The sequence below is a fragment of the Nicotiana sylvestris genome, chromosome 9 (assembly GCF_000393655.2).
Source record: "Nicotiana sylvestris chromosome 9, ASM39365v2, whole genome shotgun sequence".
NCBI classification, from domain to species: domain Eukaryota; kingdom Viridiplantae; phylum Streptophyta; class Magnoliopsida; order Solanales; family Solanaceae; genus Nicotiana; species Nicotiana sylvestris.
Genome location: NC_091065.1, coordinates 1737817 through 1809905, shown reverse-complemented (window position 1 = coordinate 1809905; position 72089 = coordinate 1737817). Strand labels below are relative to the sequence as shown.

The 72089-nt window shown below is 33.4% G+C and overlaps 4 protein-coding genes and 1 non-coding gene across 5 annotated transcripts in view; 2 read left to right on the top strand and 3 right to left on the bottom strand.

The window, feature by feature from the left end:
• The window catches only part of LOC104226696 (mitochondrial inner membrane protease ATP23), a 9386-nt gene extending 1 nt beyond the window's left edge, over nucleotides 1–9385 (top strand). The window contains exons 1-6 of the mRNA XM_009778726.2: nucleotides 1–117; nucleotides 1153–1318; nucleotides 1653–1774; nucleotides 2463–2600; nucleotides 2695–2778; nucleotides 8857–9385. The exon at nucleotides 1–117 is cut by the window's left edge and continues 1 nt beyond it. Coding sequence (XP_009777028.1) covers nucleotides 1243–1318; nucleotides 1653–1774; nucleotides 2463–2600; nucleotides 2695–2778; nucleotides 8857–8991 — 555 coding nt within the window. The 5' untranslated portion in view covers nucleotides 1–117; nucleotides 1153–1242 and the 3' untranslated portion in view covers nucleotides 8992–9385. The remainder of the gene's footprint in view (nucleotides 118–1152; nucleotides 1319–1652; nucleotides 1775–2462; nucleotides 2601–2694; nucleotides 2779–8856) is intronic.
• Nucleotides 9386–13543: 4158 nt separating this feature from the next.
• Nucleotides 13544–14251, bottom strand: LOC104226697 (dehydration-responsive element-binding protein 1B-like). Its single transcript, XM_009778727.2, has one exon. The coding sequence runs from the start codon at nucleotides 14249–14251 to the stop codon at nucleotides 13544–13546; it is 708 nt and encodes a 235-aa protein (XP_009777029.1).
• Nucleotides 14252–32864: 18613 nt separating this feature from the next.
• Nucleotides 32865–38708, bottom strand: LOC104234816 (WAT1-related protein At1g09380-like). The gene is made up of 5 exons (XM_070156213.1): nucleotides 38563–38708; nucleotides 37135–37251; nucleotides 35288–35366; nucleotides 33133–33284; nucleotides 32865–32988 (listed from the first exon to the last, which is right to left on the bottom strand). The coding sequence occupies exons 1-5, from the start codon at nucleotides 38706–38708 to the stop codon at nucleotides 32865–32867; spliced, it is 618 nt and encodes a 205-aa protein (XP_070012314.1).
• An 8735-nt stretch (nucleotides 38709–47443) lies between these two features.
• On the bottom strand, nucleotides 47444–47524 carry TRNAL-AAG (transfer RNA leucine (anticodon AAG)). The gene has a single exon. It is a non-coding gene; the product is annotated as a tRNA-Leu (tRNA).
• Nucleotides 47525–66025: 18501 nt separating this feature from the next.
• LOC104234815 (uncharacterized protein At4g22758-like) lies at nucleotides 66026–68120 on the top strand. The gene is made up of 2 exons (XM_009788452.2): nucleotides 66026–66468; nucleotides 67416–68120. The coding sequence occupies exons 1-2, from the start codon at nucleotides 66060–66062 to the stop codon at nucleotides 67577–67579; spliced, it is 573 nt and encodes a 190-aa protein (XP_009786754.1). The 5' UTR covers nucleotides 66026–66059; the 3' UTR covers nucleotides 67580–68120.
• Nucleotides 68121–72089: the final 3969 nt, after the last annotated feature.

Below are 72089 nucleotides of genomic sequence, written 5' to 3'. Positions count from 1 at the left end.
ACCCGTTCCATTTTCGTCGCCCAAATCAGCCCGTTTCCGTCGCAGAACCCATGAAATCAGACCTTCAGTCTTTGCCCGCTGAATCCTCCTAGCTTCGCGCAGTTCTACCGTCCGCAGGTGAGGTCAAATAGGTCTCTGTGTGTGTGTGTGTGTTTGTGTGTGTTCGCGTTCCTTTTCACTGTTTTGTTTAGTAAAGCTTCAAACTTGGTGGGTCTTGCAATTTATTTCGATATTTTCCTTCTCCTTGTTGATTTTTTTTTTTTTTCGATTTAGCATTCTGAAGGTTATGCTGCTAGTTTTTCTGCTAAGTTACATGGTTGTTACATATTACATATACAACAAAAACAACAACAACAACCCAGTATAATCCCACTTAGTGGGTTCTGGGAGGGTAGTGTGTACGCAAACCTTAACTAGTAGGGTAGAGAGACTGTTTCCAAATAGACCCCGGCATCCTTACCTCCAATAACTTCCCACCTTGCTCTTGGGGAGACTCGAACTCACAACCTCTCGGTTGGAAGTGGGGGTTGCTTACATATTACATAGAATCTGAAAATGTTTGACTGAAAGCTGGTGAAATCATTGTGGATTTTGGTTATTCTGTGTGTTTTGTATTGTCGTGCTGTACTGGAAGTATCTTTTGTGTGTTGTGTATTGTCGTGCTGTACTGGAAGTATCTTTTGTGTGTTGTGTATTGTCGTGCTGTACTGGAAGTATCTTTTGTGTGTTGTGTATTGTCGTGCTGTACTGGAAGTATATAAGAACACACATGGTTCTGATTAACTCTGAAAATCTTCTCCTTTTTATCTTTTTTTTGATCTTTTCAAGGGTTCTCTTTAATGGATAAAAAATGATGGGTCACTGTGAGCAGGTTGGACTATGACCATTTTTTAGCCCATCTTGACACACCCATCATAGCCCAAATAAACTTCGGTCGGGTCAATAACCTACCAATTTTTTGATGGAAAGCCTATAAAATGTATAGTTTTTTGTATATTAATGTATAATATACATATATTTTGGCTAGCGGATGTAATTATATTTTGCCGACCAGCCAAATGTGTAACTTGCCCTTTATTGATTCAACTCATTTTAATGGGTTTTTTTCCTGATAAAAAAACTCATTTTAATCCGTCCATTTGCCACCCCTAGGCCCATCTAATAGAGGTCCAAAGAAAGCACGCCCGTCAGGTGGATTACCGTCTCTTTTGCAGTGATTAGCCGGCTAAAACTACCAAACAAATGGCGGAGACATCCTCTGTCAAAGGTGGAAGTACAGTGGAGGAATGCCAAGACATGATCCGAAGAAGTCTTAGAAGTACGTTCTTCATATCTTCACATCTCTTCTTAAATTCTTAACTTTTGTAGTTACATTTATTGTACGTCGCCCTTGGGTGGTTTTGCTATTTGAGAACCTCTAGTTTTAAATTTACCTTAAACAGATAAATTGTGAGAATTGGCAGGAGGATATCAGAAAGCTGACGCGGACATCACCATTATAGACACTGCCGTAAAAAATAAATTTTTTTAGCATTGTAAGAAGTGGACTTGAATATAGCATATTTATTTAGATAATTTATACAGGTGATTCAAACTAGTTTAAGGTTGATGTGTGATTGAATAATGTTGATTGATATGCATTTTTGTTGCAGCTCCAATGGTCAAATTTTTGAAGGAGCATTTGGAGAAATCTGGTTGTCGTATTGGCGATAACTTCATAAAAGCTATCCATTGTGACAAGAAGGTCAGCGGCGGCTATGTTCGCGGACAAGGGGTATTCAACTATAATTCTTTATTGCTTGGTTCATAACCTATTAAAGTTGAGGGTGTCGATTTTTGTTTGTCTTCAATTGTAAATTTGAAGAACATTTCTTTTTGGTGTTACAAACATAGCTTTGCTAAATTTGTGTACTTGGAGTTGGCAAATTCAATTGAAACCCTGTGGGATAGTGGGAGGAACAAACCTTTTTTATTTGAAAATAGATAAAGAGTGAACGACAAATTTGGGATTTTAACTCAGTGGGTGTCGATTACCGCTGCACTATCTACTCCTTGACTATGGGTGCAAAGTTAGTGTAAGTATTTATTAAAGAAATTTTTAACTATGTATATACTTTGGTGCAATGGAAAGGATGCGCCCCCGTGAGTTACATCCATCTATGTATAGTGTGAATGTCATGAATGCCTAGTAATACGCTGCTAGAATTGATGTGCTATATTCTTAAATATTTTCATTTTCCCTATTACTGTTGATATTTGGTAATCGTCCTCCATGTCAAGTCTAATGATCGTAATATTTTTGCGCTATGGATCTTATTAATGTTATTATTAGCACTAACAATTTTTCCTCTTATTTTTATTGTCTTCCTTTATGTGCGTCTGGTTATATTTGTGTTCTTAATTGTTTTGGTTGTCTTACATCCTCGAGCATTTACTGATCTTGTTTCTTTTTGGCTATTAAGATAATTGTGTGCAGTAACTACATGAACATTCAAGATGAGGTGAATCAAGTTGTCATCCATGAGCTAATTCATGCATATGATGACTGCCGTGCTGCAAACTTGGAATGGTCTGATTGTGCTCATCATGCTTGTAGTGAAGTTTGTGCTCTAAAAACCTCTCTTTCATGCTAAATCATCTACTTTTGGGTTTGTTTTTGACTATAGACAATAATTTCTTTGTAACTGATTGCAGATTAGAGCTGGCCATCTTAGTGGTGACTGTCATTACAAACGGGAACTACTAAGAGGTTATCTTAAGATACGGGGCCATGAACAAGTGAGTTTTGTTTATTATTAATGTATGCTTTACAACTATCTGTTTAGGGTTCTATTTTGCTTCACCTTGTTATGGTGTCTTCTTTCCTGTACCTAGCGGTAATTATGTACATCACAAACAACACATTAACTCTCCAGTAGTTAAGAGAAGAAAATAACCTGAAAGACACCATTTCAGATGATCTGTATAGATGTTGGAATCGTTAAATTAGATATTTGTTGTTAAAAAAAACAAGGCGGAAGAAAATCTTAGCATGGGGGAAGAAAACATTTAGACCAGAGAGTTCGAACCCTGAGCTGCATCTGCAAGTCCACTGGAACACCCCGGTCACTGGTTGAATTGTTTGGTGTGTTGAAGCGAAGAATGTAGCAGTTTTGTACTTGTATCTTAACTTGTGGCATAAGCTTGATAAAAAAAGCAGCATCGTCTTTCTTGTTGACACATTGAGTCAAGGACTTATTAGGAATGTGTCTGACGTAAATTGTCCAAATTAAAACTCCGTGTACATGGTAGAATATTTAATTATTTAATCAGAGCTCAATGTACATGACAAGTTAGATAATTATTTAATCAGAGCTCAATCTCTTGTTTAAGACTGGTGAAATGAAGAAATCAAACGAAAAGTTGTTGCTGTGACTCAAAATGGCCTGCTTGTTGGCAGCACAAGTTCCTTCAGTTACCTTTATGTTGTGATAACATGATAAATAAATAATAAGTGGAACATTGACTCACCTAGAACCATAATTTATTTCAAGCTTTTACCGGCTACCTGGTATTTGGACCCTTTCTTTGATCAGGTAAAAAAACTACTTCCTTTAAATCAATCATCCAGTGGATTCAATTGATTACAAAAAATGTGCAAAAAATATAGCATGGCTCCTGTAGAGCAAATCATCTCCTAGTTGCTCAACGAGCAAACAAAGTTCAAAATATCTAAGGAGTTATTTACATAAAAAAAGTTACTTCAAGCAAAAAGATTAAGCAAGCATCTAGATTTTAGTGTGTATGGGAGTTGCAATTCCTTCAAAGCATCTCTAATTTCTTTCCTTCCATATGCTCCAAATAATACATTGGGGTATCATCTTCCAGATGCATCTGATGGATTTCCCAACTCTGAAGCCATTCCAAATGACAAAAACTTCCTTCAGACCCTTATCCAAAAAAAAAAAAAAAAAAATTCAGACTCCTTGGCGTTGCACACACCAAAAATACAACTGAACAGATTCCATATATTCCTGGCTACTGTACAGTGTAAAATAAAATGGTCTATATTCTCACTGTCTTTTTTAGTTTTTACACATGTAGCACCTGCTGCACAAAACTATTCTTCTCTTATTTAAATCTTCTTCTGTTAAGCAGGCTCCTTAAATGGCCAGCCAGCTGAAGCATGCTACTTTGGTTGGTGATTTGGTTCTCCATATCAGCTTCCAAGGCCAATCTTCAATGATATTGCTTCGGCTAGCCGTTTCCTCATAGCACTCTTTGACTGTGAACTTACCTTGGCCTTTAACCCCCCATATCAGTCTGTCTTTTTCTTGCTGTTGCACCTGATTGTCTCGATTTTAGCCATAACCTCCAGCATCTCTTCAATTTCCCAGTCGTGGCGCTCTCTCCTGAAACTAACATTTCAGGAATTAATCTCCCTGAGTTGCTTTACTGTGGCTTTGGGATCATTAACAAAACCAAACAGAGCCTTAAATTCTTCTTTCAAAGCCCTGTTACCGTTCCATCTGTCTAGTCAAAACAAAATATTTTCTCCATCATCTACATGTATTTTCACTTTGCCACTAAACTCATTCCCTAGCTTGCTTATATGTTTCTGAGGACCCACACCATGTGGAGCTGCTGTTATTATAGTGTGCCAATAGCCCTCTGCTCCATGATTTATCTTCACTACTCTCCTCCACAAAACATCCTCCTCATTACTATATCTCCACAGCCACTTCATCAATAAACTTTTATTGTGCAATGTTAAATCCCTGATCCCCATTCCTCCCCTTTCCTTGGGCAAAATAATCAGTTCCTTTTTCACCAAAGATAAGTACTGTGATCACCGAGTTGCCAGTTTCTTCTCAAACTTCTCAACTAATCCCTGCCACACTGATGTGTTTTTGTATCTGGTTCCCAATGGCAGTCCAAGATATGTCGTAGGAAAATTACCAATGTTGCATTCCAATATTTCTGCCAGTTTCTGCACATTTTCCACTGCATTTACTGGATAAAGACTGATTGTTGAAGATTAATATGTAATCGATATTATTTCAAATATAAAGTGGATCAGCGTCAGGTATCTTTTCTGATCTTGTTCAGCACCACAGAATATCAATGTGTCACAGGGTTGTGAAAAGCGGTCAGCTTCCTCGCTTAAAGCGAGAAGCGAAACGAGGCTACCCCATTACCACTTCTGCTATATGAAGCGACTCAAGTAGACAATAGCGTGTGCTTCCCACTAAAAAGCGAGAAGCGACGAAGCGAAGCGAGCGCTTCTCTGTTTTAAACACCTGCCAACCTATTTAATTAAAAAAGAAAGGTGTTCAGTGTTCTAACACGACCAGCAGCAACAGAGATTCTAAAGAGGCGACTAGGGTTCCCTTTTCAACTTCAACATACGACCAGCAACAACAGTTATGTGATGATTTCTTCCTTCTTTTTCTTTCACTGTTTCAGCGTCCAAATAGCAGCGAAATGCTGGCTAATTTTTTTTTCCCTTCGGTTCTTCTTTCTCAGCCTTCTCTTTGTTGAAATGCTGCCCAGGTTCTTCTTTCACTGTTTTTATGCTGGCCAGTTTTTAACAGAATGGTATACGGCCCTTCCTCTTATTTTAGTTTTTTTAAAAATTCCGCTTCACTTCAAAAAAGCGAGCGCGTTGCTTCTCGATTTAAGCGAAATGGGGATTGTCTCTTTTCCTCGCTTCACGCTCTTCACAACACTAGTGTCATCAGCAAAAAAGAGGTGTGAAACAGTGTTTGTCTCCCCTGTTCTGACCCCTACCTTAAAACCCTTAATCCAATGATTTTGGACTGCTTTCTCTATTATTTTACTGATGGGCTTGCATTATGAGGATGAAGAGAAATGGTGATATAGGATCCTTGTCTCAATCCCCTTTATGGAGGAAAAATCTCTGGTTCTTCATTAACTAGAATGGAATATCTGACTGTTGTGACATAGAATTTTATCCAGCTCAGCCAGCTTTGTCCAAACCTCATCTGCTGCAATGTGTTAATAAGAATTGTCAATTGACATGGTCGTATGCCTTCTCCACATCTAATTTACATAGGACACCTGGTTCCCCTTTCTTCATCCTCCAGTTCAGTACCTCATTAGCTACGAGTGATGCATCTATAATTTGCCTCCCTTTTAAAAATGCACTTTGCTGGCCAGAAACCAATTTCCCATCACTTTTTCAACTTTTCAGCTAGCAGTTTGGCCATAGTTTTGTACACACTTCCGCTGAGGCTTATTGATCTAAAGTCTTTTAGTTCTTCAGCACCTTTTTTTTTGGGATTAAGGCTATGAAAGAAGCATTGCAAGCTTTTGCAAACTTGTAAGATTGCTGAAAGTGGTTCATAGCTTTGATTAAATCCTCTCTGATTATGCTCCAGCCTCCAAGCTTTTTGGTAAAATGCCATAGTGAAGCCATCAGTCCTTGAGCTTTTATCTGGGGCACACACACCGGTTTATTGGACCTAATGGCTTTCAATTAGCAAATCGATGATATTGGCTAGTTTGCTAGCCTGTTGCATTACGATACTGACTTTGGCTGCTGTGCAATATATTGTCAAAGTCAAACTGGGACTTCCTCAGTATCCTGGTTTTAACTTGTACATAATTCTTTTCAGAAGGTTATGTGGGATGCAATTTAGCGGGAATTGAGCAGTTCTATTTAGCTGATTGGCATTATTCAGAGTACATATCCTTGTATGGATGGACAGCTATAAAAGAGTTAATTGTCCTAATTGTCACCTAAGTTGCTCGGACACGGGTGCGGATCTAGAGGTCCTTCGAGATGTAAATTCTAAGATTCGGGGATACGGATCCTAGTACGGATATGAGTTCGGGGATCCGGCTAAAAATAATTCAAAAATATAAAAGTATCTCTAAATTGTGAGAAATTTTGTGGAATAATTACGTATAGCTAGTAAAGTGTGGATTTCTTTTTTATTCTCATGTTGTAAATAAGCAAAGGATTGATTTCCTAGATAAGGTATGCTATTTTCTTCAAATTTACCCTAGTTTTAATTCTGATTTAGGGAATCAAATTGTATCTCGTCTTGAATTTTTTCTGTCCGTCGTGGTCAAAGTACCCAAAATTGTTTGACTGGATCCGGTACGGATCCCATACCCACACCCATACTAGTGTCGTGTCGACACGGGTGCGGCACCTAATCTTCCATGTCAGAGCAACCTAGATTGTCACACCATTGATTTCCACCAATAGAAATTAAAGCTATAAGTCTTTGAGTTGTAAATTTGACCAGTGGCATTGATTGATATGTGTTCCTTTTTTGCTTTCTTTTGAATTATTTTATAGTTTATCTTGCTTTTTAAGCTGCCTGTATAGTACCTAGGGCATTGCTCTTTTGAACCTTTATGTCTACATCAGACATGTTAACAATAATCTCTTGTAATTGTTAATGGATCCGGGCTGTTTTTTAACATCATTGTCATGGAACAACTTCTTTTACTGCAAGTCTCAAGTTCTTTTCTTAGTGATCATACTTGTCACTTGTCATTCTTTTCATGCATATGCCTCAAAATTACTGTCTTTAATTGGCTGAAGATATCACATGAGTGAGTGCATTTTTGTTGTGTTCTCCCTCTATCTTGACTGTTTGACCTACATTGCATCTCGGTCCTCAATATCTTAGTTAATTTTTAGGGTCCATAGTTTTGGCTAACAAAAATGCACTGTGGTGTTGATTTTGGAAACCACTCAATAGGATAATTTCTAGCCAAACCAATTCTTTGGAAACCCTGGCCCCCTCTTTTTGCTTTTTCCCAATTGTTAGAGGTACCCCATTGTTTGAAGGTACCCTAATGAGATAGCTTTTAGGATTGAGTTAGGTCTAGTGCCCTTTTCTCTTGGCTTGCTTTCAAGCCAGACCCACCCCTGACGCTTGATTGCTCGATATTGGTACCTATGTTATGTTATTCACGCTCCAGATATCCTACATTGGGCGTGCTGGGAGTCTTAGAGTCCTACATTGGTTTAAGGTATGCGCCGTAGGCTCTTTATATGGTCATGGTCTCGAACAAACCTCACCTATATGAGCTAGTTTTTGAGTTTGAGTTAGGTCCATTGTTTAATTTTTAGATACCAACTTAGGTCCCCAAATATCTAACTGATTTTCTTTTTTTTTTGCTTATGGACGGTTTGTGCTTTACAGTCAGACAGCCCTTCCTCCCTCCCCCTTTTTCTAACCAATTTAGATTTGTTCTATCGGACTAAAATTGGTACTTTTTTTTTCTCAGCTGTTCAGAGATAAATTTAGTAGCAGTAAAAGAATGTAGAGTCGATTTTTCTCTCAAATTTTAACAATATAAAAGCATCTAGACAGTCCTAAGGCTTTAGTGATATTTTGCGAAAGTTGGATTCTATAAACTCCGAATATAAGAACTTTTCTTTTTTTCTAAAACAGATTCTCTTAGAAAGATTAAACACAATAGTTTTCCTAAAACCAAACCTAAAACTGATTTGGCCAAGAACTTTTTAAGAAAGTAATCCGAATACTCGTACTTTGTACTGGATTCACTTTTAACAAAAGATTCATGACATATGAGAAAGTACCTATCTTTCTCAACCTTCGATACCATGTACCATAAGAATACGGTATATGATGAAAAGGGAAAAGAACTTGACAATCTTGTGAAGTCTCAAGCTATTCTTCTGCTTCTTGGAAGATAAAATCGAATTGGAAAGCGGGATTGTTAGGATGGCCTCTATATATCACCTTATGTTGATCTTTCAGTGGATGAATTGTCTCCATATATCACTTTATACTTCTTTGTGTGTGAGAACAAGTTGCTTAATAGTTGATTAGTTTCTAACTTCTCCCTTCTGCACTTGGCCCTATGAAGGAATGTGTGAGGCGAAGAGTGATGAAATCGATGGCAGGTAACCCATATTGTTCGGAGTCAGCCAGTAGGGATGCCATGGAAGCTGTCTGGGATGTTTGTTACAATGACACTAAGCCATTTGACAGAGCCCCTTGAAACACGATGATAACCGGTAGCTTCTCAGAGATAATCTAGTCGGTCTTCTGGCAACATGGATATGGTGATAACGCCATAACTGTGTTATCACCACCTGAAGAAGATCGAAGACATTTTGCCGCGTTCTTTCAATTTTGGTTGATAGTTTACCATAAACAGAAGGTGCATATTTATCAGACATCTTAGCATTTTTGGGGCTTATTGACTGCCCCGTGATGTAACAAGCATAAAAGCACATGGTATAAAGTAAATTATTCTTGTGCTGTATCAGGTTTAGTAAAATTTGTAGGGATTTTCTCCTACTCTGGGAATTTCTCATAATAAGTAGTAATTGTTTCTTCTTATTTTTTAAATATAAATTATTCTTGTGTTAAATATGTATTTTGTTGTCCAATGCTAGGGATCAGTAACCAAATTATATTGCAGAATATGTTGCTTTTCATATTATTCCAGTCCTGGCTCATGGTTCCTATTGTTATGTCTAAATCGACTTTCTTAGAAACTAATTAAGGAGAAGTATTAAGGAAAATGGAGACGTGTTATATGGAGAGTAATTAGGATTTGCAAGTCGCGTTTTCCCTGTAACCCCCCCCCCCCCCCCATAATTATGGTGTATAGGCCAGCTTATGTGTATCTAAAGACTAAACTATTCACTGGATACCTGCTACCTCCACCAGCATAAGCAAATCAAAGCGTAAAGTGCTATCATCCCATTGTTGTTATGCTGGTTAGGAAAAAGATGATATGCCAGTCTACAATTTTTTTTTCCAATCGGGAAATCACCTTGAGACAAGAGGGGTTGTTATGATGGTAAGCAACCTCCACTTCCAACTAAGAGGTTGTGAGTTTGAGTCTCCCCAAGAACAAGGTGGGAAGTTCTTGGAGGGAAGGATGCCGAGGGTCTATTTGGAAACAGCCTCTCTACCCCAGGGTAGGGATAAGATCTGCGTACATACTATACACACTACCCTTCTCAAACCCCGCTAAGTGGGATTATACTGGGTTGTTGTTGTTGAAATCACCTTGAGTTGGTGACGCATAGGTTAAAAGGTGGGAAATTATTGGAGGGAAGGATGCCGAGGGTCTATTTGGAAACAGTATCTCTACCCCAGGATAGGGGTAAAGTCTGCGTACATACTATACACACTACCCTTCTCAAACCCCGCTAAGTGGGATTATACTGGATTATTGTTGTTGTTGAAATCACCTTGAGTTGGTGGCGCATGCGTTAAAACTCTATGGATATTAGGTCCACTCCTCTACCTTCCTTCACTTAAATATCAATTTTTTTTTTTTTTTTTTTGCAGTAAAGTTTGAACCCATAACTTACGCCTAACCCATACATCACGAGATGTGCACCATTCAATATTTTGTAAGTTTCACAATGCCAGGACATAAAAGTAACAAAAAAACTAGCCAAAAAAGCTAGATTAATTTGATACCTAAGATGTGCATCCAATATCATTTCTGAAACGTGAAAGCCACATTTGTTAATAGTAAATGATTAGTGGTTAGATTAGACAGATGATTAATCAAATTTGCGACACAGAATTCGGGATTATTTTATCATGCGTTTGTTGGAATAAACTCTAGGTATTTTTGTCTATGAACACCACATTGTTTTTTTTTTTTTTTTTTTTGGGTACGTGTAATAGCTAATTTTCATGTGTTCCAGTAGGTATATGTGCATATTTTATTTTTCGTACTGAACATATGTCGATTTTTATAAAGATTTTATTTGATCTCATGGCTCATTATATTAATATCCTGGTACAATGCTTCTTAGTTTGCTTCTGCCTTAAATAGGGGTGTACATGGATCGGGTTGGTTCGGTTTTTATAAAAATCAAACCAAACCAACTATATCGGTTTGGATTGGTTCGGTTTTGTCGGGTTTTTCGGGTCTTTTTGTTACATGAATATTATTTCAATCTTACTTTGTTAAAATTATAGATAAAGCTTTGATAAGTGAATATATATTTAGTAGATATGGAAAAAATTGACAAACATATGATCTATTAAAATATTCTAATGAGAGAATTTTTTTAGTAACACATGATAGTTGTTTTTCTAGTCGTCTAACAATAGTTTTTCGTTAATTTATGCTTTCAAGGTTAATACATGAGAGGATCCCAAATATTTCTATATTTTCTAAAGAAAATTCACTATAAAGTCTTAAAAATATAAATAAAATTTATATATTTATATGTCGGTTTGGTTCGGGTTTTTTTACTCAATACCAAACCAAGTCAAACCAAACCTAGTCTCAAGTTACGCATGTTATGACTGAAAAATAAAATATCGACTTGCATGTAGTGATGTAGATGATGATGTGCTACTAATTAAAAAATATATTCTTTTCTCTGTTTTTATTTTTTTAATTACAAAAATCACATGTTTTAGCAAGAACAAAGGAGAAAGCCAAGTTAGAACTAACTTTAGGCTTAATCAAATAATTAAAATTGAAGCCTTGCCTTTGACCTTATATACCGACCAACATTCGTACACCATATAATAATATAAAGTGCTTATTCAAATATAAATAGAGATACCAAGGTGGAGGAAAATAATCTTGGGGGACAATTGTGTTTTGATTAGTTTTGTATAGATTCTTTTGGGAAAAATGTATTTGAATTAGAAATTAAAGGTTTTCAAATGTAGAGATTATAATTGCCTTATTTTGCCTGTTGTTATTGCATGTGTTACTGTTTCCTTTTGCATCTTTCCTTACGTCGAGAGTCTATCGGAAATAGTCTCTTTACCGTCATAAATTAGGGGTAAGGTCTGCGTACACACCATAGGCGAAGCTACATGTTACCCTTCGTCGGAAAATTATACTACATATATAGATAAAATATTAGATTTTAGAGGTATATAACATATATTGAACACTCTTTCTCGGAGAATATTTTTAACTTCTTTCAAGTTTGAACACCCTTGAATAAATTCCTGGCTTCGCCACTGGTACACACTACCCTTCCCCGTTTCCATTTATGGGATTTTACTGGATATATTTGTTATTGTTATTTGTACAACAACATATAATAACTATATATACCTCAATCTTAATAAGTTGGGATTGTTCATATGAATCGTACGTATTCACCTCTAGTATGAAAAAACTCCTAGAAAAAATTGGACCTAAAGTAAAATATACAACAATATGTTTAAAAAACTTAATTCCAACTAGTAATTAGTATCATTTATATCAATTTTTTTTTCTTATATTGTACTACATCGGTTGTTAGGTCTGCTTGAATTCAAAGAGATTGTAGGTTTTCTGAAACAACTTCCGTCTATATGATTTACTAAATTTTCTTTCAAACTGTTAAATATGTAATACATATAGCTACGGTATTATGTAATAATGAGAATTAATGCATGATTCCCAAGAAAGGAGGGAAACAAAAATAGCCAGTTTCATAAGTGGTCATTCAAAAATAGATACAGTTTCAAAAGTAATTGAAATTTAGCCACTTTTCATGTAAAGATAAATTTGAATGAAAATACTATTCAAAATCCGGAAAATACTCTAGTATAATATACTGAAACTCCAGTATAATATACTGGACTTCCAGCATAAGTATACTGGAACTCCAGTATATTACTGGAATTTCAGTATAATATACTGGACTTCCAGCATAATATACTGGAGTTCCAGCATAATATACTGATCCAACATAATATGCTGGAAGTTCATATACATGTGCTCCAATCTCCAGTATATTATAGTGGAACTTTCCGCGTGTTGGAGTTCCAGCATATTATATATGCTAGAAGTTCATACACAGGTGCACCGATCTCCAGTATATTATGCTGGAACTTTCTATGTTGCAGCAAAATAATAGCTACTTTTCAATAACTTTGCAAATGCTGGCTATTTTTGAATGACCTATTAGAAAACTGACTAGCCTGTGCTATTTTTACAAAAAACGAAGAAGGTGGAAACCAACTGCGTGAACCTATTAGAAAACTGACTAGCCTGTGCTATTTTTACAAAAAAAGAAGAAGGTGGAAACCAACCGCTAGCACGCAGAAAAAGGCAACTCCGCGTGCTACCCGTTGGTTTCCATCTTTTTGGACGCCAAGGTTTGGCATGGACTCCTACTTTGTCTATTAAACATGAAAATTTAGTACAACGAGGAGGAGACATAAAATCAAGACCTTCAGATTTGAAAAAAAATCAAAGAAGAAAAATAATTTATACCACAAATGGGGTTTTATTAATGCACAATTTTGGGCATGATCCTTCTATATATGTCTCCTAGAGCCCTATGGTATGATATATCTAAGTCAACCTTAGCTTCCTCCAAAACACTACATATGAAGAAATGCAAGAAAAACTAAATATCCTTTTAGTATTAAGTAAGTTTTACATTACTGCAGATATATGTTAACTTCTTTCAAAATTTGAAGTCCTAAATTAAATACAAATATCCAAGTTGTTGATACATTTGCAATTTTATCAAATTATATCTGTTGAAGTGCGTGACCTTCTCATCTAAAAGCTTAAGCAGATAGAGAGAGTACATTTTAATTATTCGTCCGGTGAATCAATCTTTCCATAAAGTGAACTCGACGTTTTCCTCAACATCACCCCAATTAAAACCTCTTTTCATAGCTGGTGGAGTCATAAGCATTCCTTCTGCCATACTATCAATCAATATTGGCATGTTAAACATAGCCTCCTCATCCACAAACTCCATTAATTCACAAGAATCATTATAACCCTTTAAAGAATTCTCTTGATCATTGTTTGTGCTTTGAAAACAAGAAGATTCTTCTAACTCCAAATATGATGTAGTGTGTTTCAAGGGAGAGGACACAACTTCTTTATTTGAAACTTGAAGAGCCGCGATTTGAATGTCGCGAGGGGAGGAAGATTGGGCTTTAGGGAGAGACCAAGACGATTCGGGGAAGTTAAGGGAAGCTTTTGTCCCCCGGAGAGCTAGGGCAGCAACATCGTGCGCCCTAGCTGCTATTTCAGGAGTGGAGAAGGTACCTAGCCAGATTCTTGACTTTTTATTCGGCTCACGTATTTCACACACCCATTTGTCCCCGTTCCTTCTCCTTACTCCTCTATAAAAGGGGTGTCGCGTTTCCTTGAATTTCTTCCTTCCCGTCCTCCTCTTGTTATGTAACGACGGTTTAATAACATTCATAGAACATGAAGAAAGATTAAAATTCTTTTCTTTATCAAGAATATCATGATCAGAGGAAGAACATGAAGAATGAGAAGTTTGATCATCTTCAAAATCCATTGGAATAGAGAAAAATGTTTCAAGAAATATGAAATGTAGTAGTAGTATGGTACTAAAGTTAATGAAGAGACAAAAGGTGGTGAAGGATGAATATATTATAGGAAGAAAACTGCAAAAAACACGTGGGAAGATAGAGTGAACTTAAACACGTGGGGTGATTTTTATTTTTTATTTTTAATATACAAGTTGGGTATTTATTTTTTAAAATTATTTCCAATAAAAAAGCACGTGGAAAATGTTTTGTGTGTATGGACTATGGACTATATATTCAGACGGTGACTTACGGCTGAGAGTGGGTGTTTGTTCTGCAACAACTTTTCGTGTTTTTGTTCAGCGTTCTTCTTCGCTGAGGAAAATTGAAACGAGGGAGGGGTGACGCGGGGGGGGGGGGGGTAGCAAGAGCTAGTGGATGTGCTTTTAATTTAAGACGATTTCATGCTGAAAGCCTAAATCCAAAATCTTTAATTAAAGATGAAGGAGTATTTACAATTACATCGTCATTTTTATTGGTCGGTCCCTATAGTGTATCATTCGAATGTTTATGAAAATTATTATAAGTATGTTAGTGTTTTTTGGTATAAGGGAATGTTTTTTTAGGAAAATAACTAATTTTTACTTATTCTCTAGTGTTTGGCTCCACTTCCAACCAAGAGGTTGTGAGTTCGAGTCTCCCAAGAGCAAGGTGGGAAGTTCTTGGAGGGAAGGATGCCGGGGTCTATTTGGAAACAGCCTCTCTACCTCAGGGTAGGGGTAAGGTCTGCGTACACACTACCCTCCCCAGACCCCATTAAGTGGGATTATACTGGGTTGTTGTTGTTGTTGTTGTTGTTGTTGTTGTTGTTGTTGTTGTTGTTGTTGTTGTTGTTGTCGTCGTCTCTAGTGTTTGGCTCGGAAGTGAAAAATAATTTTCCTGATTGGTGATAATGTCTGCAAATTATGTAACATTTTAATAATAAACTTTAATAAGATTGATATAATGGCGAAGCATTTGTTTAAAAAATAATATTAATATGTGTTGAAATAATTGTAAAAGAAAACGACTTTCTCTAATAAGTGGCTGAATTTATTACTCCCATTTTGGTGGAAATTAAAGAATGTTATCTTTAAAAAAGATTTTCTCGTAACAAACACTAGATGACTTTACAAAAACATAAAATAAAATTCCGACCATAGCACAGATTTATTGTCTTAAAAAGTAATACATGCAGTGGTAGTCCACATCAATTGACTTGATTTTTTTAATTTTCTTTGGTTTAGTTCACTAAAATTGATTTGATTAACTTTAACTGAAATTGAGAAAAACATATGAAGACGTCGAAACCAAATCAAAAGTAGCATAATATCATACTTTAATTAGTTTAATTACTTAACGATAATGATTATCATTTTTAAGGAGAAAACTATCTGGTTTGGCAACCAAGAGAAAAAACTACCAATATTAACCCATTTATAAAATATTATTAAATTTAGGCCTAAATATTATTTTTATTACAAAGTGTCTAAAGCCCCTTTCTTGTGGTTGATTCTAACTAGGGGTGTCAATGAATATTCGAAAACCGACCGAACCGTACCGTATCGAACCGATTTTTAGGTTTCTTTTAAAAAAATCGTAGGTTTTTATATAAATTTATAACCGCACTGATAATTAAAGTAGGTTTTTTATTTTATAAAAATAAATCGAAAAAATACCGAACTATACCGAATAAATTTTACATATGAAAAATATATTCATATAGTAAGTTTAAAATTAATAATGCATTAAATTTTCGTTGGGCCATGGAATTACGAAAATTGTTACAAGACAACAAATAATTAGACTCAAAATACTAATTCCTAAAACATATTATGCTACTTCTGCTTAAACTAAGTTATATCAATTATCTTAGCAAGACATAAAACATTCTAGCAATTATCAGTAGCAAACTACAATGTATTGAATATGTTTCTATTCATATGATTTAGATTTATCTTTTTGAATATTTAATCTTCTATAGACTTTATTCTTGAGTCTTAGGCCTTAGCTTGGTTAATATCTTTCGACTCGTGTGATTTATATTTTCTTTGCCTTTGCTTGGTTTCTGTTACGTTGTTGTAGAATAGTTGATGGATCTATACTCTAGCCATCTTTCATTTTTTTTAATTCATCATCCTTTAAACAGTTAAAATGTCTAGAGAGCTTTGTTACATCCTATAAAACAACATATGTTATTGAATTCTACTTCTACTGGTGAATTTTACATAATATTTAAAAAATACCGAAAATTAACCGAACTGTACTGATACCGAAGAGAAACCGACATGATTGAGACGATTTCGAAAAGTCTAATTTTGGTTATACATAATAGAATAACCGAAAAATTAGTATGGTACTAATTTTATAAAATAACCGACCGAACCAAACCATCGACACCCCTAATTCTAACGAAGGAAACAAAATGCAAATATGGAATTAACAAAGGAACCTTCTAAGATCGGGCCAAACTAATTTCTAGCAAATATACCCACAGTTTACAATATATTTGAAAATTAGTCAATTTCGCTCAAATTTCAAGACATGATTATATTTTAAATATATTATAAATTGCGGATATATTTTAGATTCAGGATATTTAGTCCTGAAAGTTTGGGTGAATGAGCTAATCTTTAAATACATTATAAATTGTGAATATTTTTTAAATAGCGAGCGTAAAAGTGGCTATTGCTACACTTCGCCCGAAAAAATACACATAGAACCAAATCTACATTTATTAATAAGTACAATTGAAATCCAATCTTTCATATGTTTTACACAGCAATTTATATAACAAAGATCCCAACTGGAGCCTTCACGGCATGTAGAATTGTTTGTTTCCAGCTAATTTTTTTGGAAAGTTTTAGCTGTAATTTGAGCTAAAATGTTGTGGACAACCATTGAAATTTGTTTAAGCTTTGGGTTCAAAAATTTGAATTTTTGAAATTGGAATTTGTTTTGAGTGAGTGTTGGTGGAATAAATTGGATAAATCTCAAGGAGGTTGAATCTCGATTTTGGAACGATTTCGTAGAGATTTTATGTGGTTTGAATTGAAATTTGAGTCAAAGACGAAGTAAAAGATAAACATGGAAGAAAATGAAATGTTTATCCCTGCGTATTATTTGTGTATCTTATATGTATCCATTGCGTATCTTTGTATATCCATGCATACCTGTGTGGCTGTGTGTGAGATATACTTGTATCGCAGAGAATTTTTAATTCGATTTTAACTGCGAATTTTGATTCCAAACTAGTCCAAATCACCTCCAATATATCCGCTTAATGATGATTTTTCACTATTGGTGACGCAAACCGTAGTTGCTATATATCCGTTTCCGCTAAGGAGAAAATCGTAAATCTCCTAAATAGTATTTATTATTAAATACTTCAACTAAAAATTTACATCAGATAAATGAAAATGTAACACTATTAGACAAATACAGACATTTAATTTTCATAAAATTTTGTACTCTAATTTTCTTTATTCTTCAAAACACATTAATTATCTTCGAATTTTCAACTTTGATTTCGTGTCATACCGTGGAATCATTATCAAGATATTTTCCATACGGTTTAACAAACAATACTATGAAACTAATCAGGTCGTGATTAATGCGATAAATGATTTAATTTAAAGTATATAAATCATCTTTCATACTGTTAATTAATACATGTTTTCACATTATGAAAGTTTTAATTGGTCAAAATGGACAAGCTTCAAGTAGTTAATAAGAAGAGCTCTCACCTAAAGCAATTGTCAATGACTTTTCTAAAATATGTTTATGGCAATAATTTATTTCCAATTTCTTTTAGAGTTTGACAACATAATTATGGTTGTTGCATGTTTAGAGAACCAAAAACACCCTTGTTTTAATACTGCAAAAAAAATATTATCAGTCCTAAACCAACCCTAAATATTCAGTCTATTTTATGTGACGCTTTTCCTTTTTAGTCCGTTAAAAAAAACACTTTTTATATTTTAAGAATAATTTATTTTTATATTTTTATTTTAATTTTAATGAGATGATTTATAGTTACATAAATTTTTACGGCTTAATTATTTTAAATTAAAAATTTCAAAATTTTTGTTTCTTTTCGAATTTAGTTCCCGGTCAGATGTCGTCACATAAATTGAGATGGGAGGAGTAAAATAGAATTTTACTGTGTTTTGGTTGTTGATATTTTTTTTCCAATAACGTAACAAACCACATTCGTTAATTAACTCAAATTTTTAGTTCTTACTTTCTATTAAAATTCTTTGTTATCGCAAAGAATGATAAATTCTCTTAATTATGAAATCTTTTCTCTTTTCATAATGAATTAAAAAAAATACTATCTTCTTAATTATTTCTAGAAGGGAATAATTTATTTCTCAAAACTTCTCATGCATAGGGTTTAACATTTTCTTTGATTAGGATAAAGTGTACTTGCTAATAATCCTTAGTTTTCTTTTTCTCTCTCTAATTTGGCCAAGATAAAATGGTTATATATATATATATATATATATATATATATATATATATATATATATATACACACACACATATACTGTTAATCCTATGTACTAACAAAATTTATCTAAAAAGACAAATTTAATTAGCATTTCACACACATTCGAAGCACTTTAAATTTAAATAATGAATTTTTCCATCGTATAATCAGATTATTAGTCTGCGTACACACTACCCTCCCCAGACCCCACAAAGTGGGATTATACTGGGTTGTTGTTGTTGTTGTTGTTGTTGTTGTAATCAGATTATTAGTTAATGCATTAGCTGATTTTGGTCTAACAGGTACCTCGTAGTAGTTGAGGTGCGCGTAAAGTGACTCAGACACCCCTCGTTTTAAAACTAGATATTTTTCTTGGCACGTTGAATTCCATGAAACCCTAAGAAAGGATCAACTACCTCTCGTTTTACTTTACCGGAAAAGTATTTCTTGCTTAATCAAATTAATATAAAAAAATATTAAAAATGTGAAAAAAATTCAAGACTGAGAATATATAGGTGGTCTTAATCTAGTGCACACGTGTTTTTGCCTTTATTAAGCAATATATAGACAAGAGACAACAATATGATTTAGTTTTTATATTACATCAATAAACCTATACATGCCACGATATAACTTCATGCTTGTCGTGTGGTTTCTTTTTTTTTTCTCTTGAAAATGATATATTAAATGAGAACACAAGACTTTAATCCAGGACAATCTTCCAAAAAGGGAAAAAAAGTGTATAGAAGAGAAGAAATAAAAGCACTGTTTGTTACATGTGAAACGATATAAATAGAATATTTAATTTGTCACATGTGAAATGGTATATATGAGCATATCCCTAATATAAATAATATAGTATTAAAACATTTTTTCAGCAGAGGCGGAGCAAGAATTCGAGGTTCAGGTTCTGACTTTGCCATCAAACTCATAGCTCGTTTTAGTAATTGGATTCTCAATTAATTATTTGTAATATTTAATAATTTTTTAATAAAAATACATGCTTTAAAAAAAAAGTTATTGGTTTCGTATAAACCTGTATCTAATGCTCTAGCTTCGCTCGGAATTAAAACATCCTTTCTCTCATATATTAATTTATAATATATACTTAGAAGGACAAAAAGTAAGGATTATTTATTGTTGTCTCAATTTATTCAGCAGGGACTTAAAAGGAAATCTTACATGCAATATCGGTTAGAATAGTACTTATAATATTTTGGCTTGCTTTGGGAACTTATTTCGCTCGTGGTAGCACTATTACTTGTAATGACTTTGTGTAATTTTGTAATATAGTGCTAAGTTAACCCTAAAAAAAACTAAAGATCTCGTCTAAAAATTTAAGTTATTAAAGAGAGCACACTTTAATATACTAAAAAAATATGTATTCAACATGGCCCGTCATGTCCAACATTGTACATATATGAATACATATGTGGAAATTATCTTTGATAACAGATGACGATAAGAATCGAACTCGAGTTATATCTCTACCTTCTATAATACCCTTGTCACACCTCCTTTTTACGCACCCGCGAGGGCGCAAGGGAGTTTTTTCCAATTAAAGGATAATCGAAACGGGATTGGTTTAATTATTTCAGAGTCGCCACTTGGGAGATTTAGGGTGTCCCAAGTCACCACTTTTAATCCCGAATCGAGGAAAAGAATGATTCTATATTACAGTCTGCGTACCAGAAATCCGGATAAGGAATTTTGTTAACCCGGGAGAAGGTGTTAGGCATTCCCGAGTTCCGTGGTTCTAGCACGGTCGCTCAACTGTTATATTTGGTTTGATTATCTGATTTTATACATGTTAAAACCTATGTGCAAGTTTTAAACTCTTGAACGCTTTTATTATTATTTTTACGAGAATTGCAACGTCGTGAAAATATATCTCAAACCACGTTACATCAATGCACCCGTGGTTATTGACATATCTCGACTCGGTTGAGATTTGGATTTGGGTCACATAAACGTGCACCCGAATTAAGAAAAATACATTATTAAGACGCACCTAAAGCAACTAACGTATTGTTATTTTGGAGAAGGCCGCAAAATTTGCTAAACGGCATGTCCCGAATTCTAAGTATTTTTAATATATATACATTTAGAGGGCCCCGCAGCTTCTACATTTTTGTTTGTCGAGGCTCGTCTCATTCATTATTTTTAAAAGAATTTGCAACGTCGTGGACATGCATCTCGAACCACGCTACAATCAATGTACCCGCGATTTAGAGACACATTTCAACTCTGCTGAGATTTGGATTTTGGGTCACATAAATGTGCACCCGAGTTAGGGAGAATAAATTATTAAAGGCGCGCCTAAAGCAGCTAGCGCATTATTATTTTGGGTGGGGCCGTGAAATTTGCTAAACGGCCCGTCCCAGAATCTAAGTATTTAACACATATATTTTGTGAGGGCTCCGCAATCTGTACATTTTTATTTGGCGAAGCTAGTCTCGTTTTTTATTTATTTATTTATTTATTATTATTTTTTTTCATTTTTTAAAAGGATGCCATTTTTACGCCTTTAACAATACTAAACCTTACGACTTCTTTACAACTAAAATCTCATAACTCGTCAAAAAATTAATAAAATGAGTTTAGTGAATGAGTGTTTCGGAAGTAGTAACAACATGCACTAATAATAAATTTTTTTTTCCGAATGAAATAAGCGAAGGAAAGGACGAACAAATTAACGTCAAACTTGTGTCCTAAAACAACTAGTCCAACTTAATTGAATGACATCAAATAAACAAGAATCAAATAACGCAAAATGAGCAAAAATGCATACGATGAAAGCATAAGCAGAAGATTATCATATCAATTTATATATTGCATCTTCGAACATTGAACGTAAAATTTCTTTATCCAATACATCGAGATTTACTAACCTTTGAACCTCGACAACCTCAGAACGACAAACACGACCCCGACGGAACCCAAGCCGGACCTCACTGCACGAGGAACAACGACGAAACCTCGGGACAACCTCGACGTACTGGACCTCGACGAACAACGACGACCTCAATGGAGACGGAAAGCTCGGCAAAAACAGTCAACGCACGAGATGTTGGCTGCTGGATTTTCTCAACGCAGCATGTTGGCTCGAGAGAATGCAACAGAAGGGGTCGTTTGGATGTGAGGGAGGAGGAGGCTATGGAGGGTCGTCCATGGCTGGACGTTGCAGGCGGTCGTTTGGACGTGGGGCTGAGGAGGCGAGATGGTTCAGGCGTTGGGAGGGGGTCACTGGTTGGTTTTGGGTCGTTTATGGTGGTTCCGGCAGCTGGGGCGACGAATGGAGCTGGTGGTTATGGTGGTGAGGCAGACGAGGGTTATGGGGTTGGTCACGGTGGTTGATGAAGAAGAACGTGAAGCTATCGCTGCTGCTCGACGGGGAAGTTTGGTAATGTGGACGTTACGGGTAGTGTCATTTGGGTGGTGACGACGTTGGGGTTGTTGATGGGTTTGGACGTGGGGGAAGTAGGGTTCCGTTTTTTCTTTTAGTAGGATTTTCTTTCTTTCTTCTTTATGAAGAAGAAAGATGAACAGTAGTTCCCCCCAGCAAAATTTTTTTCAAAAACCCCGTCTTTTTTTTTCTTTCAAAAATCCCCCCGTGTATTTAGTATGGTTTTGCCCAGGGAAATGAGCCCCACGCGTGGTGGGGTTCGAGACTTGTGTCCCCCACGCGTGGTGGGGTTCCCCATGTGTCGTGGACTCGGTTTATTATGGGCTAGGTCCAAAAATTAGGCCTAAAATCGGGTAGTTTGAACCCGAATATTATTCTTTTGCCCGGACCCGAGAAATAGGCACACGACGTTGCTCAACTAGCAAAATAACTAACAAAAATAAGACTAATATTTAAACAAAACTATATCTTTTTAAGTATATTTTTCAAGATTTAAAATAGCTACAAAATGTTAATAAAACTATTTTTTTTGTAATTTTCGTTTTTTATATAAAGATAAAATATAAAGTAATATTTTTGCATTTTTTCCAAATTAAAATGACTACAAAACATTAATAGAATTATATTTTTTTGTAATTTTCGAAATTATATAAAGTACAAAAATAAAGTGCAATTTTTGTATTTTTCAAGTTTATAAAAAGACAAAGGAAAAAAAATGACTCTTTAACAAAAGAAACTATAAATAAAAACCTATCAAATGCAGATACCGACTCTAATGGCCATGACATGCGTATGTGGCCTATCCTCTACCGTCAATCATCTTTCAAGATCTTCAATTGGCGATTCCCCATCTGATTCTCAATCTTATTCGACTTGTAGTGCCCGAAGGGTTTTCACTATCAAGTCTCTCTCATTTCTGGTTTTTCTCTCAGCTTTCATCGCCTTATGGTGCCTGTGAAGGTTTTCACCGATAAGACTCTCTCATTTGTATCACTTTCCAGCTGGGGGTTTGGAGTGTCGCCGGTATGACTCTTTCCGCTGGGGATCAGAGTCCTTTCTGCTGTGGAACAGAATGTTATGCTCACCGGTGAGACTCTCATTTGTCTGACTTGGCATCTTTTGAAGACTGATCAGAAGGTCTTTCTTTGGACCGTAATGTGGGTTTTGGATAGGCTAGAAAGAAAAGGTATAAAAGGCTAAAAAATGCATTAATTTTGGGTTATTAGTTACAACCTTCGGAATTAGATTTATTTACAACAAACACAACTTTTGCCCCAGTTTCTTGCTTGGGGATATTTTAATTGATTTTTCTTTTCATTTTTCAAAACTATGACCGAGCCGTGAAGCGCCTACGTATCCTCTTTGAGGAATCAGGTCAAACGTAGTTCCCAATTCCTCTTTTTCATTTGATTTTCTTTTGTTTTCGTTATCATTTTTTTTTCATCTCTCCTTTCTCTTTCGACATTTTTTTTTCTTTTCTTTCTCTCTCTTTTTTCTTTTACTCTTCTTTTTTTCGTTTTGTTGTTTTTTTTTCTTTTTATCTTCCATGTTTTGTGTTTCTAATCTGTTGTTACCGATTCCGAATGAGGGGTATGAAAGGAAAATAAATAAGGCTCAAAAGGGGTTAACGAAGGATAAAGTGTTTAGGTAGCAGAACAAAATGCCTTCGTCATTCCAGTCTTCAAAACATGCCAAGTGCAAACAACACAATTGAAGATTCGTAGCCTCTTCTGATGGTGCTGGACTTGACGATTATATTCATCACATGCTTGTTCATATGTCACTTCTAAAGCACCGTTGGACGACACTCTAACTCTCATTATCATGAAAGGTGAATCTTGGTTTTAACGGTTTTCTTTGTGTTTAACTTGCCCTAGCTCCACATGACTCGAGCTTTGAATAATCTCAAACTGTTCTTATTTTCTTTAAATGTTCTCATCACCTCTCCAGAGTTTTATGATTAACTTTAAAGACTAGGCCCAAACCGTGTGCGCATGTCATGTCACTAGAATCGGCGCTGAACAAAATGATAAAAGGACTAAACAAAAAGATGAATGGAAATAATAAAAGACTGAATTTTTTTGCATTAGACTGAACAAATGGTTTTAAAAACAAAGCAAACCGGAATAAAATCCTAAACAACTTGGACAAAACTTAAACAAACCGCTATGACAAAACGGAAAGATAAGCGGAAAGATATTGACACAAAACAAATCCGAATTACAATCCTAATAATCCGAACAACAGAAATGACAACAGAATAAGCCACCACAAGCTTCTCTCTTGTTAACCAAGGAACAGAGCGTCCTTCCACTTTATCAAGACTGGCATCTTAGCCACTGAGCTTTGCATCGATACTGTCAAGACCATTACCAGCTTCAATATCATCAATCTCCGTCAACAAGTTTCCAACAGGATTCGAATGCTTCTGTCATCAGGCCTGATCCCCGCAGAGTGTGCATCATGAGGTGCAAGTAAAGGATTCTGGGTGTCATTGTCCGGCTTACCACAAACCAACCACCTTAACTTTGTGATTCAAAACGAAACAGGTTAAAATGGACTCAGTCTGTCCCCATTATTAACAACATTTTTTCTTTTCTTTTCTTTTTTCATTTTTCTTTTTTTCGATTTTTTTCAATTTTTTTTTTCTTTCTTTTTTCTTTTTCATTTTTTTCATTTTTTTTCATCATTTTTTTTTCATTCTCTTTTTTCTGTCTTTTTTTCATTTTTTGTTGTTGTGGTCGAATCTTATGGAGATTTCCTACGTATCATGACCCCGCATGAATCAGACCTTGCGTAGTTCGGACCGCTGAAAGATAAACAATACTAAACATTTTTCATATTAGAACAAACTGGGTTTCAAAGGTTTGAATATGACCTACAAACTCAAAAATCAAACAAACCACATATTTTAATCAAAAGCTTTACAAACTCAAAAACAAAAGGCTAGCTCCCTTTCTCTGTTCGACAAATGCAACCAAACGGTTATTTTTGCAAATGTGGCCCCTTCCAAATTTCACATGAATTTTGAGGCCGGGGAGGATTATTTATGACACTTTACAAACTTGTCCGTTCTTTTACGAAAATAGCCTTTCGACAACTGAAAGATACTCTAAGGCTATTTCGGCAAGAACGGTTTAAGACGCGGCCGAAGCTGGCTCGGCTTATTTTATTTTTTCATTTTTTTTACTAAACATCCAAACGGCATTCACCTGACCGTTTACTCTTTGTTTTTTTTTCAAATTACGATAAAAACCTTGTGTTGCAAACACGGCCTTTCGACGTCTCGGGGACGAAGCTTTTTAAGGCTGTGTGGGTCAACTGGACCAAACTCCTAGACATGACCCAAAAGGTGGTTGTTTACACAAATTCAGCCTTCCGGCGTCCCTTTCGGGAACATTCGGCTATTTATGACAAACATCATCTCCTGACTTAGTTATGACTCTTTTATTGTTTTTTTCAAAAATAGGAAACTCAATATTGCAAACACGGCCTGTCAACGTCTCGGGGACGAAGATTTTTAAGGCTGTGTGGGTCAACTGGACCAAATCTTAAAATGACCCAAAGGTGGCTGTTTATGCAAAGTCAGCCTTCCGGCGTCCCTTTCGGGAACATTCGGCTATGTCTTGATAAAACAGCGTCACCCGACTTCTTTATGACAAAAACTAAAATTTGACATGTATTTTTTTTATTATTATTATTTTTTTTTTTTGGCTTTTTTAGCAAAAGGTGGGGTTGGACCCGATGAGGGTTGCCTACGTATCTCACATCCGGTGAGAATCAAACCCGCATAGTTCGGGCAAATAAACTATTTTTGAGAAGACCCTTTTCCATTTTCTATTCTTTTTTTTATATATAACAAACTAACAAACTATTATTTTTCATTCATAACAAACAAACTAACTAACGTAAAACCTAAAACATTCCTTCTTTTTCATTTGTTTTTCTTATTCTAAAGAAAATGTTTTTTTTTTTGGAATTTTTTCCTTTAATAAAAGAAATGCTTGAATTTTTAAAGAAGAATCAAAATATTTTTGATTTTTTTTTTGGATTATATACATATTTATTTTGGAACAAATAATAAAATCACGTTCAACGCCTGACTCTTTTTATTTTATTTTTGGCATTTTCATAGACAAATAAAATAAAATAAAACATTTTAAAAACCAGACTCTTTTTCATTTTCATTTTCATGGCAAAACAAACTATTTTCTTTTCTATATTTTTTGACAGAACAATGATGATTTTTTTTCTATTTTTCCTTTGCTTTTAATATAACAAACTAATAAGACATTTTTTTTTCATTTTCAAAATTTCGGCAGAGTTTCGATACTACTCGGACATTCGTTTTTTTTTTCTTATAAAAATGAGTAGTTATATCTCTACACTGTTATTTTCTCATTTTTTTCACGTTTTTTTAATCCGTGGAAAATGATGGAAACATACAAAATCTTTTGAATTTTCATGCTTTGTTTTTATATGTATTTTTTATTTTTTATATTTATTATTATTTTCAAAAATGTGGCATGGGAAACATAAGGATTTCCAAGGCATCTTGGATTCCGCAAATGCTCCCCATGCGCTTTTCCCAACATATGAAGCGTGGGGGACATATGGGAATTCCAAGACTTCTTGGATTCCACAAATGTTCCCCATGTGCTTTCCCAAAAAGCAAGCGTGGGGGACATAGGGAATTCCAAGGCTTCTTGGATTCCACAAATGTTCCCCATGCTTTGATTAAAATAACATCATGCTGGAAATGACCAAATGACCCATACGCCCTTGACTAAATACAACATGTAGCACATAGGATGCCGAAAGATTGTCTATTATTTTCAGGTTGCTTGTCCTAGACGGACCCAACCCCTATGTTGAGTCCCCTAAGTCAAATGCACATGATGCAAATAAACGTTCCTACTAGGGATCCGGCATGTGGCTTTGTTATACTAGGTTCAAAAACCTGGGTCGGTGTTCTAGACAGTGTACCCGAGCGGACAACTCGAGCTGAGGAAGGAGCTCCTTTCCGGGAACCAAAAGGCCAGCCGGCTTAGAAACTTTCCGAGCCTCTTTTATTTAGGGTATGACACTAACAGAATAGGGAGTCTCAACCAGTAAGCACATCCCCCGAGGTAAGAAGAGAAGGGTTTCGGCACAGTTTATATACAATTCAGATAATATCAAAGCGGTAAAAGACAACATTTAGTATGTTATGTCAAAACATGCAATATATATCGGATAATAAAGCCAAATATAACAATTATTCTAAGCTTGAATCCTTGAGCCCTGAACCAGTGGTTCTGGGTTTAATTTCCAGCAGCGGTTTTGTCATACTGGGTTTATAACCTGGGTATACGTTCTAGACTGTGTACCCGAGCGAACAACTCGAGCCGAGGAGGGGGCTACGTACCGGGGACCCGCAAGATCGTCCGGCTTTGTAACTTGTCCGACCTCTTTCTTATTTCAGGTATTGACACTAACAGAATAGGGAGTCTCGTCCAGCGAGCTTCTCCCCGGAGGTAAGAAGTGAATGGTTTCGGCACAGTTTATATGTACAGTTCAAGTAATATCAAAGCGGTAAAAGCAGTATTTAGCACATTAGACTCAACATGTAAAAATTAGATAAAACCGAATATAACAATTTGTCTAAGCTCGAATTCTTAACCCTGAACCAGTGGTTCTGGGTCGAAATTCCCCAGCGGAGTCGCCAGAGCTGTCACACCTCCTTTTTACGCACCCGCGAGGGCGCAAAGGAGTTTTTTCCAATTAAAGGACAATCGAAACGGGATTGGTTTAATTATTTCAGAGTCGCCACTTGGGAGATTTAGGGTGTCCCAAGTCACCAATTTTAATCCCGAATCGAGGAAAAGAATGACTCTATATTACAGTCTGCGTACCAGAAATCCGGATAAGGAATTCTGTTAACCCGGGAGAAGGTGTTAGGCATTCCCGAGTTCCGTGGTTCTAGCACGGTCGCTCAACTGTTATATTTGGCTTGATTATCTGATTTTATACATGTTAAAACCTATGTGCAAGTTTTAAACTCTTGAACCGCTTTTATTATTATTTTTTACGAGAATTGCAACGTCGTGAAAATATATCTCAAACCACGTTACATCAATGCACCCGTGGTTATTGACATATCTCGACTCGGTTGAGATTTGGATTTGGGTCACATAAACGTGCACCCGAATTAAGAAAAATACGTTATTAAGACGCACCTAAAGCAACTAACGTATTGTTATTTTGGAGAAGGCCGCAAAATTTGCTAAACGGCATGTCCCGAATTCTAAGTATTTTTGATATATATACATTTAGAGGGCCCCGCAGCTTCTACATTTTTGTTTGTCGAGGCTCGTCTCATTCATTATTTTTAAAAGAATTTGCAACGTCGTGGACATGCATCTCGAACCACGCTACAATCAATGTACCCGCGATTTAGAGACACATTTCAACTCTGCTGAGATTTGGATTTTGGGTCACATAAATGTGCACCCGAGTTAGGGAGAATAAATTATTAAAGGCGCGCCTAAAGCAGCTAGCGCATTATTATTTTGGGTGGGGCCGTGAAATTTGCTAAACGGCCCGTCCCGGAATCTAAGTATTTAACACATATATTTTGTGAGGGCTCCGCAATCTGTACATTTTTTATTTGGCGAAGCTAGTCTCGTTTTTTATTTATTTATTTATTTATTATTATTTTTTTTCATTTTTTAAAAGGATGCCATTTTTACGCCTTTAACAATACTAAACCTTACGACTTCTTTACAACTAAAATCTCATAACTCGTCAAAAAATTAATAAAATGAGTTTAGTGAATGAGTGTTTCGGAAGTAGTAACAACATGCACTAATAATAAATTTTTTTTTCCGAATGAAATAAGCGAAGGAAAGGACGAACAAATTAACGTCAAACTTGTGTCCTAAAACAACTAGTCCAACTTAATTGAATGACATCAAATAAACAAGAATCAAATAACGCAAAATGAGCAAAAATGCATACGATGAAAGCATAAGCAGAAGATTATCATATCAATTTATATATTGCATCTTCGAACATTGAACGTAAAATTTCTTTATCCAATACATCGAGATTTACTAACCTTTGAACCTCGACAACCTCAGAACGACAAACACGACCCCGACGGAACCCAAGCCGGACCTCACTGCACGAGGAACAACGACGAAACCTCGGGACAACCTCGACGTACTGGACCTCGACGAACAACGACGACCTCAATGGAGACGGAAAGCTCGGCAAAAACAGTCAACGCACGAGATGTTGGCTGCTGGATTTTCTCAACGCAGCATGTTGGCTCGAGAGAATGCAACAGAAGGGGTCGTTTGGATGTGAGGGAGGAGGAGGCTATGGAGGGTCGTCCATGGCTGGACGTTGCAGGCGGTCGTTTGGACGTGGGGCTGAGGAGGCGAGATGGTTCAGGCGTTGGGAGGGGGTCACTGGTTGGTTTGGGTCGTTTATGGTGGTTCCGGCAGCTGGGGCGACGAATGGAGCTGGTGGTTATGGTGGTGAGGCAGACGAGGGTTATGGGGTTGGTCACGGTGGTTGATGAAGAAGAACGTGAAGCTATCGCTGCTGCTCGTCGGGGAAGTTTGGTAATGTGGACGTTACGGGTAGTGTCATTTGGGTGGTGACGACGTCGGGGTTGTTGATGGGTTTGGACGTGGGGGAAGTAGGGTTCCGTTTTTTCTTTTAGTAGGATTTTCTTTCTTTCTTCTTTATGAAGAAGAAAGATGAACAGTAGTTCCCCCCAGCAAAATTTTTTTCAAAAACCCCGTCTTTTTTTTTCTTTCAAAAATCCCCCCGTGTATTTAGTATGGTTTTGCCCAGGGAAATGAGCCCCACGCGTGGTGGGGTTCGAGACTTGTGTCCCCCACGCGTGGTGGGGTTCCCCATGTGTCGTGGACTCGGTTTATTATGGGCTAGGTCCAAAAATTAGGCCTAAAATCGGGTAGTTTGAACCCGAATATTATTCTTTTGCCCGGACCCGAGAAATAGGCACACGACGTTGCTCAACTAGCAAAATAACTAACAAAAATAAGACTAATATTTAAACAAAACTATATCTTTTTAAGTATATTTTTCAAGATTTAAAATAGCTACAAAATGTTAATAAAACTATTTTTTTTGTAATTTTCGTTTTTTATATAAAGATAAAATATAAAGTAATATTTTTGCATTTTTTCCAAATTAAAATGACTACAAAACATTAATAGAATTATATTTTTTTGTAATTTTCGAAATTATATAAAGTACAAAAATAAAGTGCAATTTTTGTATTTTTCAAGTTTATAAGAGATACATAAACTAAAATTTATATATATATTTTTTGTAATTTTCTTTTTGCAACAAAATAAAGTAAAAATAGTTAAAATAGCTATACTAGACCCAATTTCACATATTCACGCTAAAAATGTGAAAATTCTCGGGGAGGGTCAAAAATCCGGTGTCTACAACCCTAATGAAGTATTACCATTTCATCACAAAGTTTAACCTATTAGAAAGGACACATATACTTTTATTTATTTGCTTAAGTATTCAAACAACATTGACATATTCATGAATCAAACCGTATGTTGTGTCTCTAGGACGACCTTGCTATACTCTTGGGAAAATTGTGGATCAAACTATATTTTCTTGTATTATATTTAATGCTATATATATAATCTCCTACGTATTTAATGATCCACAATGTTATGTTCTTATATTCTCCAATAATTATCTTGCTGCACGGACCAAATTAAGAGCATGTTTCGATTAACTTAAAAAAGGTGAATTTTCAGCAGAAATAGCTTATTTCCGCAATAGTAGATTATTTCTGCCTGTTTGGATTGACAATGTTGTTACTTCTTTAATTTCAGCAATAGTAGATTGATAGAAAAACATCATTCTTGATTATCTTGGACAATTAATTGATTTTAGTTTGTTTAGTTAATGATCAATGTAAGTCTCTGTGGGTTCGACATCCGACTTTTGAATTACTTTATCACTTGACGACCATGTATACTTGCGCGTGTGTTTGGTCGCTAACACTTAGCTCATCTAATATTGAGAAAAATGCAAGAGAGTCTTTGTGTTCACTGCTTAAGAAATGTCACAGTGTGGAAATGGTCCAAGAAATTTTTTTGTAAGTCTAATTCAATTAATTTAAGGTGGTCCTATTGACCACAATGAATTTAAGGTGAGAGAAAGCAAACTTGATGCCCATTTTTAGTTTGAACCCATAAATTAGATCTTATTTCTAATTTCTCAATGGGCCAAAAGTTGGAATAGAAAGGAAAATTCCAACTTTAAAAGATGTGAAAAGCATCAAAATCAAATTACAAAAAGCACTTTCAAACTTAAAAATTTTGAGAAATTCAAGACTATCCTTTCACTCGTTAGGTATGGTGGGGTTGTCAGAGGCGGATCCAGGATTTGAGGTTTATGGATTCCTACGGTAATTTTAAATCAATATGCAATAATAATTGGGTTCACAGTAAGATATTTATAAATATTTAGTGAATTTTTTAATATAAATATAGAGTTTACGCAAGAGTTACTGGGTTCCCGGGAACCCGTATTTCATGCTCTACATCCGCCCCTGGGGGTTGTCCTGAGTTTTTCTTTTACTTATTATGTTAAGTCTTAGAGACTTCATACACAAGAAAAAAACTTCAAAAGTTTAGATTTAAATTAGATAAGGCTCTGATACAATGGAGAAATTTGTAAACCGTTGAAAAGTATTATATATGAAATAAGAATTCGTTGTTATATGAAAAATATATATGATTATTTTCTAACTCTTGTATTCATTGTTTTTGAGCCGTGGTACTTTAGCTGCATTTATGCATATATATTTACACCTTTTGTGTATCCCTATCAAAATATAATTTTAAGACATAACCTTAGAAGATGACATCTCAGTCAAAAAAAGTTTATAACTTTGATGCATTGATCTTCCTTAGGGGTGTTCATGGTTCGGTTTGGATCAGTTTTTCTCTAAAAGGAAACCAAACCAAGTAAGTCGGTTTTTCAAATATTAGAACCAAACCAATTAAGTCGGTTTTTTCTAGATTCGATTTATGTTGATTTTTCAATTTTTTCGGTTATTTGTCGGTTTTTTCTTCAAGATAAGACATGCACTACCAAACACACATTTTGACGATCATATTTTCAACGTAACACTATCAAATCAATTATCTTTTGAGAAATCTATTATTTACCAAGATACATTGATGATAATTGAATCAAATAGTGATGAATAATTTAAGGACTCAATTAAAAATATATTATTTTTAACATGAAATAGATTCTTACACTTAACAAAAGAAAATTACCAATTAAACTAGAATGTAAAGGTAAAGAACTGTACTAAAAGTGCAAACGATTAATATTTACTATAAAAATTTTAAAACTTTGTATAAAAGTATACATATATATATATATATATATAGGTGTAATAATAAATTTAAAATAGCTACTCCTATATTCGATTTGGTTTAATTTTTTTAATTAAAACCAAATCCAAACCAAATTTAACCGGTTCTTAAATTTCAAAACCAAAACCAAACCAAACCAAAAAGTATCGGTTTTTTTGGTCGGTTTGGTTTGGTTTTTGGTTTGGTTCGGGTTTTCGAATTTTCATGAACACCCCTATTCTTCCTTATGTTAGAGTCTTTACCGGCAATTATAATTTTTATCTCAACAATTAGATTTCTTCAACATCATGTGTGGCTTCTTCGTTGTTTGACTGATTTAATGCCTTTCGCTCTTTTTCTTTCCCCCACAGCACAAGATATAATCCTGCTATTATCAAACCACCACCTATGACACTGTAGATAATAAGTAGATCCAAAAATCGTATGTCAGAATTTATGTTAATTTAACATTGAAATTTGTTAAACTATTTTGGATTTTTTACTCAATTAGGAGGTTAATGTAATTACAATAAAAAAAATAAGAATAATTTATTATACCTTCCAACATATAGTGCCTCGTCAAGCAACATTGCACTTGCTAGTGCTACAAAAATAAGTGTCATAGGATTGAAAATTGATACAAATAAAGGGCCCCTTTGTTGGGAGCACCACGTCATGAGAATAACAACAATCCCAGACCCTAAAACTCCCTACCATAACAAAAAGATTATTAGCATAATACGAATATACAACAACAACAATCCAGTATAATCCCATTTAGTGGGGTCTGGGGAGGGTAGTGTGTCCGCAGACCTTACCCCTACCCTGAGGTAGAGCGGCTGTTTCCAAATAGACCCCCGACATCCTTTCCTCCAAGAACTTCCCACCTTGCTCTTGGGGAGACTCGAACTCACAACCTCTTGGTTAGAAGTGAAGGTTGCTTACCATCAGAGCAACCCCTCTTTTCTAGCATAATACGAATATATGGAAGCTAATGTAGTAATTGCAATTACATACAATTACTTACATAGTGTAAACCGACAAGGGTTGTGGTAGATATATATAGATATCGTTTTATACCTTTAACCAAAGGTTTTGAGTTCAAGCTCTATGTATAAAAAAGATTCTAGTCGGGGGAGCTTTTCCTTAATGGGCCTTATATGACGTGAATCCAAATTAGTCAAGCCCCAATGCAAATTTCAAAGAGGAGGAAAAATAAAAATTACTTATTGTAAATTTTTATGATCTAAACTATTAACAATTAGATTTCATAGAAATGTCAAGAAATTGAGGTATATTAGTTTATTTATTTTATTTGTTAAATAATATTAGAAAAAAATGCTATTTTTAATAATCACTCTTTTGAAGACACCATAATATACGTGCTTCCTAATTGGACACAACTTTAGAGGTGAATTTTTTTAAAAAAATTAATGTATATTTATAGCGAGGACTTAATATTTCTTGGAGAAGATCATTCAATACTGTATCAAAAATATTTAAAATTAAAAGAAAGTAGTAAAGTTTTACCGTGTCCTTCAAAAATCAATATGATAATGGCATATATAAGATTTTACCTAACTAATAAAATCCCCAAGCTCCTCTAAATACGTTTTCTTGAGATTTTTGCTTTTATTAGGGCGGTATCAGAGCTCTATTATGAAGCTTACACATAGAATAGTTTTCATCATTGTAAGAAATATTTTACTCAATCAATCATCCGAAAATATCTACAAGTAAGCCTCCTTAGAATATGAAATTTATAATCTTGAAAATAAGATCGATTACTCGATACTAACCTAATTATGCAAAAATATTTTATACTAACAATATATATAGCTTAAACTTTATTTTCTTACCATATAAAGAACGACGAAAAGCCTTATAGACCGATCAAGCTTCCATTGGTTACTTTCATGATCAAAACATAATGCAAATATAATCGACTGAATTGCTCCCATAAGGCTCATCCAAGCAGCACTTGAGTAATGTCATGGATAATCATTAGCTACCTTTTCCTATAAAAAAATAAAAGACGAACTTAATTCTCGACTAAATTTGGTTGTATAGGCATAAGAAGTAAGTTGAATTCTGTAATTAATTATACTGAAGACAACAACAACCCAGTATAATCCCACTTAGTGGGGTCTGGGGAGGGTAGTGTGTACGCAGACTTTACCCCTACCCTGGGGTAGAGAGGCTGTTTCCAAATAGACCCCCGACATCCTTCCCTCCAAAAACTTCCCACCTTGCTCTTGGGGAGACTCGAACTCACAACCTCTTGATTGGAAGTGGAGGTTGCTTACCATCAGAGCAACCCACTCTTGTCTAAAGACAACAACATCCCAGTATAATCCCACAAGTGGGGTCTGGGGAGGGTAATATGTACGCAGACCTTACCCCTACCCCGAGGGGCAGAGAGGCTATTTCCAGGAGACCATCGGCTCAAGAGAGCAACAAGAGACAATATATTAGTACTATCAATCCCTCTTGTCTAAAGACAAAAGATGAAAAATAAATTTCGATTTTTTTTTACCAGTAATACTGTCCAGAGTGCATAACAGAAGCTCGATATCAATGCAAGTATTATACCCAAGGAGAAGTTGTTGCGAGATTGTAACTTTTCATGTGATCCAGTTGTAGTTGTATGATGCAAAAAATGTATTTTAAAAGACCATATTGGAAGATGTCGACCTTTGTAAAATGTCATTACCATGGCTCCTGTGACACATATAATTGTCCCAACGGACTTTGCTTTGCCACTTACTTTATGCAATGACAATTTCTCAGATCTATGAAAATCAGTTTGAAGAAGTCAGGTTGATGTATACATAACACATGAGTAAAATATGCAAGTGGACGTTTTTTGGGGGGTGGGGGGAGGGGGTTGGGGGGGGGGAAGGGGTGGGGGGGGAGAGGCGGTTATATGTTTATAAATTATTAGAGAATGAACCAAAATAGTCGTTTACCCTACTGCATAAACTAAAACTAGCAAGCATATATATATATAATCCATTCGTTGCCGCAAGGCGGGCTAATCGTACACGATATGACACAAATTATCAGTAGCCTCCTACATAACATATGCGAGTCGGGAGCATTAGCAAGAGAAGTCATAAGCCTTTCAATCTACTCCTCAAAGCAAGAATAGATGACCGCTTTCTTAATAATTCAAATAGATAGTTCTGCTCACATAAATGAAAGCTTTTCACTAAATAAGAAGCTTATAGGCTCGCCACATGTATAATCCAGAGGCGGACATAGGTATAAACTTGAGGGGTCACATGACCCCGTAAACTTTGGCAGCGATTTTGTATATGTATATGTGTATACCTTGAAAATGGTTAATATAAATCCCTTGGCACCCTGAACACTAAAAGCCTTTAGGGGGCACTGGTTGAACAGAATACCGATGCTCCCGCCGCGTTAAAATCCTGGGTCCGCCTCTGGTATAATCCATATATAATATATGTATAATCGTGTATGTATAATTTATATATATAATCCATGTTTTGACTGTGACTCTCTTCTCAAACAAAGTTGAAAGATTTTTCACTTTCTCGGTCAAAAAGAAAACAGGGTTCATCACCTGCCCATTTCATTTGACTGAATATTTTTCTTTTGCAGTATTGATCAATGACTGTCATGTATTATCTTCATATTTAATTTATTAAAAAAATCATTCATTTTGTTCAAAGAAACTAGACAATTAATTGACGGATTAATCAATACTAAAGGGGCATTAGCAACTTCAAGAAATATAATTTTCAATTACCAACTTGATTTTTTTTTAATGGATACATCTTGATCACAAAATAAAATCCTAATCACCATAGCTTGAATTTAATTTTTTAAGCTATTGATGATAAACTTCGTATTAAAATAGTAATTTGATCATTTAATGGTCTTGCGGCTAGAAAAAAATAGAGATGTATTTGTAACAGTATTTTGAAGAAGTCAGGTTGATGGATACATAACATGAATATAATATGCAAATGGACTAAAATATTTAAGGTTGCTATATGTATAACACTTCAGAAAAATTGCACGTTACTAAAATACGGAAGAGATGTCAGGTATATACGAGAAACTAAGTCATAACTCCAACGACATACTTCAAACTCGCACATATCTAGTCTAAAAACGGACAATATTACGAATGAATTTGACTATATAATTTTTATAAACGTGTCTTAAAATAAATAAGTTTATTTAATTAGACTTTTTTTTTTCTGTCGCGTTGCTTCTGGTATCAAGAGTTTCTTTGAGATTAAAGATAACATAATCACTTATTATGTAATAACAGTGATACATAAGGTTATATTTCCTCTAATATTTCATTATTTTATGATAACATTTCACAGCATTCTTGAGTTTAAAATTACACTCAGCATCATAACCTTCATAATGTTGTCAACTTTATTATTAGCGAAAAATATTAAAGTTACAAGAAAATGATGTGTCACAAAAAATATACGAAATTCACGTTTTTTTTTTTTTTTTTTTTTTGCGCAAAATGCCTCGTTTTTTTATATGGATAATATTTCGTATTGATCATACCTGAAGAGTATGGCGATAAAAATTGTCATGGCTGGTACAAGATTATCAATTGCCGATACAAATACAGGAGATGTCAATTCAATACTTGCATAAAACAGATTACAGAAGATTGATCCCCTGTTATATAAGAATTTGTGTAAAAAAGAATTATTCAAAGAATATCTACATGTAAATTCTCATAAAAAGCGAATTTATAATCATGCAAATAAGACAGGTTATCTGCTATAACATGTAACCAGTGGCGGACCTAGGATTTTGTGCAAGCGGGTTCAGTCGGAGAAGTCCATAACTAACTTAAGCGGTAGAAGCCGTATTAGCGGGTTCAAAAATAATTTCTATACAAAATTTACCTTACTTTAGCCATAATTAATACATATACACAATATTAGTTTTTGACGAAGCGGGTTCAGTTGAACTAATTATGAGATTACTGCTCCTTGAGTTTTTAGAATTTATTTTTATTAGGTTTTCACTCCGTTCCAATTTGTATGACATTATTTCTCATTGATCCGCTTAAAAAAGAATAACATTTTACTACATTTGCAAATAACAAACTTTAAGATTTTTATTTTATGCTTAATGAGTGTTTCTGCAGCGATACAAATATTATGACATGCTTAAGATCACAAGTATCAAAAATCTTATAATCAGACAAATGTTACGACATGTTTAATTAAGACCACAAGCTTAAAAAAAGATTATTTCTATCCTAAATTTTACGCTGAATGAAACTATAAAGGATAACCTGGTACACTAAGCTCTCGCTATGTGCGAAGTTCAAGGAAGAGCCGAAACATAAAAATCTATTGTACACGGTCTTTATATACTGAGTCAAACTATGTCATACAAAAATACTTATACAGTAATTTCAGTTGAAACTCAAAATTAAGAGAGAAATTACTTACCCTAGTAAACCTGAGATAAATGCTTGTAGCAAGAAAGCCCAGGTTATGTTCGGTCTTCTTCTCCTATTTTAGAAACCAAAAACTAGTTAGACAAGATATTCATAGAAAATTATTGAAATAATTATGAATTTTGTCACAAATAGAAAAAAAAAAGATATATGCATCGTGAGGATTTATCATGAATTAGCAAATTTATGGCTGTCAGCCTTCCGCAACCTTCCTTCTTTATTTGTGCTTGGGACCGACAATGTGAGCAACCTCACAACGGCAGAGTTCAAAAAGAAAAAAAAGATAGTCGTATACATTGTATATATCATTAACACAAAATCTCTATTAGTTAAACTGAAAAAAATAAACACGGAATATAATGTATATATTAATGAAGAACGCGCGCGCATTCCGTCACTTCAGAAATTGATTCGTCGGTAAGAAATTTTCGATGAAAAATCAATCGAAAACATTACCGACGAATCAATTTTCGTATTCCATCGGAAATTAGGGTTTTTTAGTAGCGAGTAATTACCACTCAACCACAAGGGCGATAGGGCCAAGAAAAGCTGCAGAGAAAATCCAGCGATATGCGACCATTATTCTGACAGACATTCCATCTTCTATCGCCACTTTCGACAACAAAATATTGCCTCCCAATAGCAAGGCAACAACAACCATGGCTACTATATGGTTTGTCCTTTGAAGGAAATTACTCATTTCCTGTGTAGTATTCTCTCCGTCTCAGTTTATATGATAGTGTTTGACTCGATATGACATTTACGAAAGAAGATACTCTCTATGTCCCAATTTATTATATGGTAATATTTGACTCGACATGAAGTTTAAAAAAAAAAAAAAGACTTTTAAACTACTTGTCTAATACAAACCATATATAGATATTTGTGTGGCTGTAATCAATTCATTAACGCTGAAGTAGAAATCTAAAGACAGATTATTTCTAAATAAGGAAAGGTGTTTTTTTTTAAGACTGACTAAAAAGGAAAGAGTACCACATAAAATGAGACGGATGTAGCAGCTGTTTAAGAAAGAGGAATATACTAGAAGAGTGAGGAGAAAGAAGAAAAAAAAATTCGACTAACTTGATGCAAATGACTAGTAAAAAGAGACCTATTTATAGCTAAGAAAAGAATAGATATAGTTCTTTAAGTAAATTTTAAAAGTAAAAAATTAAAATTTCATGTAATTTTAGTTGTGCGAGTCAATTCAAACATTGATTTCAAGCATGCTTTTATAAAACTATAAAGAATGGTCAAAATTATTTACCACTAGATTTACACCAATTTAAAATGCTTGTGATGACATATTAACAGGAATCCTTCGTCGAAATCTACTAGAATATAGCCATATGACAACAGTGCCAAAACCGTTGCAACAGCTATGTAAAAATAGCACGGTATAGCCAGTTTTCGGATTGGTCATTCAAAAATAGTCACCGTTTACGAAGTCAATGAAAAATAGCCACTATTTTGCTGCAATAGAGACTGATCCAACATAATATACTGGAGTTCGGTGCACCTGTGTATGAACTCCAGCATATTATGCTGGACCGGTATACTTTGCTGACTCCAGTATAATATACTGGAGACTAGAGCACCGGTGCTCCAAACTCCAGTATATTATACTAGACAATTATACTTGCTGGAACTCCAGTATATTATGCTGGAGTTCTAGTGTACTTATGCTGGAACTCCATCATATTATGCTGGAGTTCCAGCATACTTATCTTGGAACTCCAGTATAATATGCTGGAGTTCAAGCATATTTATACTGGAACTCCAGTATAATATACTGGCGTATTTTCCGAGTTTTGAACAGTGTTTTCGCTCAGACTTATCTTTACATGAAAAGTGGCTAAAATTCGATTACTTTTGAAACTGGGCTATTCTTGAACGACCAGCTGTAAATCTGGCTATTTTTGAATTTCTCTCACTTTTTCCACTGGCGGATCTATTGCATCGGTTATTTAATCAAATTGAACGGTTCAAAAGCACTGCAATATCATTTTGTGCAATGATGTACCCTTTTATTTGGATGTAAATAATTACTTACCCATATAATAGATCATAATAAATTCACTGAAAATTACATTAACCACGAAGGAAACTCTTCATCAACAAAATCACTATCCAAAATATTCAATTAGTCCTTATTTATATATGGGAAAATTTCACATAGGAACAACTGAGCTCCCCGCTTTTCAATTTTATAGCTCATATTTCAATTTACAACCAATTAACCCTAAAATAATGGGCTAAGATTCTACATCCAACTCCAATAAGTTCTCAAAATTACTATTTAATTTTTAAAAAAGATTGCTCAAGCTTTTAAGTTAATTTTCGAATCAGTAACTGTGACTCAAATATTAGTTCAACAAACCAAATTCATTTGGGTGGTGAAAATTAGATTTTTAACAAGCTTAAATATGTGGGTTTAAATTTCGAATTTGATTTTGTGAGAAATTTGGAGTGGGTGTTATTTAGACTTGTTAGAAATAGTATAAGGAGGTTGTATATAAAATTTGAAGTTATTTAATTGAGATTTGGACTAGTTTTGAACAAGAATTGCAACTGAAAATCGCGGAAGAAGTTCGTCTACAGACGCTTGTATAAAGGTGTATAAAAGTATATAATAATGTATAAGATGTGTTTATACACTCATATACACTATTATACAAGATTATACATAATTATACAAAAAACTGACTTCGTTTTCTTCCTTGCGTCTTTTCTGAAATTTAACTCAAATCTTGCTCAAATCTACTCCAAATCACTTCAAATTTAAATTTTAAACTTCTTTTGATATTTTCAATCAATTGGAACAATACCCAATCCAAATAACTAACAAACTCAAAAAGTCTTATTTTCGAAACCAAAGCTTTGAATGGCCGTCAATGGTGAACTTCTACTCTTTAATTTTTTTACATTGCAACCAGATGATATAGGGGGAGAAGCAGTAATGGCGAACGGCCCTTTAAAGTATATATAAAAGAAGTGAGAAGAAGAGAGAGTGAAAGCAATGGTTGTGAGAACACAAATTTAACTCCATAGCTTATCGAAGCAATGGTTGTAAGAACACAGATTTTGAATTTGCAAGAGTTAGTAAATTATATGTTTAACTTATAAAATAAAAGTTAAAAAAAAAAACTGTCTTAATTATTATAATTCTGGCTTTGCCTCTGGTTATCTAAGTCATTGTCTTCTTTCTTTTGGGATTAGTTAGCATAACTATAACAACTCAATCTCTCCATCTGAGTATTTGTGCCCCAAATTTATGTTTTGAACCTTTTTACAAGCAGGGTAGGCAAACATATGTGGCACGTGAACCTATGGTCTCTCCGCCAAATTAGGTATTTTATATACATATTTTTTAGAATTGGTCTAATATTATCTGTTGGTCCCCATACTCCAAAGAGGTTAAATGATGCACTTGATTGAATGTTGAGTTATTTGTCTAGAGGAGCAGGATCAAATCCCTCGTGATTTTTTATAATAATGGTGCATCTATATTATATAAATCCTAAATCCGTCTCTGGTTTACAATTCAATGTTTTCATTTAGGACTTAATGGAATTGTTAAGTTGAGACTCGAGGAGCTTGGGTAGATTAATTATTGGAACTTAAAATTTGCATAATAATTTTCTGGTACCTGGTGCCTCGCGATTGCGAGCACTAGGCTGCAATCGCAGAAAGTGGAGCCGGGCATACTTCGCGATAGTGGGAAGGATTTCGCTTACCCTTCGCGAAGTGGTTGGCCCAATAGCAAGGTGGCCTGACTGGCCCAAGGTCCACGATTGCGACATGAACTTCGCAATAGCAAAAACTTGCTCAGCCCACTCTCTGCAAATGCAAGGGATGGTCCGCGATCGCGAGCCTATCTATGTTGAACCATCTCGTGAACATTCACATTTTTTTTTCTTACTTTTGGACTTCTTAAGTTACAGAACTGGAGATTTGAATTGAGTTTTCACCATTTAAATTGGAGTAAGTGTTTTAATCATTATTTTGAGTTTATATGATGATGATTTTACTTGAAAATTAGCCATTAAAATATGAAAATTAGTGGTGTAAATTTGGTACTTTAAGGATGTGTTTGGTATGAAGGAAAACATTTTTCGAAAAATATTTTTTAATTTTTCCCTTTTTGGTTGGCTTAAATGTTTTGGAAAATATTTTTCCTCATGAACTTATTTTCCTCTAATTGAAGGAAAATGTTTTTTTTCTATCAAGAGAAGGAAAAATATTTTTCAAAACTCTTTTTTAACCTTACCCACCTATTTCTCATCCCCACCAACCCAACCCAACCCACCCCTACCCCTACCCCACCCCAATCTTGCCCACCTCCCACCCTAAATAGAAATATTATTAATTTTATTTTCTTTTTATGGTATAGATAGAGTACTTTTTTTTCATTTCAACAAATGAGTATTTTTCTTTTCATGATATAAAAAAGTAGTTTCTTTCATTTCAATAAAATAATGTAGCAAAAAGTATTTTCTTTCATTTCAACAATTTTTTTTTTCATGATGTAGAAAAAGTATTTTCTTTTCATGACTTAGAAAAAATAATTTCTCTCTTTTCAACAAAATAAGTACTTTAGTTTCATGTTATAGAAAGTTTTGAACCAAAAAAGAGATTTTTTTTTAGTTATGGAGCATAAATTTCAATATTATTTTTGGTAAAAAAGTAATGAAACACATTAGTTCGTTTGGATTTGTATGAATTTTTGAAGAATAACCAAATTCTTGAACAAAAATAGAATTTTGGAAACGTTAGGTATTTGGAAGGGGGGAGAAGAGCACGTGATTCATGGGGACTTGGGGAAGGGAGTGAGTGAGGAAAGCACCAAAAAAAATATTTTCTACTCTCTAATCAAATACTAGAAAATATCTTCCGGAAAAAATTTTCCACTCACGAACCAAACAAGGAAAAATAAATCATAAAACTACTCATTTTCCATGGAAAACATTTTCCTTCGTACCAAACACACCCTAAGTCTAAGCCATAGAAAAGATGGGAAAACTACCCTCTATAGCCCCTCAAAATTTTAATAGCCCATATTTTGTCCTACTTACAAAAAATGACCCTTCGGCCCAAAAGTATTGCATATAGTAGCCGAAAGGAATGAGTATGACAACATAAGCACCTGTAGCTTAGTGGATAAAGCACATGTTTCTTAAGCTTCAACCCCTGCCTGGCACAATATATAAATATTTATTTTGCAATGTATAAATATTATATCCTAAGTACGACAGTGTATCCTTGGTGTATATTGAGCCTATCTCGAGTGTGCTTGTGTATCTAAAGTGTATATATTTGTGTACCCCAAATATATTTTGTATCGTGAATGTATAATCTGTCTGAACAATATATCAAAATTGTATATAATGTGTATTTTTTAATATGTAAACATAATGTATATAAATTATATACAATTTTGTATGTGTAATGTGTGCACACTGTGTATTTAGAATGTATCATGTATTTTTGTATAGTGACAGTCTTTTTTGTATATATTTTGTATAGTTTCATCTATTTTGTATATATTTTGTATAGTTACATCTATTTTGTATATTTTTTGTATAGTGACAGTTTATTTTATATATTTTTTGTATAGTGACAGTCTATTTGTATATTTTCTATATAGTGACAGTCTTTGTATATTTTTTGTATAATGACAGTCTATTGTATATAAATTGTACAATAAGAGTCTATTTTGTATATTTTACGAATAGTGACAACCTATTTTCTATGTACCTTCCACTACCTTTCTCCCTTGTAAGGTTGTACCCTACCATTTTTTATGTAGTGATAGTCTTTCTTGTATATATTTTGTATTGTGACATCTATTTTGTATATATTTTGTATAGTGACATCTACTTTGTATAATGATAGTGTATTTAGTATATAAAATGTATAATGATAGTCTATTTTGTATATTTTTTTGTATAGTGGCAGTCTATTTGTATATCTTGTATATAGTGACAGTCATTTTTGTATATTGAATGACTACACGTTTGTAATTGATGAGATGCATCTTACTATGATTTTTAATTATTTATTATTTGTTAGTCTAGGAATTGTAACAAATGGAGTATACTCTACGGATGTTATGTTTGAACTTACATAGTATTATATAAATAAAAATTCCAGTTTCTCAAAAAAAAAAAAATATACTCCACAATTCTTAAAAGGAAAGATGCAAAACAAGCAAAAACTGAAAATTGATTATTCTTTTTTGGCAACTAAAAAATTTTCATTATCAATGGAGTAATGTATAGTAAAACGACCCGATATGTATAGCGAATTTTTTTTCCTGTATAACCATATCTTGAATAAAAATAAAATTCTATTAAGTGCATGTAATATTAATCTTACTATTGAAACTATCAAATTGAGAAAAAAATTCCTGAACACCTTGTCAGAATTAAATTCAAAAGTCTCCAACCAGTTCATCAACCAAAGGTAAATGAAAAAGTCGTTAAAATTTCTAGTGGCGATCTTTTTCTTCATGAAAAGAGCTGAACTCTGATATATAATGCTTGTTGTCGATTTTTTTTAATCTCTTTTCAATAAATTCTTCCGTTGAAATTTTAGTAGTGTACTCACTTGCATGCAAAAAAGCTGAAAAAGGGAAAGGGTGTGCCGATCTTTAAGTTTTTGGCTAGCTATAATAATTAATTTTTGGCTTCAAACTGCATAATAAATTTTTGGACTAGTGTTTGTCAAAAGTTTCAGCCGAACGGCTAAAAGTAAAATTGTCTCTAGAAAGATTAAATTTAGGATTTGAAGTACTAAATAGACTCCAATTAGCAATTTAAATATGGATTTGGACTCGTGAAGTTACGGGTAACCCGAATTTGAACTTTGTTTCGAGGTTTGAAATTTTAATTATAAAATTGACTTGTTTTAAAACCGTTGATCCCCCTTTTGCACATATTGAAAGTGTTTGGTGGATATTGGGCATTGTAAAGCTATTTCAAAAGAATAGTTAAGCTTGAACCAAGGTAATTAAGACTTTGACCTAATAGGTGACAATTTCCAAAATTGAATTATTTTACATAATAATATGTACAGGGGCGGCTCAATAAACGTAAAGGCCTAAAGCGAAATTTCAATGAAAGGCCTATGTAATTTCATTTAAATTCTATATTTCTAGCTTTTCTTATGCTGAGTTATTAATTATTTTTTCTAACTCATTTAATTTCTCTTGAGATTTACTTTCTAATTTAAGGTTTTTATTGTTCGCTAAAAATTTATCAACGGCATATTTTGAGATTGTATTAAAGTTTCAACCTTTTTTTTGAATTATGAATTAACAATCAAATTCTTTCTCAATTTATGATCTAGAAAATGATTCCCAATATATAAAAAAAATCTTAATTTATGATCAACAATCTAATCTTACTTAACTACTATGAAAATTTGTACTTTCTCATTTAAAACACTAAATATTCTTCTAAAAATAAATTAATATAAAGCTATTAGGAAAATTTGGGGCCCCAAAAATTATGAGGCCCAAAGTAGCTGCTTTAGCAGCTTTACCCTTGGGCCGGCCCTGAATATGTATATGGGAATACTGTATATTAGGTAACGAACAATATATGTTGGTATATAAATATTATTTGGGTTGATTTATTGGTATAAATATTATTTGGGTTGATATAAATATCAAATGCCCTAAAATACCCTTGGGCTAAATAATACATTAGATGCCCCAAAATACCTCTAAAAAGTTTTTTTAGCGGAAAAGAGTAATTAATTTTGATTTCTCATAAGTTGACTACCTCATTTGTTTTTTTAAGATTAAGACGCCTGAATCTGAATACACATCTGAATATCAAGATGTGTATTAAGATCAAGACATTCGAATCTGAATACACGTATGAATATATTAAGATGTATATTAAGATATGAATACTAAAAATTAAGACTATTTGATTTTTAACATCTGAATGCATAAAATTTATCTTTATTTGAAAAATAAACAACATAAAATTCAAATGAAATACTAACTAATCTAATATTGTATCAATAAAATATATAATTTTTTAAAATATGATAGTTGTTGGTGGTAATGGCTAACCGGTGAATGCCGACTAGAGGCGGTGGTTGGTGGTAGTTTTGGTTGATGATGGTAGTTCATGCTAGTAGTTAGTAGTGATTGGTAGTTATGACGATTATGATTGAGGATGATGGTGGTGAATGGTGATAGTTAATAATGACGGGTGGTGGTTCGTGATTGAGAAAGGTGGTGGTAGTTATAATGATGGGCTGTGCCAGCTGTGGTTATTAATGGTGATGGACTGGTTGGTTGTGGTAGTTGAGGTGGATAAGTGTTGACTGTGGGTGATAATGATGGTGGTCGGAGTGGTGGGGATGGTGGATGGTGATGGTCGATAATGGTGGCGACTATGATTGAGAATGATGGTGGTGGTTGACTATGGTGGTGGTGGTGGTGGTCGAGTATGGTGGTGATGGTAACATGGTGGTAGTTGATAATAGTAGGCGATGGCGGTAGTTAATAATGAATATGTGCTAGCATCTTAATGAAATTAAGTCTCTGTTATAGATCTTAATCATACAGACCTATTCAGGCCCATTAAGTGATTGTGAAGTAAAAAAACAAACACACTTAATAGTTAAGATTTGAATAATTAAGATTCAGACTTTAAAAATAAACGCACTTAATGTCTAAGATCTGAATGATTAAGATTCAGACATCCATTAAGTACAAACAAATACTGAATATCAAAAAAGCCATATAACCAAAGAATATTTCTAGTCTAGATAGAAAGTTCTTGTTTCATCTATCATGTAGTAATTCAAGAGCATCCTATTAATTTAAGTTTTATAACTAGAAAGTGATCACCACAATAACAACAACAATATATTCAGTGTAATTTCACAGGTAAAGTCTGAAGAAGATAGTGTATACGTAGACCTTATTTTTACATTGTAAAGGTAAATGGCATATTTTCGATAAACCCTCGGTAGCAGCTGGTTGGGAATATCTGGGAGATGAGGCTTGATATGTGAGTGGTGGTTCTTTGTATGTGGGTGGAGGTGTTTGATATGTAAGTGGAGATTTCGTGCCTTGATCCACCATTACTGCTCTAACATCTCTTTTCTCGATATGCTGCCTGATTGCAATGCTTTATTTGTGGCCTGTAATGCCCCATAGTTTGAAAATAGGTAGAAAATAAGGCAAGAATCATAGTTTAGCAGTAATTATGAAACTATGTACTAATTAAAATCAAATCAGTATAAATACTTCCTTTAATTAAGGAGTTAAAATTAAACGGTAACATGCAAATACTGAATAAGGAAAATCCGAATTCTTCTGCCCCTTAAAGACGACTATAAAAAAATTAGCTCAGAATGAAAATCATAGTATGTTGAGAGTGGGATTTGAACCCACGCCCTTTCGGACCAGAACCTTAATCTGGCGCCTTAGACCAACTCGGCCATCTCAACTGTTGTTACTAAGTTTCATGTTATATATATATATATATATATATATATATATATTATTACTAGTCTTTTCTTTCTGAGAATAATTACGTTCGATTTTTTTAAAAAATTACTGTTCTAGAATAAAAAGAACTGTAGATTTTACTTGATTTAGCAAAGAAAATAAAAAAAAGAAGAAATACAATACATCCTATTGAAAATTCTGATTAATCATCCTTTCAGATCAGAAGTTTTCTTTTCAAATAACGTCCATTTGTTTGCATGAGATGTAGAGGATTGTCAACATTTTTTATGGCTTATGTAAGACAAATTTAAATTGAGCAATAGTCCATGTTTACGATGTACACTCAAATGTGGTTGATTGACACTAATATGATAACGTAAAATTCATTAATACTTCATTGTATAACGTTTAGTTATCTTGAGCCGAGGGTCTTTCGGAAACAACCTCTTTACGCCTTCGGGGTAGGGGTAAGTTCTGCGTACACACTACCCTTCCCAGACCCCACTGATAGGATTTTACTGGATTATTGTTGTTGTTGCTGTTGTTGTTATATAACGTTTAATCCATTTTGAATGCGCATAGTGTATGTATCTTCTTCAAATAGAAAACTTTAAAGTACTAAATATAAAGCACGACATGCTATCAACCTCGTCAAATAAAAGAAAAACAACAAAAACAGACTCAGTGTAATCCCACAAGTAGGTCTGGGAAAGATAGTATATACACAACTAGGGGTGTACAAAGGAAATCGACAAACCGCACTAACCCGATAATCCGAGTCAAATCGAGAAAAAAAAACCGACTATGGTTTGGTTTGGTGTTGGAAAAAAAATCCGTTTTAATTAAAGAAAGTCAAACCGAAACCAAACTAACCTGACATTACATATATAGAAATTTTAGATATATTTAATATATAATATACTTATTGTGATGTAATTTATAACTATATCTTAAAAAATTTCATAATTTTATCTTTTAAGGTATTATTTCAAGGTTGGACTTAGAACTTTTGAATGCTCCAATAAGTTTCATAACCATTAATATTAGTAAATTAAATAATGCCAACTAAAGCTCAAACCAAAATCAAATCAATACTAATGCTAACAAAAGACATTCAATTCAATATTACAAACGGGAATGTATTGAGTATCTATTTTTTGTTTTGCAATAATTTAGATAAAAATGCATAACCTATATTTTTCTTTAACGTTTAGTCATATAATTAATACTCCCTTATTAGTCTATTTATTTTAGCATGACTTAGTACTTTTAGATTATGTTTATTTTTATTATGGATTTTTTATTAGCAATATTTATATTACATAATTTTGTTTTCTTTATTGTTGAATATTTTAGGATAATTCCATGACACATTTTATATTTTGTATTATTTTCTTAGAAAATACTTTATATAGTTGTATCTTACTAGGATTAAAGAAATATTTTGAGCATACGTTATATGTTTTGTTCTACGAAGATTTTACAGGAAAAAATTCGAAAACCCAAGAAAAATCGAGATTTAAAAACCCAATTTTTATTGGTTTGGTTTGGTCTTTAGATTTAATAACCTGACACAATTGGTTTGGTTTGGTGATTGTAAAATCCGAACCAACATGACCTATGTAAACCCCTATACACAACCTTACAACTATCTTACGAAATGCGAAAGATTATTTCCGATAGACCATTGGCTAAGAAAAATAAGGAAAAACAATTGTTGCAAATAAAATTCAAAAGAAAAGTTTTGAAATGCCACCTTTAGTGCTCAAATTGCCTCTAAAGCCCAGCCCAAAAGAATAGACATTTTCTTTCTTATAACGATGTATGGGCCGCATATCCAAGAAGCCCACAATAGCTCACTAAAGGCCCAATCCTAAAAGGTGGATAAAGATAAGAAAATAGGGAGAAATTCAAAAATAGCCAGATTTTCAAATGGTCATTTAAAAATAGCCACAGTTTTAAAAGTAATCGAAATTTAGCCACTTTTTATGTAAAGGTAAATCTGAACAAAAACACTGTTCAAAATCCAGAAAAATACTCCAGTATAATATACTGGAGTTCCAATATAACAGGTCCAGCATAATATACTGGAGATTGGAGCACACTTTCCGCGTGTTGGAGTTCCAGCATAATATGCTGGAAGTTCATACACAGGTGCACCGATCTCCAGTATATTATGCTGAAACTTTCCGTGTTGCAGTAAAATAGTGGCTATTTTCCAATGACTTTGCAAACGGTGGATATTTTTGAATGACCAGTCCAAAAACTGGCTAGCCCGTGTTATTTTTACAAGAAAATGGAAAACCTTTATAACCTTGCAATTTCCCTTTCGAACATCCGATAAAATTGGAACGATACGAAAAAAGAGAAAAAAATGCAATAAAACTGAAAAATAATGTAGATATGCTATAATTTTAAAACAATATAGTTCTCTCTCTCTCTTATGTTGTGTGAAGGAGTCAAAATACGAGAATGAAAGTATCTCAGTTTATGTGTAATTTGGGCATATATTTTTCAAATTGGTTTTTAAAATAAAATTCATATATTTAGACAAATCGAAGTAAGATAGTTTGGCAGAGGTGGATCTAGGATTTTAGTTCTATGGGTTCAATATTTAAAATTATGGGTTCATATCTATTATTTATTGTAATTTTAGTGATTTTTTACACGTAAATTTATGTTTCGCGTTGAAAGTACGTATGCTGCATCCGCCACTGAATGTGGGATTTGTGGGATTTACTGGATTTGTTGTTGTTGAAGTACGATAGTGTAAAGGTATTTCCTCCATCTCTTTTATGTGAAGGAGTTTGGGATAAAAGAAAGGAAATACCCAACTTTTGATGTAAATTTGGACATAAATTCTTTAAGTTTCTTTTTATAGATAAATTTTTATATGTAAATATTATTATATGTGAACAAATTTAATAATCCAAAATAGTTAAAAGAGCTCGAGAATATCGTAGTTAGATGAAAAACTATTTGACTCTTCAACTATGATAAAATTACATATAATGGAATAAGGGGAGTGTCTTTTTTAACCATCAACATTAAAAATTCATCAATCTGACTCATTTTTCAGTGAACCACTTATATATATTGTACGATTTTTTCACTTCGGCAAGTGGTCCTTTTATACAGTGAGAAATCGCTATATAATAATCATTTATTATAAATTAAAGTCAAGTTTTTTATGGAATTAATTTTTATACTATGTTATTAGAGGTGTCAATGGGTACTTGAAAACTGATTAAACCGACCGAATCGTACCGCGCCGAACTAATTTTTAGGTTTCTTTTTAAGAAATCGTAGGTTTTTATATAAATCTATAAGCGCACAGATAATTAGGATAGGTTTTTTATTTTATAAAAATAAACCGAAAAAATACCGAACCGTACCGAATAAATTTTACATGTAGAAAATATATTTATTTAGTAAGTTTAAAAATAATAATGCATTAAATTTTCTTTGAGCCTTGGAATTATGAAAACTATTACAAGTCAACAAGTAATTAAACTCAAAATACTAATTCCTAAAACCTATTATGCTACTTCTACTTAAACTAAGTTATTTCAAGTATCTTTATTAGCAAGACACAAAGTATTTTAGCGATTATGTGTAGCAAATTACAATGTATTGAATATGTTTCCTTTCATATAATTTAGATTTATCTTTTGGAATATTTAATCTTCTATAGACTTTATTCTTGAGTCCTAGCTTTGTATATCTTTCAACTCGTGTGATTAATATTTTCTTTGCCTTTGTTTGATTTCTTTTACGCTGTTATAGAATAATTGATGGATCTATACTCTAGCCATCTTTTTTTTTTTTTTTAATTCATCACCCTTTAAACAGTAAAAATGTCTAGAGAGTTTTGCTAAGTCCTATAAAAGAACGTATGTTATTGCAATTCTACTTCTACTGGTGAATTTTACATGATATTAAAAAAAATACCAAAAATTAACCGAACCGTACCGATACCGAAGTATCGGAAGAGAAACCGACATGATTGGGATGGTTTCGAAAAGTCTAATTTTGGTTATACATAATAGAATAACCGAAAAATTGGTATGGTATAAATTTTATAAAATAACCGGCCGAACTGAACCATTGACACCCCTATATGTTATAATATAGTTCTCTGTAACAGCATTTTGCTATAACATTCAAAAAAATCTGAAACAAAAAAAACTATTATAGAGAAGTTTGACTGTACATATTTCTCTTTATATATATATATATATATATATATATATATGTAATGTGGTCCTCATAAGTTTGGCGTATTATTGATGTCCATAAATCCATGTAAACAATTGGGCAAGTTGCACGTTGGCTAATCCATCAAAAATAATTACATTTGCTAGACAATTATATAAAATATATACACTGATTATGTATCATATATGTTTATTATACATTAATTATAGAAAAATATATAATTGTTGACTTATATTTTGTGGGGTTTTGACACAGTTACTCATAAAAACAAAACTATTTACCTTTGTCTATCCATTTGTTTTCGTACCCATAGTAGGTTTTGTGGGGAATTGTTTCTTTATTCTCCAATTCTTTTTTATTTCTATACCTCTTTTCTTTTCTTTTTTCTTTTCTCTTTTTTTTTCTCTCGTTTTCTTCTTATTTTTTTTTCTTTTTTCCTTTTCTAATTTTATTTAACTTCTGTTTTTTATATTCTTTTTCTCTTCATAATCTAATTTTATTTACTATTTGTCACACCCCTTTTTACAACCAAACTTCACTAAACCCTCTTAAATAAACAAAAAGATTTAGTAAAGCTCAAAAGGATTTTTAATTAAAAGTAATAAAATTGTGTTCAAAAGGAAATAACTCAGAGTCGCCACCTGACATTGGTTTCGGTGTGTCAAGTCAACGTTTTTTTGTAAATCACTTGAAATTATAATTATTTTGACTGAGACTTGTAAACATGCTTTGTCTTTTGCATGTCCCCATTTTCAAACTTTGATTGAAATCAAACACATCACGTGGAAAAACTTGTAACCAGGTAATTAATAGTTTCTTCTTTAGCAATTAGCATGCGACCTTAAATAATTTTTTTTTTGAAAATAGTAGATTTTTTTTTTAAAAAAAAGAAAAGAAATTATAGAATAAATTTGATATTGTCTTAATCATGTCATATCATTAACGTAAATAAAAAAAATTCAGACAACTGCGTGTCATTTTCAGAAACCCTAAATACTTGTTTTCACAGCCTAAATATCCTATAGAAGATGCAGAGAATTCTTTTCTGTAGCTAACCCTAGTCGCCGTTTTGTTCTTCACAAGGAATGTTACAGCTTGTTTGGATGGTTGTTACGTATCGTTTCATATGTATTGTATTGTATTGTATTGTACTGTATCGTTTGATGAATATAATATTTGGATAGATTGTATCATTTTATCGTCGTTTCATCGTATCACGCACCAGTAATATGATGAATAAACTTGCAATATTATAAAGAAAAATTATGATACGGTATATAAATAGGTAGGGTAAATGATAAAATGAAATTATTTAATACTAATGAAGGGTTAGATTGAGAGAAAAACCCAAGGAAACGATGTGACCGCACCAAATCGGTCGTTACATAAAGTGACACATTTCATCGTTACGTAACGACGGATTTAACGATACGATACAATAAAATTTAAGTAACAATCAAAACAAATATTGTATTTAAAGTAACAATACGATACCATACAATAAGTAACAACCATCCAAACAAGTTGTTAGGATTTTTTTTTAATACATCCCTAATAAATTAACTAGCACCCCTAATAAATGTACCAGATCTAAAATTTAACATTGCAGAGTGGGAGTGGGACACAATTTCTTATATTCATTATAGAAGAACATAATTTGTCAAATGCCAAAAAATATGTTCCACTTGATAAATGCCAATAATGGAGGTCGAAGGGGAGCCTTATAGCCCGTTTGGCCAAGCTTTTAAAATCAGCAGAAGTACAAGTACTTTTTTTTAAAAGTGTTTTTTTTAACCGGATTTTTGGTGAGAAACAGTTGTATTTGGCTAATTAATTTAAAAGGTATTTTTGAGCCTGAATTAGTGTTTGACCAAACTTTTAAATAATACTTTTAAGTGTATTTCTCAATAATGTTTTTTTAAAAAAGTGCTTTTAGGGAAAAACACTTTATTCTGCTTATCCAAAACTTTTTCCGCCTCTACTCAAAAGCATTTTTTTCCTTTTAAAATCGTGGTCAAATATTTGGACTTTGAGGGAAAAAAGCACTTTTTTGAAGAAAAAAAGGTGCATTTTTTCCTGGAGAAGTTTGGTCAAACATGCTATTAGAACAAATATAAAAGTTGTCTTTGTGTGACGTTTAAATTAGGGACTCGAGCCGTGGAATCAACCATTGATGCTTATATCAAGATAGACTGATTGTATTACAGTCATTTGGATGCGACTTTTCTCCGGATCTTACATAAATACAAAGTATTTTATACACCAGATTGCCCTTTAAAATGAACCGGTTCAAGACCAAAGCCAACTAACAATTTGTACAGCGAGCAAACTCATAAATTTTTTGAGGGCCTAAATGAAAAGGTCCACAAAATTTAAGTGTCCACTTCATTATCTTCTACAAATTAATTTTGTTAATGGTCCACATAGACTTTTCAAACTCCCACCCCATCAAACTCCGAGAAACCAATAACAACAACAACAACCCAGTATAATCCCATTTAGTGGGGTCTGAGGAGGGTAGTGTGTACGCAGACCTTACCCCTACCCTAGGGTAGAGAGACTGTTTCCAAATAGACCCCCGACATCCTTCCCTCCAAGAACTTCCCACCTTGCTCTTGGGAAGACTCGAACTCACAACCTCTCGGTTGGAAGTGGGGATTGCTTACCATCAGAGCAAATTCCGAGAAAGAAAAATGAATTTTGTTCACTAGCCATTTATAAGTATTTTATATCATCATGTCAAGTTAACCTATAATATCAGATAATTTTCATAATAAACTTAATATAATAATCTATAAACAAAAAAATAACTTAGTATAATTAATTGAACCGTATTAATATGATAAAAAAATTATTTACTATTCGGGTATATAACTTAAATCCTAGACAAACAAATGAAAAAGAAGAAAGCCAAGAAGTTAAAATGCAAGTGGCTCATGTGGGGAAGTTGAAGTTGTAGTCTAGTCTACAATAAGAGCCTCTCTTTCCCCATCTACTCATAGTTATGAATTATTATTATAGTACTGGTGGAACCATTTTTTTTTATTTTATAATAATCATTATATATCTAAAATTTACTGATCCGACTAATTTATTATCGCGCTACGAGTGGGGTCCATAAAAAGGGAAGCTTTTCTACACATTTTTTTGTATTCACGAAGCTCAAACCTGAAATCTCTAATCAAGGGTCGAAAAATCTTATTTATCGTATCAAGACTCCTCAGCACAAAGGCGAATTTAGAATTTTCAAGCTTATAGGTTCGGGATTCTAATCGTTTAAGTTATTGAGTTCTAAATGAATAGTTTATATACACATGAATTTTTAAATACAAATAGAGGGTTTGAACCATAACTACTGGATTTGGCCGAACTGCTCCCGACACTAAACAAGTGTAAGGAGTGTTCCTTACTTATAGCCACAAGAATACGAGATGGCGTGCTAGCAGAGAAGACAAGATTGATGATACACATAGAGACGAGGATAATGTGGATTGCAAAGATTAACGTGATGAAAATGAAATTATCGTACAGCTCAATTTTGATTCCTCAATGTTTACTGTTTATTTTGGACTGATTATTCTGAAGAGACTGTACAATATGATACAATTAAAGAAATGCAAAATCAAATGAAACTTGGTTTATGGTCTCTTTTCAAACAAGGCCTAACAATGAATTAAGAGCTCTCGATATGATCTTTTCGAGCTGTACTGACCAGCAGAGGCGGATCTAGAATTGAAATATTATGTATTTTAAGTTCTAAGGTATCAACATCAATATTACAAACAAGTTTTTGAATTGCTTTTTATATATATTTAATGAATACTTTTAATATGATACAAGATTTGGATTAAAGTTGTTGGGAATAAATAACATTAACAGTTTTACGTGAAAAATTCTTCTAAATAAGAGAAAAACATGACCCCAAAAGGAACAACTCATATCAATATAACAAGAAATTTTACATTGTATAGACCTGAGTAATATACACCAAAGATCACTACACACTCAAAAAAAATAACTCTCTTTTAATTTTTTTTATATCACTACAATATCGCTTACATTCTTTTTTTCCTCACAGACTATTTTTTTTTTCACTGCATGTGGAGTGCCGGCTCAAGCTCAAAGCCACTATGGCCATGGCTTTAGGCCCCATATTTTTGGGGCCCCATTCTTTATTAATAGTATGAATTATGGCTTGTTTGATAAATAATTACTTCATAATTTAAGGTAAAAATTACAAGATTCTTATATAAAAAAAGAACTTTTTATTTATGTGTATGATTAGTTATATTGTCAGTTAAACAAAAATAGAAGAAATTGATTAAAGAGTAGTTGATAACTTTGCATCTTAAAAAATAGACTTTAGATGAAATATATATATATATATATATATATATAGGTTTTTTTTTTCTTAAATAAAACTTAAGGCCTCGTAGCAAAATTTTGCTTTAGACCACCAACTTTGTTAAGCCGCACATGTGCATGTGAAATGCTCGCACTGCTTCTTTTCTCTCTACATTTGGTGTATACAAAAATAAGGGAGAGTGTTAATGCACGAAGGGTGATGTCATGCCATATTAGAAGTGTTAATGCACGAAGGGTGATGTCGTGCCATGTTATGAGAGTTAATGCACGAAGGGTGATGTCGTGCCATTTCTATTGATTTATACTATGAGTGAGAGTAAAAACACGAAGGGTGATGTCGTGCAGTATCATTGTTTCATTGTGAGGTTGAGAGTAAAAGCATGAAGGGTGATGCCGTGCAATTTTCTTCATTGTGCTTACTTGTTTTTATTGGTTAAAGGCATATTGACTGTTGTAGTTATCCTTTCTGTTGGATTTCTTGTATCTTGTATTCCCCTTTAGCATGTCCCCCTCCCTCTAGTACATGTTTAGCATTAATTTGTTGTTATCTTGCACGTATATTATTATCTGCACAGGTTTATTACGTGGGTATCTTGTCATAGCCTTGTCACTACTTCGTCGAGGTTAGGCTCGACACTTACAGTATACATGGGGTCAGTTGTACTCATACTACACTCTGCACTTCTTGTGCAGACTTTGGTACTGGCCCCAGCTATTCGTGAGGCGTAGCAGCTCAGACTTGCTCACTGGCGACTCGAGGTAGATCTGTTGGCGTCCGCAAACCTTGAAGTTGCCGTCTATTTTCCTTATTTTACTGTTTCTTTCGTTCAAAACAATTGTGTTTCTTTCAGACTCTGTTTGTAGAAAATTCTAGAAGCTCGTGAGTTGTGACTTCAGATCCGTATTGTAGCAGATATTACGGGCATTTATGTTATTACGCACTTAGCTTTATTTTATTTTGGCTTAATTGACTATATTTATTGAAATGAATGAAAATGGACTTAAAGAATCTCTAACATCGGCTTGCCTAGCAAGTGAATTATTAAGCGTCATCACGGTTCCGAAGGTGGAAATTTCTAGTCGTGACATGTGGGAACCATTTTTTTTTTTGAATAATCATCAGATATTAGAAATTTGCTGGTCCGACTAATCCATTTACGCATTGCGAGCAAGGTCCATCCAGAGACGGATCCAGGATGTAAACTTTATAAGTTCAACTTTTAAGGTTTTTAGTATTGAACTCATTATATCCTTAAAGTTATGAGTTCATATTTACAATTTATTGCTATTTTAGTAAGCTTTTGCACAAAAATTTATACTCCATATCAAAAGTTATAAGTTCGATTGAACCTGTTGGTATAGGATTACATTCGCCCTTGGGTCTATCAAGAGGGGAAGCTTCTCTACACAGGTTTCTACGTTCACGAAATTCGAACTCGAAATCTCTAATTAAAGATGAAATGATCCTATTCATTCCGTCAAATCACTCACTCTCATATAATTGCAAGTGGAAGTTCTTTAAATGTAAGGAGTGGTACTCACTTATAGCCACAAGAATAAGAGATGACATGCTAGCATAGAAGACAAGATTGATTATGCACATGGAGACGAGGATAACGTGGGTTGTAAAAATTAACGTGATGAAAATGAAATTATCGTACAGCTCAATTTTGATTCATCAATGTTTAGTGTTTATCTAGAATAATGATTATTCTGAAGAGACTGTACAATATGATATTAAAGAAATTCAAAATCAAATGAAACTTGGCTTATGTTCTCTTTTCAAACAAGGCCTAAACAAAGAATTATGAGCTCTTGATATGATCTTTTCGAGTCGTACTAATTAGCGTAAGCGAAGTCACGATTTGAATTTTATGTGTTTTAGATTCTAAGGTATCGACATCAATATGACAACAAGTTTCTGAATTGCTTTTTATACATATTTAATGAATGATTTTAATACAAATACAAAATTTGAATTAAAGTTGTTGGAAATAAATAGCCCCGAGATAATATTCACGATAACAGTGCCGGCATAAGGGGTAGGCAAGTAAGGCATATGACTTAGGCTCCAATTTTGAGGGCCCCAATTTTAAAAGGAATACGTTTTGTGTTAATTTTTCTTTAAAACAGTTTAAGCATTTTGTAGTACAGTAATAATTTATCATTTTAAACTGATATGACTGTTAGATAGATGGAAAAGTCCCCCAGAATAAAGTAAACATATCTTTATGGTTTTCTTAAATTTGATATAATCTTCATTTTGCAATGTTAATATTCTGACCACTAAAGCATAATAGTCACTCTAATATTGATGGCTTAGATTTATATTTTGAATTAAAAATGTTAAGAAAAGTAGTACAAGTAGCAAATAATACTCTAATCGATATACTTAATTACATAAAAATACTTGATTCTTTTTCGAATGCCTAATAATTGCCTCAACGGAAAGAAGTTTTCAAAATAAAAATAGATAAAATCTTACATATGATCAATAACGTCTCAAGAATGATTAAATCAGTTAACTATATTATTACTTGAAAAATAATTACTAGAGAAATAGATTATAAAAAAATTGGGCCTCTAATTCTAGTTGCGCTTTAGGCTCCCAGGTATATCGAGCCGCCCCTGCACGATAATAGTAGGATCATGTAGCAAGGAGGTACGATAATCAATAAAAAAAAAAGTAATAAGTATACTGGAATTTTTATGTGAAAAACCTTCTAAATAAGAGAAAAATATGACACCGAGAGGAGCAAATTGTCTTTTGTAAAGGCTTTGGTCTCGTGTGCTTATTACATTTTGTTGTTTATCTTAAATAAAAAAAAATAACCACCTCTTGATGGTTAATTTAGGATCTAGTGGTTCTATTTGAACTCTCTAATTAATAAAGTGCAATGTTCTAATTAAGTTTACCAAAGTTTTTATCGTCGTTAACCTTTTCTCATTCTACCATTAATATAAGACAAATATCTTTTTTTTTAAAATAACGAAAGAGCACAGCTGGTGGCCAAATAATTGGATGTTCATAATATTGAGTCAAAGAAAGCCACCACCAAAGGACGTGTTGCAGTGGATGAGACTGTTCTTCCCTTAACCAGAGGTTTCGGGTTCGAGTCCTGAATATGAAAAAATCCTTGGCATAGAGCGATTTTCCCCGAATAGGTCCTATAAGGTGCGATGTAATGAACCCAATATCCAAAACCAAATACAGAGACCAACTATCGATATATTATACTGAGAACAAGGAAATTACACTGAGAAGTAACAATATGTAAGGAGAGTAACACAAAGAAATCGACAAGGGAGATACAGAGCCATAGAGAGAAACAGGAGAGGGAGAGATAGACCAGGAGACGGAGAGAGAGACCAAATAACTATTCACCTCCTCTATCCATGTTAATCCCTAATCCTTTTAACCTTCGTGATTGCATCTATTGGGCCTGGATCCTAATTTAACCTTTTTAAAGGTCCTCTGGCTCCTTCTTGGCCCAATAATTCTTCTCAGCCCATTGGGGTTGATTCATAACACGCGAATTCAAATATAGTCGAGCTCCAATGCGCATATCGAATACAGGACAGGAAACAAAAAAAAGTCACAGAAGTCCTAAGATGATACTACAAAAACAGCCAAAGCTTTAGCGCTGTTTTTTTTAATAATTGTGTTGTCCGAGTCAATTTATGCTCACTTTAATTAATTTTACGGGATATTTGTTATATCTTATTGGATAACTCTGACCACCAAACCTTAATCATTTAATAATTTTTCTTCCGTTCAAATTTTTAAACCTTAATTTTATCTTATTGGATAACTCTGACCACCAAACCTTAATCATTTAATAATTTTTCTTCCGTTCAAATTTTTAAACCTTAATTTTTATAATTCTCTACCCACTTCATTGACTATTAAACTGATGCACCCTTGAATAATTAAGCTTTTAACACTGTGGTTAGAGACATTGCAAAGATCTAGCTGCACCAGCCAATACCTGCTTAATTAGCTAGTTGCCACAATATTCAGTAAAATGCAAAAGCAGCCAAACATTTCATATATCATTCATGAACCGGACAAATAATAAATATATTCGTGTATATTACGTCCAACTAATATATAATGTGTTTCAATTTATAAAAAGGAATTTTGGAGCATCGATAAAACTATTTCCGCGTGACCTATAAATTACGGGTTCGAACCGTGGAAGCAGCCACTACTACTTGCATTAGGTTGTCTACATTATACCCCTCGGAGTCCGGTCACTCCTCGAATCCTACGTGAATGTGAGATACTTTATGCATTAGACTGCCCTTTTTCAATTCAATTAAAATAAACACTTCTAGCTAGGGATGTATAAACCGAACCGAAAAACCGCACCAAACCGAAAAATCAAACCAAACCGATTAAAAAACCCAACTAGGTTTGGTTTGATTTGATTTGGTATTGAGTAAAAAATCCGAACCAAACCGACATATAAATATATAATTTTTATATATACTTTTAAGATTTTTTATAGAATTTTCTTAAAAAAAATATCTAGAAATATTTGGGATTCTCTTATGGGCTATAATATTTAATAAAATATGAAGTGCTCTATATTTATTAACCTTAAAAAATGGGTTGTATGATCACTTTCTTAGCAAGTATTACTGAAATGCATCAAGCTCTTTGTTCTTCCATATTCATATGTCAAGATCTATTAAATTCTTATATATTTTCCGAATATGAAGTGGTTATTATTATTTAGGTATCATATTGATTTTTATGTTCAATTACTAAATTCGATTAACCTTGAAAGTGTACATCAACGAAAACTTATTGTCAGACGACTAAAAAAATAACTATCATGTGTTACTAAGTAGATTCTCTCATAAGAATATTTAATAGATAATATGTTTGTCAATTTTTTAAATTTTTACTAAACATATGTATACTTATAAAAAATTTAACAAAATAAGATTGACATAATATTTAAATAACAAGAAACTCGAAAACCCGAAAAATCCGCCAAAACAAAATCAATCCAACCCGATATAGTTGGTTTGGTTCGATTTTGATAAAAACCGAACCAATCCGATCCATGTACACCCCTACTTCTGGCTATCCAGAAACTTGGCCAAATAAACTTACTACGTTCGGACGATGAATAGTGCAAACAATATCCATTTAGGTGAAGGTCCTTTCATAATGAATGATCAATATGATTGTTAAACGATATCGTTTCTTTCAAATCTTGATTAATTGATTAATATATAAACCCCATAGATCATGAAATTACAAATTAAAAAACAAAAATTGAAGTTGTCGACTCAACATGCAGTTGTATTCTAATTAATTCACCTAAACATTACTTTGATCCTTAATTTGCGATAAAATTCAAGAAAACCACCATGTTAGTAATATTAAATATAAATATCAATAGGGATAAGATATATAGTTAGGTTTCGTGGACACAAATGCGACACACAATATATGATAAAAGCCATGTCAATTATTTAAAACTAGTAATAGATAACGTCATAACGTAATAGCTGTGTGAAGAAAGAAATATCTATAATAACTACTGGCAAAAGTAGCTACACTTATTAAAAAGTGATTTACGAAAATGATTTATGAAAAAACAAAAAAGACTAAGTTTTATTAGCCATCCATTTAAAAGAGTGATGAATTCGAAGTACAAGTGTTAAAATATTTTTTGGTTTTAACGAAAAATTAGATGTCCATTCTTTACATCTTTTTTTTTTAATAAATAAGATTTAAGTGTTTATAGAATACACCTAGGGGTGACAATTTGAGCCCAAACCCATCTAATCCGTCCAACCCGCCCAAAGATTAATGGGTTGGGTTACAAACATTTTAGCTTATGGGTCAATTTGGGCTGAACCCAAGTTAACCCATTATATTTAATAGCTCATTCTGACCCATTAAGCGGCGCAAATACAACCCATGAAACTCACCCAAACAAAAGGTATCTCAATCCCAACTTATATAGAAATTTATTTAGTTGCCTCAATTTTACTTTTTTTTTTGTATTTTTAATTTTATGTTCTTTTGTTTTTCTGCACCATCCACCCACCCTGTCCCTCCCCCACCCGCAAAACCCTCTCCCCTCAAAAAGAATTTTTTTTGTATTTTCAGTTTTTCTGTTTTTTTTTTTGCACCACCAACCCCCCCTCCCCTCCCCACTCCAAATTTTTTTTCGACTTACACATTTAAGGTAAAAGGCTTTTTTTATGCAAGATGAGCATGGTTCTAAAACATGGGTCAAGTTGGGTGGGTTGAGTTATGACCCATTGTTTAGCCCATCTTAGCCCAAGTACACTTTGAGTTGGGTTGGGTAATGATTCATTTATTGACCTAACCCATCTTGACCCGCCCAAAGTCAGCCCAACCCGCCCATTTGCCACCCATAAATACTCTAAGGCCGCATAATATTGTACAACAATAACATATCTAGTGAAATTTTATAAGAAAACGTATGGGGAGAGTAATGTATACACAGACCATACCCTACTTGTAAAGGTAAAGAGGATGTTTTCGGGAGACCCTCGGCTCAAAAAAGCATAATCAAGCAGTCATGAAAAAGAAATACGGTAGTGGAGAAGTCATGGCAAGAAAGCAGTAACAACAACAAGAAAATAAGATAATCGAATCAGACAACAACAAGTAATTCACAACCTTTCGGTTGGAAGTGAAGGGTGTTTACCATCAGAGCAACCCCTCTTGTAAAGCAACCCTGTGGTAGAGAGGCTGTTTCCGATACTCTCGGTATCCTTTTCTCCAAGAACTGTCCACCTTGTTCTAGGGTTGACTCGAACTTATAATCTTTCGGTTGGAAGTGAAGGGTGCTTACCATTAGAGCAACTCCTCTTGTCCCCTCTAATTATAAATATAAATACTTCAAATTTACTATATTGAAAATATCTAAGGATAAAGACGAAATAATTTACAGGGGACTAACTTAATTTTAAATTGCTTAGTGTATGTCGATACTATCTCGTATGACTTTATTTTCAACTTATGAAATAAACACAGGTTGCAACATCAATTTTATATATTTTTTTTAATATTATTTTTGTACATTATTATTCTAGTACATGATTGCTCAATATATTTCTGTCATGACTAGTGTAGTGTAATTAAAGTATGAGTTATTATATTCTACCTATAAATTATTTGATTTGATGTAAATATTTACCCGTCTTTACATAAACTTACGTGGTCATACAAACCTTCTTTTAATCATTGAAACTTTTAATTCATTAATTAGTATATAATAAGATATCACAGTTTCCCATCAAACCTTTGATTAATTTAAAAAAATGAACCTAGTTTACTTTAAGAAAAAATAAAAGACTCTTAACATTTGTACTCTAAAATAATTCATAGGTATTTATGTGATTATAATTTTTTGATTAATGATAAAATAAAAAAAATTTAAGTAACCTTATTTTTAGATTTTAAAATTATATTTTTTTGTAACGGATTAAAAAGGAAATATTTTTTTAAAAATATACTCCCTCCGTCTCATATTAAAAATTGTAGTTACTAAAAATAGTTGTCTCAAATTATTTGTTATTTTAGAAGTTTTAGACAAAATTGATTGTTTTTCTTTCCTCCTTTTTTACCCTTAGTAATAATTGTTCTTAAAGATGAAAATAACACATAAATAAAATAAATATTCAATGAAAAGAGATTATATCTCAAGATATAAATAAGAGTAGAATAGTTCAATCTCTTTACTAATTAATACTCCCTCCGTTCCAATTTATGTGAACCTATTTCCTTTTTGGTCCGTTCCAAAAAGAATGAACCTTTTCTAAATTTGGAAATAATTTGGCTTAAACTTACAATTCTACCCTTAATAAGAAGCTTTTATAACCACACAAATTCTCCGGGCCCCTTTTTAATTTGTTTAGGACCACAAATTCCAAAAATCTTTATTTTTCCTTAAAATTTGTGCTCAATCAAATAAGTTCACGTAAATTAAGACGGACGGATATCATTATCATTGATAGCATTTGGACAAAAGTGGCTCCGCCAATGAACGTTGTGACGAGTAACTGCCACTGCAACTTGTCACTAAAAGAGTGGACCACAAAACAGCCAATACTAAAATAAACCTTTGCCTAACTCTTTTAAATAGTGAAAATTCTGCCGACATCTCTCACATGGCATTTTAAAATGTTTTGTTTCGCAATTATTATTAGAAAAAAAAAAAAGAGGACAGTCCGATATACTAAACTTTCGTTATGCGCATAATTCGGAAAAGGACTTAGTGACTAAACTCTCGTTTCACTCTATCGTACACAATTTTACTCTGTATTTTTGCAAGATGTTATTTTCGCAGTTCGAATTCGTAATCAATGGCGGATCCACCTTTGGGCATATGGGTGCTGAAGCACCCATTGGCTTTGGCCAAATTATATAATATATTCGTAAATAACACTTAAAAACTTCACTAATTGATCATGAGCACCCACTATGATCGCGTTTGGCCATCTAGAATTTAAACTAAAATTAATGAAGCACCCACGACGTATAAATTCTGAATCCGTTACTGCCCGTAACCTCCTGGTTTCGCTATTATTGTTAAGGTGCTGAAAAATGATTAAAAAGTTTTGTCGTTAAGATGACAGTTATACCAACAGGCAACCGGCAATCATACCCCGACCCTTATTGCTGTATTAAGCAGATTTCTCATCTTATATGACTGACATATTCGGTTATAGGTTAGCACGTACGTACATGGGCAGATGCACTATTGAGCCACTGGATTTAACTGAACCCAATTTTTTCGACGCAAAATATATATTTACATGTAAAAATTACTAGATTTACGATAAATAGTATTGTGAACCCGTGACTTTAAATGACGGACGCATTCAGTTATAGGTTAACACGTACGTATTGGGGCGGATGCACTATGGAGTTATCGAATTCAACTGAACCTAATTCGTTCGACGCGAAACATAAATTTACGTGTAAAAAATTATTAAATTTGTAATAAACAGTAATATGAACCCATAGCCTTAAATATTGAACCCGTAAAATTAAAATCATAGATCCGCCTCTGCGTACTTAATATGTTTGATTGGTGAACAAGTCTACAAGAATAATAATAATAATAATATTATAACATGAAAATTAAATAATTAGTGACTTATTTCATGAATATATTTTTATTAATTAATATTTAAATCATTAAATTAGGGTTTAATTTTACACTTCATAAGAAGAGATAAACTTTATTTTCCAATTAAAACCTTATGTTTTAACAGAACTTTGAGAAAAGAGTCTTGGAGAATCATTTCGGTATTTAAAAAAAAAAGTTCGGTATTTTATTCCCGAATTGTTATACTACATTAAAATCGGTATAAATACTTATTCACACCAGATGTTTACACCAAACTATATTAATTCACTATGGTTGATTAATTTAATTAGATGAGAATGCATGTAATTTACCATGGTTAAATGATTGAACTCTATATGCAAGCAGTGGAGGACCTAGAATTTTGTGCAAGCGGGTTCAGTCGAAGAAGTCCATAACTAACATAAGCGGTATAAGCCGTATAAGTAGGTTCAAAAATAACTTATATATAAAATTTACGTTGCTTTAGCCATAATTTATACATATACACAATATTATTTTTTGACGAAACGGGTTCAGTTGAACCCACTTCTCACCACTTGAGTCCGCCCCTGTATGCAAGACACATGTCATATGTCTATTGGTTTTGTGTAAATACCTGGCGTGGGTAAGTTTTTACCGTAATATAACTATTATGGTAATTAATAATTTGAAATAAATAATTCAACCAATTAGGAAATAAACTAATCACCTGTCTTATTCTTTATCTTCATTTCCATTTATACCCCTCAAGAGTACTTACTCTAATATAAATACACAAGTCTCGCCGCCATTTTCCTCATTCCTCTTTGCAAGATTTAAAATGTCGTCTCCGAGAATTAACCGGAGAGGTAATGAAGAGAAGAATCGAAAAGGAAAGTTATCGGAAAAATCCATGTCGTTTCACGGACAAAGCTCAGGGAGCAGCAGCACGCCCTCGGAGCAATTGCGAAGGCCGAGGACAGTGCCGGACTTGCGCGCCGGTGTTAGAACTTCCACCGGTGAATCGGCGGCGGTGAACTTCCGGCCGATGAAGTTGACGAAGATGCTGGTGAACGTGACGATTCAAAGGAGTGTTGGACCTGTACAGGTACTGATATCGTTGGAATCGACTGTAGACGATCTCATCGCCGCCGCACTACGGCAGTACTCGAAGGAAGGAAGGCGGCCGGTGATTTCCTCCGTTGACGCCACCGATTACGATCTTCATTACTCGCAGTTCAGCTTAGAAAGTAAGAGTCAGTTCATCTTTTTGAATTCCAGTTATTCGCCCTTCATCTCAGTGAAAAATATTTTTGCAAAGTATTGTTATTTCTTTTTTCCAAAATATTTACTCAACTTTAATTTATGCAGTGTAATTTGACTGTATACCAATTTTAATAAACTTTTTTTTTTAAAATTGTGATTATTATTAAAAGTAAAATAAAAAATTTAAAAATATACTTATTTTCAAATATTAAATTTTATTTTTGTTTAATAGACTAATAAAAAAATTGAGAGACATAAAATTAAACGGATGAGCATATAACAAATAAAAATTAAATTTTACTAAGTTATTTATCCTACTTAGTACACATATGATCTAGTAGTATAATATATATTCCTTCTTTTCACAATTTTAGGGTAATTTAGTCTCAGGAATTATAATACCGGTACTACACAATAAATTTCATAATATTATTGAAATTTAATTAACTCTCTGTCATTTACTCCCTCTCTTTCAATTTATGTGACATTTTTTGCTTTTCGATATTCAAATTTTTTAACTTTGATCATGTAATTGCACATAGACTTTTTAAGTTTTTGAAATAAAATTTATATATCTAGAAACTATGTAAGTAATATTATAAGTCACAATAATTAATAATTCATAATATCTAAAAGCATATAAAAAATTACCAGTCCAAAAAATAACTCGTTTTACTCTCGAAATTCAAACACCTTACTCGTTTTACTCTTGAAATTCAAACACCTTCATATAAATTGAGACGGATAGAGTAATATTTTTAGTTTCTAAGCGACAAGTTTAGTTTCTTAAAACAATTACTTATAATTATTTCTGGAAAAAAAGTATAAATTATGATAGTATATTCTTTCTACAATGAGTGTATTAAAATTATTTAAAAATCAAATTACGGAATATTGATATATTGTTTTTATCTTTGAATGATGTGTTCAGGTTTGGACAGGAAGGAGAAGCTCACTGCTTTGGGGTCAAGAAACTTTTTTATGTGTCCGAAAAACGTTGGCGCAACGACGTCGTCTTTAAGCTGTGGAAAACAAGCTGATACATCTAACAAGATTCCTTTGCCATGGCTCAAATTCATGGATTTTTTATTATAGGACAGCTTGGTGCACAAAGCATTACATGCACAAAGCATTACATGTTCACGCAAGATCTGAAGAAGGACCCTATCCTAATAGGGTGTAATATAGGCAGTCTACCCTGATACAAGCATCAGGGGTCGAGCCTGTGACTTACAGGTCACACGCAGACAACTTAACTGTTGCTCCACGGTTTCCTTCGGTATCATGGATTTCTTGCTATGGAAAATTAAATTTAGAGCCTTACAATTTAGTTATACTCCATATTTTTAGTGAGATTCTAAGTTCTAATAGATCTCTTCTCGGGTTAATTCACTCAATATTCGAACGAGGGCTGGCTTTTAACGACTACAAAAGTGTTATTTATATTTTATTTATTCCTATGCTCGTTTTTTTTTTTTTTTGTAGCTTGTCATAGTTTGAGATTGATATATTGTATATATTATTGTTAGTCGAAGTTGAGAAAGATGTATTTAAATGGTTTCTACATGGTGTAGCATTGTTTTTAAATGCTAAATTTGAAATGTAATATACTAATGAGATTTTAGTTTTGTGTCTTTATCGTATTGCATTCCTCATTATTTACCTACATGATTACAGTGGTATGAATGTTATAGAGCCAGGGCGAAGTTATGTTCGGCCAAGGATGATTAACTAAATATTTTTTGACAAAAAATTATATTATATATAAGATAAAATAATTTATTGTTGATAAAAAAATATACTTTGGATACCCTTGCATTAGGGGCAGATGCATCATACAACTATCGGGTTCAACTGAACCTAATACTTTTGACGTGGAGCATATATTTATGTGTAAAAAATTACTAAAATTATAATGAATAGTAGATATGAATCCATATCTACTTAAATGCCGAACTCATAGAACTAAAATCCTAGATCCGTCTCTGTCTTGCATAGCCCACTAACAAATAATGTTCAAAATTTTAATAATCTTATTAAATTTTCTGGTTTCGCTACTGTATAAAGCCTTGTTTGGGGAACTATGTAACGGAGATATTGATAAAGTAAGCCAAACAATAGGGAAAAGATGATGTTTCCTTCTCCTACTAATTAAATTTAGCCACCATATACAATCAATTACTCCTTCTGTTCCAGTTTATGTGAACCTATTTCCTTTTTGGTCCGTTCCAAAAAGAATGAATCCTTTCTAAATTTGGTAACAATTTAGCTTAAAGTTACAACTTTACCCTTAATGAGAAGCTTTTATAATCACACAAATACTCTGGGCCCCATTTGGTAGGACCACAAATTCCAAAAATCTTCATTTTTTTCTTAAACTATGTGCCCAGTCAAATAGGTTCACATAAATTGGAACTGAAGGATTAAAAGAGAAGAATAGGACTTGAACTATGTATTAAGACCTTTTTTGTACTTTTGTTTTTAGTTAAAGCTATGACTTATTTTGGGACCATTAAGGGTTTGGGATGTAATGAATAGTATCACATCATTCTTAACCAAAAATCCCGGATTCGAGCCTAAGAATACAAAAGAATTTTAATACCTCCCTTTTCTAATGGGCTTTATACAGTACAAATTGGATCGGATTGTTAGGACTTAGGGTCCAAATGAATATATCGAACACTGGACGAAAAAAATATCTTTTTTGTGTATGTTGAAAATTCTATTGGAAACAGTTTCTATCTATATATCCGAACTCTGAAGTCGGAGTGGATCATTTGTGCACAGAAATATCTAATCCACAAACTCTAGAAGAATATCCTTAGTTTTGTGTGGTAGTAATAATATTTGTGGGTATGGATTGGCATTTACAGAAGTCTGTGGTCATTTACGTATTTCTTTAAGTTAAAGGAATTGAATAACATCTTTGGTTCGTTTTATTCCCTCCGTTCATTTTAAGTGTTGTTTTATCTCAAAAAACAAGAGGGGTTGCTATGATGGTAAGCAACCTCCACTTTCAATCAAGAGGTTGTGAGTTCGAGTCTCCCCAAGAGCAAGGTAGGAAGTTCTTGGAGGGAAGGATGCCGGGGGTCTATTTGGAAACAGCCTCTCTACCTCAGGGTAGGGGTAAGGTCTGCGTACACACTACCCTCCCCAGACCCCACTAAGTGGGATTATACTGGGTTGTTGTTGTTGTTTTATCTCCAAAAAGGTTTTTCAAAACATATAGTATCATCTTAGAAAATCAAGGGAAAATTAATTAAACATTTAAAATTTTACCTTTACAATGAGAGAGATCAAAAGTGATTAATAATACTCACTTTTCTATTAATAGAAATAATAAAGTAAGAAAATAAAAAAGAGTAATTCAGTAAGTCATTCCTTGTAGTAAATATTTTATTAATGGACGTGCTAAAATCTTAAATCGTGCTAAAATGAGATAGAGGAAAGATTTATTACTCTAGCTCGAAAGACTTATTTGGAAATATCTAATGCCTAATCGGATTAATCAACTTATGACTGTGAGAGATATTTCACTAATTAGATAGTTTGATTATATTTCTAACAGGTCGTTTGATAGGATGTATTAGGGAAAAAAAAATACATATACTACCTTTGGTATTATTAATCTCTTGTTTGGTAGTGTTTTTCAACGTAAATATCATTTTTATACATATATAGCAAACCATGCCATTAGTAATACCATGATTTTTAAGGGGAGAAATTCAAAAATAGTCAGATTTACAATTGGTCGTTCAAAAACAACCTAGTTTCAAAAGTAATCGAAATTTAGCCACTTTTCATGTAAAGATAAATCTGAGCAAAAACACTGTTCAAAATCCGGAAAATACGCTAGTATATTATACTGGAGTTCCAGCATACGTATGCTTGAACTCCAGCATATTATACTGGAGTTCCAGGATAAGTATGCTGGAACTCCAGCATAATATGATGGAGTTCCAGCATAAGCACACTAGAACTCCAACATAATATACTGGAGTTCCAGCAAGTATAATTGTCCAGTATAATATACTGGAGTGTGGAGCACTGGTGCTCCAGTCTCCAGTATATTATAGTGGAGTCAGCAAAGTATATCAGTCCAGCATAATATGCTGGAGTTCATACACATGTGCACCGAACTCCAGTATATTATGCTGGACCGATCTCTATTGCAGCAAAATAGTGGCTGTTTTTCATTGACTTCGTAAATGCTGACTATTTTTGAATGATCAATCCGAAAACTGGCTATACCGCACTATTTTTACATTTTTAACACATGGATAAGCATGTAAAAAGGTAGAATTGCTTTTTCAAAACCTTTAATATACCAAACCAAAGAATCAATAAAAAATAATCTTAGCATAACTAATCACGACATTAATAATACACTCTATTCAGTACTATTCTTATATTACCTTAATTACCAAATGACCCCTTAAACGAAAGAGTGCACCTAAAGTTCTTTTTTTTCTTTTTGAGTAAAATAAGTCTTATTATTCTTCGTCATCATCCACTAATCCGTCTGTAACAATAAAAAAGGGTGTTAAGAAAGTATCAAATTATGCTGTCCTCTGTCTAATCAGACTTAGAAAAGTTCTCTTCTAAGCGTGTTACATGTGAACCATTAGAATTTTAAATTACATTAACTTTTACAAAAAAAATTAAAGAAATTGATGATTTTTTTTCTTATACGATCCTTTTCAACGAGAAACGTAGAAATTAAAGTGCCTAAAAGGTAGGTTGTCAAGAAAGTCAAGTGTTAAAGTCCAACAGAAGATACTCAGAAATCTGAATAAGAGTATACGAGTTGATATCTAACTGCATCCATTGATATAATAACATTATTTCTCTTATAATTTTCAAACAAAATCTTTCAAAATGGATTATGGAATGACATTTACTTTATTTAAGAGCTTCTAAATAAACAGGTAAAAATAGCACGATATTGCCACTTTTTGGACTGGTTATTAAAAAATAGCCCGCGTTTACCAAGTCAATGAAAAATAACCACTATTTTGCTGCAACAAAGACTGGTCCAGCATAATATACTGGAGTTCGGTGCACCTGTGTATGAACTCCAGCATATTATGCTGGACCGATATACTTGTTGTAACTCCAGTATATTATGCTAGAATTCTAGTGTCCTTATGCTGGAACTCCATCATATTATGCTGGAGTTCCAGTATAGTTATTCTGGAACTCCAGTATAATATGTTGGAGTTCAAGTATACTTATGTTGGAACTCTAGCATAATATACTGGCGTATTTTCCTGGTTTTGAACCGTGTTTTTGCTCAGATTTATCTTTACATAAAAAGTGGCTAAATTTCGATTACTTTTAAAACTGGACTATTTTTGAACGACCGATTATAAATCTAGCTATTTTTTAATTTTTCAGTAATAGAGAAATGTCTTTATTAATTTTTAGTTGTTATAGTGAAGTATTGTTATATTATAATATAATATATAGCACAGTAATTGATTCAAAAGAAACTTAGGTGAATTAGATAAGGTCCCACAAACCAGCTAAGTACTGGACGATACTCTTCCCATTGGTAATGGCCATCTTGGCGCTATAGTTACCCATTTATATGTTTGAAGTGCAA

Coding starts and splice junctions, on each gene's coding strand:
- LOC104234815 (XM_009788452.2), top strand. CDS start 66,060: ATGTCGTCTCCGAGAATTAACCGGAGAGGTAATGAAGAGAAGAATCGA. Junction 66,469..67,415: donor CTCGCAGTTCAGCTTAGAAA/GTAAGAGTCAGT, acceptor TGATGTGTTCAG/GTTTGGACAGGAAGGAGAAG.
- LOC104234816 (XM_070156213.1), bottom strand. CDS start 38,708: ATGGTTGTTGTTGCCTTGCTATTGGGAGGCAATATTTTGTTGTCGAAA. Junction 37,252..38,562: donor ATCGCCCTTGTGGTTGAGTG/GTAATTACTCGC, acceptor CTTATATAACAG/GGGATCAATCTTCTGTAATC. Junction 35,367..37,134: donor TTTATCGCCATACTCTTCAG/GTATGATCAATA, acceptor TGATTTTCATAG/ATCTGAGAAATTGTCATTGC.
- LOC104226697 (XM_009778727.2), bottom strand. CDS start 14,251: ATGGATTTTGAAGATGATCAAACTTCTCATTCTTCATGTTCTTCCTCT.